Source organism: Choloepus didactylus, chromosome 12 (assembly GCF_015220235.1).
Source record: "Choloepus didactylus isolate mChoDid1 chromosome 12, mChoDid1.pri, whole genome shotgun sequence".
NCBI lineage: Eukaryota > Metazoa > Chordata > Mammalia > Pilosa > Megalonychidae > Choloepus > Choloepus didactylus.
The window spans coordinates 20,195,347-20,267,435 of NC_051318.1; the positions used below are offsets into that span (position 1 = coordinate 20,195,347).

General features: G+C 40.6%; 1 protein-coding gene across 1 annotated transcript; it reads right to left on the reverse strand.

The window, feature by feature from the left end:
- Positions 1-11,625: 11,625 nt before the first annotated feature.
- On the reverse strand, positions 11,626-36,854 carry ATP12A (ATPase H+/K+ transporting non-gastric alpha2 subunit). The gene is made up of 23 exons (XM_037799968.1): positions 36,605-36,854; positions 35,626-35,784; positions 32,792-32,851; positions 31,825-32,028; positions 30,937-31,050; positions 30,043-30,177; positions 29,801-29,918; positions 29,259-29,527; positions 27,855-28,053; positions 27,579-27,688; positions 25,858-25,992; positions 22,503-22,695; positions 20,360-20,535; positions 19,483-19,619; positions 17,146-17,296; positions 16,038-16,206; positions 15,794-15,948; positions 14,448-14,571; positions 14,102-14,247; positions 13,456-13,589; positions 13,150-13,251; positions 12,635-12,726; positions 11,626-12,551 (listed from the first exon to the last, which is right to left on the reverse strand). The coding sequence occupies exons 1-23, from the start codon at positions 36,611-36,613 to the stop codon at positions 12,523-12,525; spliced, it is 3,120 nt and encodes a 1,039-aa protein (XP_037655896.1). The 5' UTR covers positions 36,614-36,854; the 3' UTR covers positions 11,626-12,522.
- Positions 36,855-72,089: the final 35,235 nt, after the last annotated feature.

Sequence of the window (72,089 nt, forward strand, 5' to 3'; positions counted from 1 at the left end):
GAGCCAAAATCAAAGAACTAATGGATCAACTGAAGAAGCTAGAAAATGAACAGCAAACCAATCCTAAACCAAGTAGAAGAAAATAAATAACAAGGATTAAAGCAGAAATAAATGACATAGAGAACAAAAAAACAATAGAGAGGATAAATATCACCAGAAGTTGGTTCTTTGAGAAGATCAACAAGATTGACAAGCCCCTAGCTAGACTGACAAAATCAAAAAGAGAGAAGACCCATATAAACAAAATAATGAATGAAAAAGGTGACATAACTGCAGATTCTGAAGAAATTAAAAAAATTATAAGAGGATAATATGAACAACTGTATGGCACCAAACTGGATAATGTAGTGGAAATGGACAATTTCCTGGAAACATATGAACAACCTAGACTGACCAGAGAAGAAATAGAAGACCTCAATCAACCCATCACAAGCAAAGAGATCCAATCAGTCATCAAAAATGTTCCCACAAATAAATGCCCAGGGCCAGATGGCTTCATAGGGGAGTTCTACCAAATTTTCCAGGAGGAACTGACACCAATCTTACTCAAACTCTTTCTAAACATTGAAGAAAATGGAACACTACCTAACTCATTTTATGAAGCTAACATCAATCTAATACCAAAACCAGGCAAAGATGCTACAAAAAAGGAAAACTACCGGCCAATCTCCCTAATGAATATAGATGCAAAAATCCTCAACAAAATACTTGCAAATCGAATCCAAAGACACATTAAAGAAATCATACACCATGACCAAGTGCGGTTCATTCCAGGCATGCAAGGATGGTTCAACATAAGAAAATCAATCAATGTATTACAACACATTAGCAATTCAAAAGGGAAAAATCAAATGATCATCTCAATAGATGCTGAAAAAGCATTCAACAAAATCCAACATCCATTTTTGATAAAAACACTTCAAAAGGTAGGAATTGAAGGAAACTTCCTCAATATGATAAAGAGCATATATGAAAAACCCACAGCCAGCATAGTACTCAATGGTGAGAGACTGAAAGCCTTCCCTCTAAGATCAGGAACAAGACAAGGATGCCCGCTATCACCACTGTTATTCAACATTGTGCTGGAAGTGCTAGCCAGGGCAATCCGGCAAGACAAAGAAATAAAAGGCATCCAAATTGGAAAAGAAGAAGTAAAACTGTCATTGTTTGCAGATGATATGATCTTATATCTGGAAAACCCTGAGAAATCGACGATACAGCTACTAGAGCTAATAAACAAATTTAGCTACGTAGCGGGATACAAGATTAATGCACATAAGTCAGTAATGTTTCTATATGCTAGAAATGAACAAACTGAGGAGACACTCAAGAAAAAGATACCATTTTCAATAGCAACTAAAAAAATCAAGTACCTAGGAATCAACTTAACCAAAGATGTAAAAGACCTATACAAAGAAAACTACATAACTCTACTAAAAGAAATAGAAGGGGACCTTAAAAGATGGAAAAATATTCCATGTTCATGGATAGGAAGGCTAAACGTCATTCAGACGTCAATTCTACCCAAACTCATCTACAGATTCAATGCAATCCCAATCAAAATTCCAACAACCTACTTTGCAGACTTGGAAAAGCTAGTTATCAAATTTATTTGGAAAGGGAAGATGCCTCGAATTGCTAAAGACACTCTAAAAAAGAAAAACGAAGTGGGAGGACTTACACTCCCTGACTTTGAAGCTTATTATAAAGCCACAGTTGTCAAAACAGCATGGTATTGGCACAAAGATAGACATATAGATCAATGGAATCAAAGTGAGAATTCAGAGATAGACCCTCAGATCTATGGCCGACTGATCTTTGATAAGGCCCCCAAAGTCACTGAACTGAGTCATAATGGTCTTTTCAACAAATGGGGCTGGGAGAGTTGGATATCCATATCCAAAAGAATGAAAGAGGACCCCTACCTCACACCCTACACAAAAATTAACTCAAAATGGACTAAAGATCTCAATATAAAAGAAAGTACCATAAAACTCCTAGAAGATAATGTAGGAAAACATCTTCAAGACCTTGTATTAGGCGGCCACTTCCTAGACTTTACACCCAAAGCACAAGCAACAAAAGAGAAAATAGATAAATGGGATCTCCTCAAGCTTAGAAGTTTCTGCACCTCAAAGGAATTTCTCAAAAAGGTAAAGAGGCAGCCAACTCAATGGGAAAAAATTTTTGGAAACCATGTATCTGACAAAAGACTGATATCTTGCATATATAAAGAAATCTTACAACTCAATGACAATAGTACAGACAGCCCAATTATAAAATGGGCAAAGGATATGAAAAGACAGTTCTCTGAAGAGGAAATACAAATGGCCAAGAAACACATGAAAAAAATGTTCAGCTTCACTAGCTATTAGAGAGATGCAAATTAAGACCACAATGAGATACCATCTAACACCGGTTAGAATGGCTGCCATTAAACAAACAGGAAACTACAAATGCTGGAGGGGATGTGGAGAAATTGGAACTCTTATTCATTGTTGGTAGGACTGTATAATGGTTCAGCCACTCTGGAAGTCAGTCTGGCAGTTCCTTAGAAAACTAGATATAGAGTTACCATTCGATCCAGCGATTGCACTTCTCGGTATATACCCGAAAGATCGGAAAGCAGTGACACGAACAGATATCTGCACGCCAATGTTCATAGCAGCATTATTCACAATTGCCAAGAGATGGAAACAAACCAAATGTCCTTCAACAGATGAGTGGATAAAGAAAATGTGGTATATACACACAACAGAATATTACACAGCAGTAAGAAGGAACGGTCTCGTGAAACATATGACAACATGGATGAACCTTGAAGACATAATGCTGAGCGAAATAAGCCAGGCACAAAAAGAGAAATATTATATGCTACCACTAATGTGAACTTTGAAAAATGTAAAACAAATGGTTTATAATGTAGAAGGTAGGGGAACTAGCTATAGAGAGCAATTACGGAAGGCGGAACAATAATCCAAGAAGAACAGATAAGCTATTTAACGTTATGGGGATGCCCAGGAATGACTATGGTCTGTTAATTTCTGATGGATATAGTAGGAACAAATTCACAGAAATGTTGCTATATTAGGTAACTTTCTTGGGTTAAAGTAGGAACAGGTTGGAAGTAAAGCAGTTATCTTAGGTTAGTTGTCTTTTTCTTACTCTCTTGTTATGGTCTCTTTGAAATGTTCTTTTATTGTATGTTTTTTTTTTTAATTTTTTTTTCATATAGTTGATTTAAAAAAGAAAAAAAAAAACAAAACAGGGAAAAAAAATATGTAGTGCCCCCTTGAGGAGCCTGTGGAGAATGCAGGGGTATTGGCCTACCTCACCTCGATGGTTGCTAACATGACCAGTGACACAGGGGAATGGTGGTTTGATGGGTTGAGCCCTCTACCATAGGTTTTACCCTTGGGAAGACGGTTGTTGCAAAGGAGAGGCTAGGCCTCTTTATAATTGTGCCTAAGAGCCTCCTCCCGAGTGCCTCTTTGTTGCTCAGATGTGGCCCTCTCTCTCTAGCTAAGCCAACTTGGAAGGTGAAATCACTGCCCTCCCCACTACATGGGATCAGACACCCAGGGGAGTGAATCTCCCTGGCAACGTGGAATATGACTCCCGGGGAGGAATGTAGACCTGGAATTGTGGGACGGAGAACATCTTGACCAAAAGGGGGATGTGAAAGGAAATGAAATAAGTTTCAGTGGCAGAGAGATTCCAAAAGGAGCCGAGAGGTCACTCTGGTGGGCACTCTTACACACAATTTAGACAACCCTTTTTAGGTCCTAAAGAATTGGGGTAGCTGGTGGTGGATACCTGAAACTATCAAACTACAACCCAGAACCCATGAATCTCGAAGACAATTGTATAAAAATGTAGCTTATGAGGGGTGACAATGGGATTGGGAAAGCCATAAGGACCACACTCCACTTTGTCTAGTTTATGGATGGATGAGTAGAAAAATAGGGGAAGGAAACAAACAAACAGACAAAGGTACCCAGTGTTCTTTTTTACTTTACTTGCTCTTTTTCACTTTAATTATTATTCTTGTTATTTTTGTGTGTGTGCTAATGAAGGTGTCAGGGATTGATTTTGGTGATGAATGTACAACTATGTAATGGTACTGTGAACAATCAAATGTACTATTTGTTTTGTATGACTGCGTGGTATGTGAATATATCTCAATAAAATGAAGATTAAAAAAAAATAAAATCAAGAAAATGTTTTCACCATGAAAAAAAAAAAAAAAGAAAGAAAGTAACCTATTATAGCAACATTTCTGTGAACTTGTTCCCACCATACCCACCAGAAATTAACAAACCATAGTCATTCCTTGGCACTCCCAGAATGTTAAATTTACGCACAATAGCTTATCTGTTCTTATTGGGTTATTGTTCCCCCTTCACTAACTGCTCTCTATCGCTAGGTCCCCTACATTCTACATTATAAACCATTTATTTTACATTTTTCAAAGTTCACATTAGTGGTAGCATATAATATTTCTCTTTTTGTGCCTGGCTTATTTCACTCAGCATTATGTCTTCCAGGTTCGTCCATGTTGTCATATGTTTCACGACATCGTTCCTTCTTATTGCCACGTAGTATTCCGTTGTGTGTATATACCACATTTTATTTATCCACTCATCTGTTGAAGGACATTTGGGTTGTTTCCATCTCTTGGCAATTGTGAATAATGCTGCTATGAACATTGGCATGCAAATGCCTGTTCATGTCACTGCTTTCAGATCTTCCAGGTATATACCAAGAAATGCAATTGCTGGATTGAAGGGTAGCTTTGTGTCTAGTTTTCTAAGGAACTGCCAAACTGTCTTCCAGAGTGGCTGAACCATTGTACAGTCCCACCAACAATGAATAAGAGTTCCAGTTTCTCCACATCCTCTCCAGCATTTGTAGTTTCCTGTTTGTTTAATGGCAGCCATTCTAATTGGTGTGAGATGGTATCTCATTGTGGTCTTAATTTGCATCTCTTGAATAGCTAGTGAAGCTGAACATTGTTTCACATGTTTCTTGACCATTTATATTTCCTCTTCAGAGAACTGTTTCTTCATGTCTTTTGCCCATTTTATAATTGGGCTCTCTGTACTATTGTCATTGAGTTGCAGGATTTCTTTATATATGCAAGATATCAGTCTTTTGTTAAATACGTGGTTTCCAAAAATTTTTTCCCATTGAATTGGCTGCCTCTTCACCTTTTTGACAAATTCCTTGGAGGTACAGAAATTATAAGTTTGAGGAGTTCCCATTTATCTATTTTTTCTTTTGTTGCTTGTGCTTTGGATGTAAGGTATAGGAAGTGACCTCCTAATACAAGGTCTTAAAGATGTCTCCCTACATTATCTTCTAGGAGTTTTATGGTACTGTCTTTTATATTGAGGTCTTTGATCCACTTTAAGTTCATTTTTGTGTAGAGTGTGAGATAGGGGTCCTCTTTCATTCTTTTGGATATGGATATAATCTAGTCCCAATTGTCGAAAAGACTATGTCCCAGTTCAGTGGCTTTGGGGGCCTTATCAAAGATCAGTCAGCTGTAGATCTGGGGTTCTAGCTCTGAATTCTCAATTTGATTCCATAGATCAATATATCTATCTTTGTGCCAGTACCATGCTGTTTTGACTATTGTGGCTTTATTATAAGATACAAAGTCAGGGAGTGTAAGTCATCTGTTCTAGTTTGCTAATGCCGCCAGAATACAAAACACCAGAGATGGATTGGCTTTTATAAAAAGGGGGTTTATTTGGCCACACAGTTATAGTGTTAAGGCCATAAAGTGTCCAAGGTAACACATCAGTAATCGGGTACCTTCACTGGAGGATGGCCAGTGGTGTCCGGAAAACCTCTGTTAGCTGGGAAGGCACGTGGCTGGTGTCTGCTCCAAAGTTCTGGTTTCAAAATGGCTTTCTCCCAGGATGTTCCTCTCTAGCAAGCTTGCTCCTCTTCAAAACATCACTCACAGCTGCACTGAGTTCCTTGTCTTTGAGTCAGCTCATTTATATGGCTCCACTGATCAAGGCCCACCCTGAATGGGTGGGGCCATGCCTCCATGGGAATATCTCATCAGAGTCATCACCCACAGCTGGTTGGGGCACATTCCAAGGAAATCTAATCAGCACCAAAGGTTAATGTGCCCCGCAAGACTACATCAAAGATAATGGCATTTGGGGGACACAATACATTCAAACTGGCACATCATGCCACTTCGTTTCTCTTTTTTAGAGTGTTTTTAGCAATTCAAGACATCTTCCCTTTCCAAATAAATTTGATATCTATCTTTTCCAAGTCTGCAAAGTAGGTTGTTGGAATTTTGATTAGGATTGCATTGAATCTGTAGATGAGTTTCGGTAGAATTGACATCGTAATGATATTTAGCCTTCCTATCCATGAACATGGAATATTTTTCCATCTTTTAAGGTCCCCTTCTATTTCTTTTAGTAGAGTTATGTAGTTTTCTTTGCAAACTTCTTTTACATCTTTGGTTAAGTTTATTCGTAGGTACTTGATTTTTTTAGTTGCTATTGAAAATGGTATCTTTTTCTTGAGTGTCTCTTCACTTTGTTTATTTCTAGTTTATAGAAACATTATTGACTTATGTGCATTAATCTTGTATCCCGCTATGTAGCTAAATTTGTTTATTAGCTCTAGTAGCTGTATCATCAATTTCTCAGGGTTTTCCAGGTATCGAATCATGTCATCTGCAAATAATGACAGTTTTACTTCTTCCTTTCCAGTCTGGATGCCTTTCATTTCTTTGTCTTGCCAGATTGCCCTGGCTAGCACTTCTAGCACAATGTTGAATAACAGTGGTGACAGTGAGCATCCTTGTCTCGTTCCTGATCTTAGAGGGAAGGCTTTCAGTCTCTCACCATTGAGTACTATGCTGGCTGTGGGTTTTTCATATATGCTCTTTATCATATTGATGAAGTTGCCTTCAATTCCTACCTTTTGAAGGGATTTTGGATTTTGTAGAATGCTTTTTCAGCATCTATTGAGATGATAATTTGATTTTTCTTTTGATTTGTTGATGTGTTGTAATACATTGATTGATTTTCTTATGTTGAACTATCCTTGCATGCCTGGAATGAAGCCCACTTGGTCATGGTGTATGACTTTTTTTAATGTGTCTTTGGATTCAATTCACAAGTACTTTGTTGAGAATTTTTGCATCTATGTTCATTAGGGAGATTGGCCTGTAGATTTCCTTTTTTGTAGCATCTTTGCATGGTTTTGGTTTTAGATTGATGTTAGCTTCATAAAATGAGTTAGGTAGTGTTCCATTTTCTTCCTTGTTTTGAAAGAGTTTAAGTAAGATTGGTGTCAGTTCTTTTTGGAAAGTTTGATAGAATTCCCCTGTGAAGTCATCTGCCCCTGGGCATTTATTTGTGGGAAGTTTTTTGATGATTGATTGGATCTCTTTGCTTGTGATTGCTTGGTTGAGGTCTTCTATTTCTTCTCTGGTCAGTCTAAGTTGTTCATATGTTTCCAGGAAATTGTCCATTTCCTCTACATTATCCAGTTTATTGGCATATAGTTGTACATAGTATCCTCTTATAATTTTTTAAATTTCTTTGGGATCCACAGTAATGTCACCTTTCTCATTCATTATTTTATTTATATGGGTCTTCTCTCTTTTTTATTTTGTCAGTCTAGCTAGGGGCTTGTCAATCTTGTTGATCTTCTCAAAGAGCCAACTTTTGGTGTTATTTATTCTCTCTCTCTTTTTTTTTTCGTTCTCTGTGTCATTTATTTCTGCTTTAATCCTTATTATTTCTTTTCTTCTACTTGGTTTAGGATTGCTTTGCTGTTCATTTTCTAGCTTCTTCAGTTGATCCATTAGTTCTTTGATTTTGGCTCTGTCTTCCTTTTTGATGTATGTCTTTAGTGCTATAAATTTCCCCCTTAGTACCGCTTTGCTGCCTCCCATAGGTTTTAATATGGTGTGTTCTCATTTTCATTCATCTCTATATATTTAACAATTTCTCTTGCTATTTCTTCTTTAACCCACTGATTGTTTAGGAGTGGGTTAACCTTCAGGTATTTGTGAATTTTCTAAGTCTCTAATGGTTATTGACTTCTAATTGTATTCCACTGTGGTCAGAGAATGCGCTTTGAATAATTTCAATTTTTTAAAATTTATTGAGGCTTGTTTTATGTCCCAGCATATGATCTATTGTGGAGAAAGTTCCATGAGCACTTGAGAAGAATGTATATCCTGGTGATTTGCGATGTAATGTTCTATATATGTCTGTTAAATCAAATTCATTTATCAGATTGTTTAGGTTTTCAATTTCCTATTGGTCTTCTGTCTGGTTGATCTATCTATAGGAGAGAGTGATGTGTTGAAGTCTCCCACATTATTTTGGAAACATCAATTGCTTCCTTTAGTTTTGCCAGTGTTTCTCTCATGTATTTTGTGGCACCTTGACTGGGTGCATAAACATTTATGATTGTTATTTCTTCTTGCTGAATTGCCCCTTTTATCAGTATGTAGTGGCCTTCTTTGTCTCTCTTAACATCCTTGCATTTAAAGTCTGTTTTTTCTGAGATTAATATTGCTACCCCTGCTTTCTTTTGGCTGTAGCTTGCATGAAATATTTTTTTCCATTCTTTCACTTTCAATTTCTTTGTGTCCCTGTGTCTAAGATGAGTCTCTTGTATGCAACATATTGATGGTTCGTATTTCTTTATCCATTCTGCCAATCAATATCATTTAATTGGGGAGTTTAATCCATTTATATTCAACGTTATTACTCTGAAGGCATTTCTTAAATCAGCCATCCTGTCCTTTGGTTTATGTTTGTCAGATATATTTTTTTCCTCTCTCTCTTAATGTCCTTTAATGTACCCATACTGAATCTCTTTAGTACTGAACCTTTCTCCATCTCTCTCCTTTCTTTGTTTCTCTGTTTGTAGGGCTCCCTTTAGTATCTCAAGTAGGGCAGGTCTCTTGTTAGCAGACTCTCTCAGCATCTGTTTGTCCGTGAAAAATTTAAGCTCTCCCTCAAATTTGAAGGAGAGCTTTGCTGGTAAAGAGTTCTTGGTTGGCAATTTTTCTCTCTCAGAGTTTAAATACGTCATGCCACTGCCTTCTTGCCTCCATGGTGGCTGCTGAGTAATCACTTAGTCTTATGCTGTTTCCTTTGTAAGTGGTGAATTGCTTTTCTCTTGCTGCTTTCAGAACTTGCTCCTTGTATTAAATATTTGACAGTCTGATCAAATTATATCTTGGAGTGGGTTTATTTGGATTTATTCCATTTGGAGTTCGCTGGGCATTTATGATTGTGTATTTATGTTGTTTAGAAGGTTTGGGAAGTTTTCCCCAACAATTTCTTTGAATACTCTTTCTAGACCTTTACCTTTCTCTTCCCCTTCTGGAACACCAATGAATCTTATATTTGGACATTTATGTTATCTATCATATCCGAGGTCCATTTCGATTTTTTCCCCATTCTTTCTTTTGTTCTTTCATTTTCCATTCTGTCGTCCTCGAGGTTGCTGATTTCACTGTTCAGCTTCCTCTAGTCTTGTACTGTGAGTATCCAGAATCTTTTTAATTTAGTTGACAGTTTCTTTCATTTCCATAAGATTGTCTATTTTTTTATTTACTCTTGCAATTTCTTCTTTATGCTCTTCTATGGTCTTCTTCATATCCTTTATATCCTGTGCCATGCTCTTGTTTGTCTTTAGTTCTTTGATTAATTGCTCCAAGTACTGTGTCTCCTCTGATCTTTTGATTTGGGTATTTGGATTTGGGTTATCCATATCATCTGGTTTTTTCATATGCTTTAAATTTTTCAGTTGTTTTTGGCCTCTTGGCATTTGCTTAACTTGATAGGGTTCTTTTAGGATGTGTAGGATTATTCAAACACTTGTCTCTAATTTGTAAGATCTACAGCTTGGTGGTGTACACTTTATCTAACTAACCAGCATGTGGTGTCTGTGAGCCACCTGTTCCCCTCAAGCCAGTTCTCTCCAATTTTGTCTTTGTGTGAGTAGGGGTCTGAATCTTGTGGGGGTCCAGTTGTGGACCAAGTTTGCATGTGTAGTTGGTGCTGCCCGCCCTGAATGTAGGGTATGTGTCTGAGTGGTTAGGGAAGAAGGGCGGCTTTAATAATCAAACCTCCCAAGTGTTACTGGAGATTTAAAGCTGTTGCAAGAGTCTAAACTTTCAGTTCAGTCTTGCCAGAGTTTGTCTCTGCCACTGACCCACAAGTCAAGTCCTTGGTATTGGTGTATGGTCCCTGGGACTTCCGAGTGGTTCCCTCTTCCAAGCTGTGCCCTCTTAGGGCCTCTGCTGAGGGAAAGCTGCTACATCTCAAGTGTGCACCACCCCCCAAGCGAAGTTCTGGGCTGCAGGGACGTACAGGAGTGTTCCCAGCCTGCTGAAAGGATGGCTATAGGGGCGTGTTAATTTCCCCCTTTTCGCACAGCTCCACCTTCCCATCTCCGGGACAGTTAGCTGTGGGTGTGCAAAAGACTGTCATCCATGCCAGATATTGTGGTGTGTGCATGTTGTTGGAAACATTGCCCGTCACACTGAGTTTTTTGGCACAGCTCTGGGCTGTAGTGCTGGTGCCGGGCAGGAGCGTTCCTAGCCCACTAGGAATATGGTTGTAAGAGCTGTGGTTATTTTCCCCTTTTGGCTAACCTCTACCTTCCTCGCTCTGAGACAATTAGCAGCAGGTGCGCGAAAGGCTATTGTCCATGCCATATACTGAAGCGTGCCCATAGGTTGTGGGGACACAGTTCCCGCCATGCTCCACTGTGTGGTTCTTGCTGCCATATTCGCAGCCACTTTTGGGTTTTTGAAACTAGCCCGACTCCAAATGCCAACCCACGGCTTCCCCAAACTGCAGCGTGACCCCTGGTTATTCAGCAGGCTTACTCACTTGTTTCAGAACGCAGACTCCTGGTTTAACCAAGTGCACAGTCCCTGTGGATTTAGCAGACCTTGTCCAGCTGGTGCATTGCTGGAACTGGTGTTCTGGGTCACTTTCTGTCTTTCGTCTAGTATTTTTCACGGAGATGTTTTTTGTCCTGTCTCTCCTAACCGCCATCCTGTGGTTCCCCATACATAATATTTCATGTTCCTAAATTTGACTCCTTAATAACTGGGAGAGAACTATGGCTCTAAACCTCCCTTTCCTGTCCCAGAGATCCCAATCTAGAGTCAGCAGTGGCAGCCTGCCCTTACCTCAATGATCATGATGAAGGAAAATTGATGGAGTAGGCTGTTTCAGTGGGAAAAAGTTGAACCAAATACAATTTTCAGGTTCTGTCAGGGCAGATTTGTACTGGCTGTGCAGTCAATCAAAAGGCTGTGAAAATTACTTTCTCTAAAGTGTTTATGATTGAGGACATATCCTTCCCATAGGAATCCTGACTTACAGATGTAGGTGCCTCAGAAGGCAGGAGGTATAAAGCAGGAATATTGGTGCTAGAGAAGTAAAATAACAGGAAGATGTAACAAACTTGACATCTCTATTTTGTGTGACCAATGGTCTGCATTCTAGAAAAATTCAAATTAATTAAAACACAATTAGACCTGGTTTTATAAAATATATTTTACTTAAAAATGAGGCCTCTCTCAGCCTGTCAATATGGTTGTAAGTCATACATGAATAACCTAAGTTAAAACATGAAGCATGATTGACTTAAAATTAGAGTGCTTTGCAACTGTTTTACAAGAAATAAATATTACTATTTAATACCACGATGGCTCTCTATTGAGGTTGAATCCTGGTAAATGAAGGGCCCTTTGGATCAGTTAAGTTTAGATATGCAAAATGGACTAGGAGCTCAGTTTTAGGGGAGTAGGAGAAAGCCAAATTGGAGCTTCAGTGGGAAGGGCAGAGCGAAGTCTAAGAGGGAGGAAAGGAGGCAAGAGGGAAGGAGGTAGCACATAGAAGCACAGGTGAGATGGAACTAGGTTCGGGTGAGGGGTGGAGAGATCTTTAAGAAGGATTTCTTGAAAACAAAATTGAGGTCTGCATGGCTGTGATGTAAGCCTTCCATGGCCTCCATCTCCTGCAAACCTTCAGCTGGATTAAGCCTTTTTTTGAGCAAAGTGGTCATTAAAATTTAAGTTCCTCTAGAATTCACAGAAATTTGGGGGGAAGGCATTAGACCGTCAAAAGGGTGTGGAATGGAGGTTTGAGCAATCCTATCTAGAGCTTAAGAGACCCCTGCAGATATCTGGTTACACAAGACATTGCAATTTGAAATTTATGTACATATAAATATGTCTTTCTTCCCTACTCCATTACTTTGAGATTTATATATCTTATAACAAGAAGATGGAGATAGAGATAAAAGTCATATACATATAAAGTTGAATTTTGGCTTTAAACTACAGAACAGTTGAATATCTTTCATACAGTTTTCTTTCTTCTCTTGTATTAATTTCAGTGATGTCCCTATTGCACAAGAGATCTTCCAGCAAGTGACCAGAAGATGAAGAAGACATCCTTAATGTGCAGTTGGGAGACTTGTCAAATAAAGATGGTCTTAATAATACATGTTCTTATCCCACCAGCCTGTAGAGGTAGAAAAGTCAATTAGAAATGGAGAGTCTGTTGAAGTAGATAAACAAAGCCTTGAAAGTCACATTACTACTTACTTCCAGGGTAAAGTCTGATGAATAGTTTTCTTATCTCATCATACACCCAAATCAGAATGGCGTATGGCACAGCCACAAACCAGTACTGAGGCCTGGAAGCAGAAGGGAGAAAGGTGAGTCCTGGTGCATCTGAAGGAAAGGTCCAGCCCCCAACCAAGGGGCAGAGGGCTGCTTGTGAGTTTTCCCTGCCTTACTGGAAATAACCACTTCATTGGGTCACACAACATAAAACTGAAAAGATTTTATTAAACCTGGGCTGTGACTGTTGGAAGTAACTTTTGCCTTTGAAATGACCTATTGGATGAGAGTAGAGATGGGATAATGGAGTTTGGAAAATCTATTTCCTCTTGGGAAAACTGGCAGGTCAAAGCCTCTGACTCATATAGAACTTACTCATTTTTATCTCTTTGGAAAGACTTGGGGGAAAAAGAAACCCTTGGAATCCCAATGTTTAAGTTATGATTGCTCAGAGTGGGGACTGTTTTTTCCTTCCTGCGGTCCCAAGGATAACTCACCGGAGCATAGTGAAATTCAGGGCTGTGATACTTCCAAGGCCATAGGAGATGATTAATGCTATGATAATCTGTGAGAAAATCCCTACCCAGATGACTTTATTTCTGGAAGACACACGAAAGTATACAGATTCTTAATTTCCATGGTACTGTGATGATGCCACCCACCAGAGGGACACCATCCAACAGAGTCCTTCGTACATTACAGAGAAGACCATAGTTAGGTCCTTTGATCAACGGACCACCCCACCCGCTTTTGATCCCTGGCATTGCAGGCCCAGGGTTAAACCATGAGACAACAGTCAATACCTAAAAAGACCCTGCTGGAAGATGGAATTCCTCCGGGTTTTCCTGATTATCAAATCTGCTATTTGTTGGACCATAATGCCAGCGAAGAAGGCTGTAAAACCTGTCCATTCTAGGTGCTTCCTCTGGTATCTCGTCTGTCAGTGAGCAAAGAAGGAGGAGACCATGAGATCCAGGAGTAAAAACTTTAGGGAGATTTCAGTGTAGTTTTGTAAGCTTTATTCCCTTCCCCTGACCTCACCAAGATTAATAGCAGATTACCTCATTGTCTCTGGAAAGAAACACATTTTCCCCCTTTAACCAAGGAAGTAGGGAAAGAATGCTGATTTAACTTACTTGGCCCAATTGTGGGTAGTGTTGTGGGTGGTGGTGTTTTGATCACTCTTTTCCAAGAGTTATTTGCAATTGGTTAATTGCAAAACTAATATTAAAAAGTTTAGCTCTAGGGATCTAATTTGAGAGACAAAGCTGAGTCCTGGCAAAGGCCAAACCAGTGTAACCAAGATGTCCACAACCCTTATTAACTGAGAAAATTGTTACCCTCTCTGTCTCTTAAGTTCAGAGAAATGGAGTTTCAGCATCAGTGCATCAGGACAGTGAAGGAAGGAGAGAACCAACAGTATAGGATGGTCAAGATAGCCTTTCGTACCCATTCTTGTCCATAACTGTCTTCCAAGTCATTCACACTGTCCTTCTCCCATTCTACCCGGAGGTTAATGAGAGTGTTGGGTGTAAACCCATCTTGGGCATAAACAGCAAAATAAACCACAAAAGCTCCCAGGGATTGCATGAGGCCTGAAAAAATAAAAGAGATCAGGATTGAGGTTGATAATGACTTTGGAGAACTGCCTTACCCTTATTCTCCTCTCAGTTCCTCCTCCTTCCAACCCCATCCCCAAAAGAAAAAACACAGCCTCTGTGTGTGACTCTGACTCAAATGCATTCTCTAGGGGGACCCTCCCTCGCGTGACAGGCAAGAAAAACCCTTATCATACCAATGTGAAGGTAAGAGTACACGGCCAGTGGCGTGTTCACCAGCCTGTCCTTCTTCTTATGGCGAGGCTTCCTGTTCATAATGTCACTTTCAGCTTTCTCGTAAGCTAAGGCGATGGAGGGAATCTAGAGAGGGTAGAGGGCCTGTGAATCTCAACCCCAAGATAGTAAGCTCTACCATTGCTGATGGTAACAGCAGTGGCACAGCATGGATCTGGGGTTATGTGGGACTGGTCCATCCATGGTATAGGCAATAAGGGGGTGTGCATTGTCTGTATAGAATTTCAAAACAATTGGTGTTAAGAATCAATCTGCTTTTTATCATCATGTGCTGGTAGTTGTAAACACTGCTAGTTATGAAACACTTTTCTTCTCTTGGAGTGGATTTCTCCCATCACCTTTGATATGCCACTGGATCACTATGCCATGTGGGATACCAGTGATTCTCAAACCATAGCATGCATCATAATTACCTGGAGGGACTGTTAAAACACAGTTTATTAGGGCCCACTGCCAGTTTCTGATTCTGGGGTGGAGCCTGATACTGTAGTTCTAACCAGTGCCCAGGTGATGCTGATTGCTACTCATCTGAGGAACACACTCTGAGAACTACTGCAGCAGAGCCAGTTTAAAGGACTAGAAATTATGGGGTCCTCAATTCCCCTCAAAGGTAAAGACATCTCTGGTCCCTCTGCAGTGTAGGGGGTGCCTGGCTATGATTTAAAACAAGAGAGGAGAGAAAAGGAGGAAAATTGCAAGGCCCATTTTCCTTGCTTTGAATTTAGCTTGCTCTTTCTTGCTTTTTCCCCCCTTTCACCCATGTAAGCCAGAGCTATTGACCTTCAAATGGATACATACAGGAAAAGGAGAAGGTTTAGCTTAAGTTACTGATGTGTTAATAACTGCTACTTCTTACTGTGTCTTTGTGAGAGGTTCCAGATTGCAGATTTCTTTAGCCACTGGGCCCCTGGTATTGCAAGGACTATTCTGATGACTGGGTCATATTCCCAAAAGGAAAGGAGTATTCACTGAATAAAACTGACCAGTGGCACAGATTTTCTTTGGAGCAAGAACTCATGTCACAAAAAGTTTCTATATTGGTGGGTAGTAGTTTACTTTCAAAAATTTGACAGATTTATTTTGTCTTTTGCTTAGATTTGTGGTTTTGGGACCAGTGGAATGGGCATCACCTTAGAGCTCCTTAGAGATGCAGAGATTCAGGCCCCTCGGCAGCACTCAAGTCTGAGAAGTAGGGATATAGTCCGTTTTTGGCTCTTGAAGGTGATTACCCTGATGTCCACATCACTGGGGCATTTCTCAGACCCTTGTTCCCTTTTGTGCTACTTACTATGTCTGTGCCCAAGTCAATGAACAGGATAGTAATGGTGCCAATGGGAAGGGGGAGCCCAACGATAATGTAGATCAAAAAGGGACAAAGCTCAGCGATGTTCTTCGTCAGGGTGTAAGCAATAGTCTTCTTTAGGTTGTCAAAGATCAGACGACCTAGGCAAAGATATTTTGCCTTATAGGACTTGCCTTGAGTCCCTGAGGTGACCCCAGCCCTCAGTAAAACCACCTAAGACCTTGTTTACCTTCCTCCACCCCTGTGACTATAGATGCAAAGTTGTCATCCAGTAGGACCATGTCAGCAGCATTTTTGGCTGCGTCGGAACCTGCTATCCCCATGGCAATGCCAATATCTGCTTTCTTTAGGGCTGGGGAGTCATTGACACCATCCCCTGTCACGGCAACAACTGCATCCTGTGGGGAACAATGCGAGAGAATGTAAATGTGCAGATCCAGGGATTACAGATTTACAAGAACAACATGGTCTCCATGTCTTCTGGCGGTGAGAAGGACTACTGAGCTAAAATGAAGGACCTATTTTGGGGGGTGGGGGAAGAATTTCATAAAGATGAGAAATCACAGAAGCCAGAATAATGACCTCCAAACAAGATGTGTTCGAATAATAAAACCAGTGCATGTGAAAGTGGATAGGGATTTTTGCAGGGTTTTTATTTAAGTTTAAAGAGTTTTATCGTAACATAACACAAATTTCCCATTTTAATCATCTTTAAGTGTACACTTCAGTGGTATTTACAGTCACAATGTTGTGTTACCATTACTACCATCTATTACCAAAACGTTTTCATGACCCAAACAGAAATGCTGTACCCATTAAACAGTAACTCCTCCTATCCCATTCCCCCAGCCCATAGTAACCTCTCATCTTTCTGTCTCTATAATTTGCTTATTCTAGATGTTTCATATAAGTAAGATCATACAATATTTGTCCTTTTGTGTCTGGCTTATTTCACTCAGCATGTTTTCAAGGGTCATGGATATGGACTGATTCTTATATCTACAATTTTAAATCTTTACATATCTACATCTACCACAGTGCCCAAATGCTTCAATGCCAGAAACCACTAGCTCTAGTGATAAAATGCAGAGACCCTGTTTCTTCCTTTGGTATATAGATTTGGAGGGATCTGGCACCGTCCCCCTTGCCCATGAACAAAGGAGGGCAGGGTAAGTTCACTTGAGCAGTTAGAGATGTGAAGTAATGATGGATGGCAAAGAACTTTTTCTTATGGATTTTAAAAGGTGCCACAACCCTTGTCTGAGACCTAGATCCATGTTCTCATATTTCTGTGCACAGTGATAACTGTCCTGGGCCCCCTGGTGGCATCCACTCACCTGTCTCTGACAGCTTTCCACGATGATCAGCTTCTGCTGGGGAGATGTCCGGGCAAAGACGATTTCTGAGTGGTTGGCCAAGACCTCGTCCAGCTGTTCTGGGCTCATGTCCTTTAGCTCCATACCAGTCACCACAGCAGCTTTAGCATCCCTGGAAGGGCCAGACGAAACCAGGGAGGTCAAAGACCAGATTTTTTTTTCCTTTCTCTTATTAATTTATTTTTATTAGAGAAGTTGTAGGTTTGTAGAAAAATCATGCATAAAATACAGAGTTCCCATATAGCACCATATTATTGATACTTTGCATTAGTGTAGTACATTTGGTACAATTTGTGAAAAGAACATTTTTTATAATTGTACTATTAACTGTAGTCCACTGTTTACAATAGGGTTCACTGTGTTGTATAGTTCTGTTGTTTTTCTTTTGTTAATTTTTATTCTAGTAACATATTCAACCTAAGATTTTGCCTTTCTACAACATTCACATTTTTAATTCATTGCTCTTAATTTTATCTTCATGATGTTGTACTACCATTACCACCATTCATTACCAAACCTTTATGATCAATCCAAACAGGAACTCTGTACGATTTAAGCATTAACTCCTCATTCTCTACTCTCACACCATCCTCTGGTAAACTAGATTCTAGATTCTGACTCTGTGAATATGCTTATTCTAATTATCTTATATCAGTGAAGTCAAAACATATTTATCCTTTTGTGTCTGGCTTATTTCACTCACCATGTTGTCTTCAGGATTCATTCATGGTTACATGTATCAGGACTTCCTTTCATGGACGCTTGGTTTGCTTCCATTTTTTGGGCAATTTTGAGTAATGCTGCAATGAACATTGGTGTGCAAATATCTGTTTGCGTCCCTGCTTTTAAATCTTTTGAGTATATACCTAGAAGTGGAATTACTGCGTGTTATGGTAAGACTATACTTAACTTCCTGAGGAGCTGCCAAACTGCAAAGACCAGATTTTAAGTTGAAACACTGTTCTGGGCAGTACATGGATTGAAGTTACTTTGACTTCACTTGGAACTAAATATCCTTGGCTCCTGATACTTTAGTGAGATAATAATTGTTTAAGTACTGGGGACAGTTTGATCTCTATTTCAAGACAGTAAACAAAGGCTCAAAAATTAAGCCATTTCCTGGTATCATATAACAACAGGGGAAAAAAGAAACAACATGTAGCCTTTATTGCAGGAATGGGTGAGGAAATGGTACTTCTGGGGCAGTTCTTTACCTACCAAGAAAGGGATAAAAGAATACCTGCATATTTGTTTTGGGTCCTAGAACTTAGTTTATGCCAAAACACAAAGTTACAATTCTTTGTTGTAGTTGTTTTTCATTTGAGATTTGTAGAGTGCCTACTATGTGCAATGTCCTATGTAGAAAGAAATTATTGGGGTCTTCTTAGAGCAAAACTATTGTCTGCTGAATATACAAGTAAGTTTCTCAGGGCTATTAATTATGTTGAAATGATTGTGTCATTCCCTACCAAATCTCTTTAGAGGCCTTCCACCGCTCTTGAAAGAAACCCCAGAATCCCTAACTTGATTCTGAGACCCCCAAGCTCTCCACTGCCTTAAGGCCTTTGTAGGTCTTACTCCCTTCAGCAGGAATTGGCATCTCTTCACCTCACCTTCCTGTGGCTAACATTACAAATTTCAGCTTTCAAATCTGAGCTTAAACCCTAAAGGACAAAACATTTTATGCCGCCTGCTATATATTTTGTTAGTTTTGAGCTTTTTAGGCCTGCTTTTTCCTCTTGGTGCTAAATAAAATCTTTAAAGAATTAGGAGAATCAAGGAAAAATCAAGTCTTTCCTTAGGAAGCTTCCATATTATTCAGAAATAAATTAAAAAGCAACAAAGAACATGTTTACATAGCTATACCTTCTGAATAGATAATTTGAATAGTTCAGGATGCTCACTGGGGAGTACAGGAATCTATTCTTGATTATACACCTGGACCAATGGCAAGTAATTGCATACAAACCCTTTGTTTCTGTTTTTTTTCTCACTAAATCTGGCATATAAGCATTTAAATCTACTATACTGGATTTTGAAATTTCGGAGAAGGAATATGTAAGGGGTAATTTTCTTGAGTGCCAATACAGTGTCTGGCATATATTAGTTACTCAAAGTTTTGGTGAATGAATCAATATGTGAATTATGGACCAAAGTAGACTTGCATTACCCTGAGAGGGTGTTCGGCAAAAAAAAAAAAAAGCGATTTGTTCCAAATAGCACAGCTCTTGAAAGCTGTCAGGGCCTTGTGCATAAGGACTTCAGTTTCAGTTTCTGCTACATTGGTTCTGTGCTTACCATTTGTTAACTTGCTCCACAGCAATGTTGAGGCGTTTTGCGATGTCTTCCACTGTCTCACTGTTGGCTGAAATGATACCTACACTCTTGGCAATAGCTTTGGCTGTGATGGGATGATCACCTGTAATCATAATGACCTAGAGTACAGACAGTGAGAAACGTATATGGACAATGAGGAATTAGTCCAGCTAAAATAGGAACATTCAATATTGCCTACTCTACCATGACCTGGTAGAATATGGCTAGCGATTATTGTGGTTTGTCCTATGGAAAGTTCTTAATTTAAGACCAAACTGTCTCACTCAAGGACACAGTGATCTCAGTGGATGTACCCTTGCACCTACTTGCTGCTAAATTCTTTCATTTCCTCCTCTGATGTTTGAGCAAGCCCTTTCCCTTTGCTATTACCTACTTTGTGAAAGGGCTGATTATTAGGCCCTTTATAAGATCTATCAAGGGGTAACTCCTCATTGCTTCAACAGTCTTGATTTTAACATGGAAATGGAATTTATATTTTGACTTAAATATCCCAAGATGAATGGATTATGGATGCTGGACCTCAAGATTAAGTAATCAAGCCTTTTATTATCTATCATGATCTTATGGTGTGATATAGCCACTCCATGACACAGGAAGATAGCTTTCTTCTCACTGCATTTCTGTTGTAGTTCATTCCACATAGACATAAACATCTTATTTTTATGAGACAGTCACTGTAATCTTCAGTGAAAGTGGAGATAAAAGAAGGAAATTATGATATTTTCTTAGAGAAACTTAAATATCTGAGTATCTCCTGTGATAAAAGTGCTTAGGAAGGGATATAACATATATGGAGTCAGGAAAATGATAACTCTTGAGTTAGGAAAATGAGGCCCACCTTGATCCCGGCACTCCGACATTTGGTAACTGCATCAGGCACAGTGGACCGAGGGGGATCGATCATTGACAAGAGCCCCACAAAACAGAGGTTGGAGGTAGGAAAGTTCATGGTGTCTATGTCAAAAGGGTAGGTTTCTGGAAACTCATCTGCTGGCAGGTAGAGATGACAGAAACCTGAAATGGCATGAATTTGGGAGTCAATGAAACTAGGATAAGAAATGACCAAAGAAAAGGGGGAACATTTTGATATACTCACAGTCCTTTTTTATTTTACCAATACATTAGAGTATACTGGAAGTAAGTCCTTCAATTTCATAATGCATTTTTTTTAGAAAAGACATTTCATCCAAAAATAATTTACTGTGTGCCCGTTAGGTTCTATGTTATGCTCTGAGGATATAAAGACCAAGAGTGGACAGCCCCTACTTCTGCAGATGTCCTAGTTTAGTAGAGGGACAGAAAGATAAAGAGGTAAAGTATAATGAAACAAAGTAATAGTTACTCTTCAGCTACCTTGGAGGATCAGGAAAGATTTCACCAAGGAGGTGAGATTTCAGCTGAATCTTGAGAGAGTAGATTTTTTCCAGGGAAAAAAAGGGAAGATTGGGAGTGGAAAGGACATGTTAGGCAGAGAGAACAGCACAACCTACTTCAGAAAGTTGGGAAAGGACTTTGATATCAGGGGAATGGTATGAAGTTCAGTCTTTGATCAAGATAAGTGGGAGATAAAAGCCATTAGGAATGGGGTAGAACCATTTATTTCACAGAAGGTATCAACTTCTCACAGGCTGAAGTATAAGGGATCACTGTGCCTGATAAGACTTCCAAGCTCTTGTAACCTTCTCATCAGCTTTTACATCAAATTTATTCTCAGCGTGGCCCACTGCTTTACACATTTAGTAAAATAAAGACATTGAGAAGTCAAGCATGAGGTTCCTAGAGCTACTGTAGTCAGATGGGTATCAATCCTGTGTTGAAAAGGAGATTAACCAGGGTTGTGGGTTATTTAAGGCATGCTTAAAGCATTATCACCTCATTTATATGTTATATGCCTCACAAACTCTAAAATACTTTAGAAACTCACATTCCACAGATTCTAACATCTCTATTGGCAATAATCTTCATGGTATTTAATGAGTCTTATCAACCATGAACTTCTGTTACCTTGAATTCATTATTCTGTGGTTCTGAACAGGTGCTGTTTTGTCCACCCATGATTCTCACAATGGAACATATTATCCCCATCACCTTAAATTACCATAAATAGGCCCCTGCCACAGTGGTTATATTTCCAAGGTTCCTTCAGGCTCTAATTTCTCCTGTCCCTGTCCCTTTTTTTTCTAGTTACTAATTTGGAAACTTAATCATTTTTAACTTACTTTTTCTCCTCTAATTAGTTCTTGTGAGTCTTACTAATTATGCCTCCATGAAGACTCTTTAGGTTTCTCTAAATCACTCCATCACATCTTATAGCTGTCAATCAAATTCCATTCCCTTTCACCTACATGAGGGCAGCTGCCTCCCACTTAGACCCATGCCTTTCTTCTCTCTGTTAGCTCATCTTACATGTTGCTCCCAAAAATTAACCCTCTCCCCCAACCCTCCAAAAAACCCCACCAGAACTCTGATCCGCTCACTCCACTGACTGTAATGAGACGCTGACTTTTCACCCCATATTCAAGGCACTCCGTATCATGACCTCCAGTCTATATCTCTAGCCCTGTTTCCTATGACTGCCATCTAATATATCTTACAGCACTCAACATAGCTGGTATACTCAACAATGCCTGCAGATACCCTATCCATTCTTAACTCTGTGCTCTGGCTTATGTTGCTGCCTCTACATGGAATAATTTCCCCCACCTCCTTTCAAATATTACCTGTCATTCAAGCCCCAGTTGAAAATGTAACTCCTTTCATACAATCTTCCCTATTTTTCCCTATCTGAAAGTGACCTTACCCTCCTCTCTGCTGCTATACAGCATTGTCTTTTCATGTTTACCATCCTGATTATCATACTCTTCTTCATATTATTCATGTGGATGTCATAGCACCCCTACTTGACAATAACTCTTCAAAGATGTCCATCTCATCTGGTGCCCCTGTCAGGAGGTGGGCATGAGTCATACTGAACAGCTCACCCAACACACGCTCCCCCAGGCCTCCCAGCTCCATGTATGCTGTGTGAAAGGCCTCTGCTGTGTTCTTGTCCAGAGGCTGCTCTTGGCCATTGATCATGATGGTGCTGCACTTCTCCAAGATTCTCTCAGGGGCCCCCTTCATCACGAGGAGGAAGCGCTTGTCACTGGGGTCCTCAGTCTCATGTATGGAGAGCTGGGGAGAGGGGATTCATTGAACATGTTAAACACAGCATGCCCTCTAATGCTGATACCATACTTACTACTAAGGGCCATAACTCTACAGATCCTTTAAATAACAACATGATGGAAATGTGAAAAGCATCCCTTACTCTTGTTGGGCTACTTGTCCTTGAAATGTCAAGGAGGAGGTATCATGACATGCCCAGGCATGTTCTGTCCACTGCATTTGTAGCAACTAATATGCAGAGGTTTAGACTTAGCTCCAGCCGAAACAGGCCCTGAGTTTGAAGCCAAAGTCAGTGGAGCTTGCCTTTCAAACAAAGACTGGTTGCTTAGAGAAGGCACCAGTGGCCAGATGTCTCTATCAGCCATAAAATCTTGTGCCTTGAACATGATTTCCTGGGGTGCTCATAAGCATTGTGGGGTCTGTGTGCCTCCATGTTTCACCTCTTTCTCTCTCCCTTCTGTGAGAAGCAGCATTTCAGACCCAAGCTATCCTGAGCTCAGGTGGCATGGGGCCAGCAGGAATTCCCTGCACCTTTTCATCTCAGTACTAATCTGAGATGAAATTGCTAGGGGTATGGGGAAGTGGACACTCTCATGTACAGTCTTCCTGGAGGACAGTTAGATAATTTTAATATGAATACCCTTATACAATAATAAAGTGGCTAACCCTTAGATAGCCCTTATTATATGCCAGGTATTCTTCTAAGCATTCAATAAGAATTTGAGGAAGCTGGAGTATTTGGGAGGGAATGAGTGAATTACCAAGAAAAATTCTACCATTTTGAATCTGTCATCTGTCTCTAAGTCTAGTTTTTGGAGTTTTGGATATCAGAGATGGGTAAAATAATAATAAAAAAAATAGTAGAGGGCCATCACAGGGTTATCAGCTTTTTAATGGCCAAATAAAGACATCAAATAAACAAACCAATAATACAAGAACACCCATCCCATCTATTATCACCATTTCTTAAAAGATGAGGGTATTTTAAAATGAAAAAGTATAATCAATAGCAGTAAACACTTTGATAGTGTGTACTGTGTGCCAGGTACTGTTCCAAGTGCTTTGTACATTAACTCATTTCATCCTCAAAGCAACTCTAAGGCACTATTATCCCCATTTACAAGTGAGGAAACTGAGGCGCAGAGAGGTTAAATGACTTGCAAATAGTTTGTGGGTGGCTGACCTGGGATTTGAACCTAGGCTATCAGGCTACAGAGTAACTACCCTTAAGCATGTTGGGTATAAATGACAATATTTTAAATTAAATTCATCTTGATATAAAGCTTCTCACATTGCCCTAATTTCCATTTTGCAATAGACTATTGAACTTTGTTTTTTTCTTCACAGGCCCATCTCAGTTTGGGGAATTACTATTCTAAGATAAATAAGGCATGGACTTTCCACTATTTTTCCATCAGTTGAATATGTTCCAGAGAATTTGTAAGGTCATGATATCTAGAGCTTTGTTTAGGGTTGAGTTTTGCTCATTTGTAGGGCCTTCATGTGGCCCTAATAGCATCCTAAAAGGGTCTTTGACCTCTTCATCAGGAATCCTCACAGGGACCTTGTCTTCTTTATAGTCCCAGCTCTGTGTAGCCAGCTTTTCCCCCAACTTTTTATACACGAGACCTCATGGAATCTGGTTGCTTTCTCATTATCATATGACTAAGAATGTTTTCCTCTAGTACGATAGAGCTTTGGCAGGATTCTGATGCTTGTTCCTGATTGGAAGATCACCTAACATAGGCCTTAAAGCATGGAGTATGTGGATTTGAACCCTGGCTCTGCCCCTTACTACCTGTGTGATAATGCTCTGTGCCTCCATTTCTTTATCCATAAGGTTGAGTAATAGTACCAACCTCATAGAGTTGTTATGAGAATTGAACGATTTAATACCTGTTGAATGCTGAGCACATAATAGCCACTATTACTATTATTTTTTTAGGATTGGTCATTCTATTTTAACTTATCTTTTGAACAAGAGATCTGATTTCTTGGCTGTAATATTTCACTAATAAATTTGTTAGTTGTCTATTTGGCTAAATGTGCTTCTTTATTGGCCCATCATCCATAAAGAAGATCCTGGGAACAAAAACAGTTCTTTTCCAATCCTAAATTCCATCCAAACAAAGATGGGTGAATAATCACCCAGAAATTCTACAAAAACATGATTATTCTATTTATATGCTTTGTAGTTATGCAAAGCCCATCATGGTCCCCTGCTCTCAGCTTTGCACCATAAGGGAAATCCTATCTGCAGCAGTACCTTTGTACCATAAGGGAAATCCTATCTGCAGCAGTGCTGACAAGCAGACAGCTGATTGTCAGCCACCTCCAGAATGAGGGGAGACAATTAGACAACTCATATGGCTGTTTTCTCCCTGAGCAATGGGTAGAAAGGAGGTTTCTATCAACTGCACATGGGACGGAGTCGAAAGCAATGTGACTGCTCATCTGTGAGATGAATGACTTGTTTTCTCAAAGGGCCAGGTTCAGTTGCATAGACTGAAACCAAATTGTTCTGTTTCTGTGGTGTAGAAATGCAGGACTTAGCAAACAGACTTATTTTGAAATTTGGTTTTGTCACTTAGACACTGTGGGACTCTAGTCAAGTCAATACTTTCTAAGAGCCTGTTTCCTCATTTTATAGATTGTGATTAATTAGTCCTATTTCATAGGCTTGCTGTTATGAGAATTAAATGAGATAATGTGTTTTAAATGCCTGACACATACTACATGTGTGGTAAATAATAGTTCTCCCTGTTTTCACCCTGCCTTGCTGTTATTTATCCTTCAGGATGTGGCTGTTGCCTTCCAAATATGCAAAAGTTACTTTAGAGTCAAGATCTATCATCAGCATTTTATTAGGCAATAGAAACCCAGCACAATATCCTCCTAATTTAAAAAGCTGGCAGAGGTGGTGGGGCTATGTATATGTAACGTAGATGGATCAGTCACAGGAGTAGTTGGCTCTGACAAGATATTCACCTCTCTTTTTTTCTGTACCCTATTTCAGGGAAAGGAAGGAGGCCAGCAAGAGAAACTTCAACTGGGTTTATCAGAGGCCCAAGCCCTGCATGCTTAAGAGCTATTTTGAAGTCAGGTATCATTTTTCAAAAATGCGCTAAACAAAAGATATTTGCAGGTAAGGTGTAAAGAAAAACGCACCTGAAATTTATTGGTAGAGTTAAAAGGTATTTCAGCCACTTTGCGGTTTCTTTTTCTAATTTCCATCACATCACCCAAAATGACCTCTGAGAATTTCAAAAGAGCCGTTTCTGAGGCATCTCCAACCACAACTTTCTGGGAATCAAAAGAAATACATATTTTCAGGTTCTTCTGTGATTGTTTTCAATGAATCAACATGCCTTTAACACTTGAACCAACATGTCTTCTGACTAAGCTTACAATCTAGCTGGAGAGACAAAATGATTACAAGACAATTAGTGTATGGTTCGAGACAATCATAAAAGCGCAAAACTAAATGGTGCCACCCACTGACACAGCATAGCAGAAGCTCAAAGCAGTTGGAGCTCCATGAGGACTGGAAGGTTTCAAGAAGGAAGCAGCTATTACACTAGATTTGGAAAAATCATTGGGTTATAGATAGAGGAGCCAGAAGAAAGTCTTACAGAACCAGAATGCCCCGTGCGAAGGGCATGGATGTGAAGATGGACATGAAGAGTAGGTAAGATATGGAAGACCCTAATGGGTGTGTTGAGGTCTTGACTCAAGAAGCATGAGAAGCAGAAACAGGAAAACACTGAAGACTTTTGAGCAAAGGTAGGTGAAGATAAAAGCAGTATTTAAGGAAAAGTTTTTGGCTCCACAAGAGACTGGAGGAGAGGTAAACTGGAATCATGGAGGCCAGGTAAGAAGCTGTTACAGTTATTTAGATGGATGGCATTGGTGATAATAGAAATGTAAAATTATATACATTTTGAAGCAAGAATGATATGATTTGGTGAGTCACTAGATATAAGAAAAGGAGACTTTTTTTAATATCAAAGATGACTTTTTTATACCAAAGATAACTTCCAAAATTTTTGGCCTTGGTGACAAATACAATGGTTATGCATTGGAAATAAAACAACTGGGGTAGGATATAGGTTTGGAGCTAGGTGGGACCCAGGTGTAAGGTAATTTGTCACGAGTCAGTGATCATGGCAGGACTTCCAAGTGGAACCACACAGATAGGTGGAGGTCCAGGTTGGAGTTTGGGTGAGAAATTACACGTGAAGATAAAGATTTGAGAGTACAGGCAGAGAAGTGATTGGCCCAAGTAAGGATTAATGAGCTGTCTGAAAGAAAAAGAAAAACAAACACATGCAAAATATAATAAAGAGAGATTTAATGAAGGAAACAGTTGCTAAACAGAAAAGCTGGGAGAGCAGAGATTCAGTGACTCATGGCAGAGGTGACCATGAATGGAGAAGGAGGAGGAGGGGAGGGGGAAGGGAGAGAAAGAAGGGGAAGAGAGGAGGACAGGGAGAAGGGGAGAAGTTTATTGTTTGTTCCAATATACCAAGACCCTTTGGAGCTCTACTTACCATGTCTGAGTGAAGAGAAATATGCCCTAAGATTAATCCTTCTATGTCCATTCAATTACATTTTAAACTTCAGTGAATGGAATGTATGTAATAAAGCAACTTTGATTGTATCCACTTAGCTGGTAAAGAAATTACGGAAGGAAAGTAACATAAAGGCACATTCATTTTCTGGTATGAGACAGAATTTGAAATTGCCTAAAGTCAATATTCTGAGAACTTTTAAAGATTTTTGTCATTTCTCAAAGCTAGTTGGAGAGATTAAATCAAGCACCAAGTCATAACAGAGAAAGTGACTTCAAACTGGCTGTGATTTAAGATCAAGTTAAGCAGAGGCTTTACCTTCATGATGGGAACACTTTCCTGTCCTGGCTTGAACTCAGCTCGGTTACACAGTGTGATTATCTTGGATAAGGAGGCCCAGGTTCCAGAGCTTTGGTCAAATATTTGATCTGGAAAACAAAGAAAGAGGAGTGGATGCTGTGAGTGCTGGATGCTTTCAAGTCATCACACTGTCCACTGATTCTCAAAGACTGCTGAACAATACTGCTATGCTTGGTCTAGCCCCCTATGCTCGGGTCCACAACTTTGGACTGTATTGAAGTTCCATAGACTCACTTGACTGTTCTTCACTTGTGTCTGCCATGAAGATCTGATTGTCAAACCACAGGTGAGCCACGGTCATCCTGTTCTGAGTCAGAGTCCCAGTTTTGTCAGAGCAGATGATGGAGGTGGAGCCGAGGGTCTCCACCGCCTCCAGGTTCTTCACCAGGCAGTTCTTCTTGGCCATTCGTTTTGCTGTCAGGGACAGAGTCACCTAAACAGGAGAGAAAGAGAAGGGAGTTGTTGGAAAAACCAGAGCTAGAAAAATAGTTTTGATCACAGTTTCAAAGCATGTAAGTATCTAAGTGTAGCTGTGACTGAATTTTAGGAGGCAGCAGGATTAATTTTAGGAGAGAGGTATAGTTACAGATATAGTGGTTTATAAGTCTTATATGCCTTATATATAAGCCTTATATATATATATTTGACCTTTCATCCCTTGAAAAAAATGATCCCAACTGACCACAGGCAGCAAAGAGAGGTAAGGTTGCTATGACCTGTCCTCATGAATAATTATGAGGGGAGCTTTGGCCACCCAACACCTTTGTCACCCTTAAGGTTGAACGTGTAAGAGATTTTAACTGGTATATGCCAGAGGTTGTCCCAAAGGACTTGCTTGTTGCTATGAGGAATCAAGTAGCATTTTTGTTTCGTTTTAAGGCCCCAGATCTCAAAGGGTTCTGTTGGCTTCAGTTTCTTCAGATTATAGCCTTTGGTATCAGAAGAGAACTGGAGTTCAAGAAAAAATTCTTCACTCTGCCTTTGTGCAGGATAACACTAGACCAGTGATTATGGAGGCCACCTCTACATAGACCTGGAAATATGGCTTTCCTCCCCCCACCCACCAGGCTTCCACGGCAGGGCCTGGGGAGGAGGTTGGCTTTGGTCGCAGGATTCAACGAGGTGTGCCCTTACCAAAACTGAATTGGGGGGAAGGGGCAGAAAAGGGATGAAATGCTTTGCTGAAGAAAATGGGAGGAATTTCAGTTTTTTGATCCTGAGAGGAGAGAAGAGACATGAGGCACAGCTGAAGACTATATCTGAGTTCCTAATTGTGGGAATTGCCAAGAAGTATTTGGAAGGCAGTAGGCTCCTGAAAAATTAGTGGTTTGACTTCATCCTACCAGATCTTAAGGGGCAAAATAACATATGTGCGTTACAGTTAGATCTCCTGAAAATAAAAATATAAAGTTTTTAAGGACAATGTACTCTAATTTAAAAAATATCACAGTTCCTTTTGCCCCTCTAAGAAACAATCTATCCAGAATACGCCATTTTCGTCCCTTATAAGGAAGGAGTTTCCCTCTAGACGGAGGAGCCTTTGTTGTTTGCCCGTGTGAGCCTAACTAGCATAGATATTGTATGTTACAATGTCAGGAAATGGGAAGAGTTTGTGGCTGCCTAACAGCAGGGACTCACAGTGACCGTAGCCAAGAGGCCCTCAGGCACATTGGCCACAATGATGCCAATGAGGAAGATGATGGAGTCCAGCACAAGGTACTTCATGGACACTGCGATGATGAAGAAAAGGATGCCAATGGAGACAGCCACTCCTGCCACAATATGAACAAAGTGCTCAATCTCAATGGCAATGGGCGTCTTCTCATTTCCAACTCTTAAAGCCAGCGAGGCAATCTGTCCAATGACGGTGCGGTCTCCCGTGTTGATGACCATGCCAGTTGCTGTGCCTACAGGTGATGTAGACATTTTATTCCAAGGGCCCTTAGCTATGAGGGAACACAACCTGCTTTACAGACTTCTCTTTGGTGGTTTACATGATAAACCATACATGACATTACAAATATCAGACATCAGATCTCCAGGTTCTTCAATTGAATGTTTTTGTTTGTTTGTTTTGTTTTTTTCCTGGGAAGTTTTGTAAGAAGAGATAAAGAGACAACAACATAGACCAAAGGAGGAAAAGTGATAGGAGCTAGGGGACAGGTGGCAGCTGGACTTACCTTCTAAACAGGTTGTGGAATAGAAGGCGATATTCTTGGTTTCCAGGGGATTTTCATGAGTACAGTCACAGGAGCGGGACTGGGGTTCAGATTCCCCAGTGAGGGATGAGTTGTCTACCTGGAAAACATTTTGAAAAATGTTCAAAATTAGGTACTTGGCTTCCTGCTTCAGTTCTCTGAAATCAAGACATTGAGAATGCCAGGTTACTAGGGTGGTCCTTAGGAGTGCCCATGATACTCACCTTACATCCCTGAGTAGACAGCAATCTGATGTCCGCAGGAATCTGGTCTCCTCCTTTAATCTCTACTATATCCCCCACCACCAGCTGCTCTGCAGGGATTGTTTTCTTCTCTGCATCTCGGATGACAAGAGCTTGCTAGGAAAGAAAAATGTGATGGATGCCTCAGCTCCTGAAATGATTCTAGTAACCCATTTTGTCCATACCTCTGCCAAACCTGTCTGTGATGTACAGGAAGAATACTGAAGGTAAACCAAAGAGTTTAATAACCTGGCAAAAGTGAAACTTTAATGGGGTGAATCTCCATTGACTCTTTTGGAAGGAATGATCCTTTCCATCTACAATTTGTCCTTTCAGCTGGCGTTCTATGGGACAGAGACAACATGGTTTCCTGATTCTCTGTTGACAGTGATGCAGGAACTCCCTAGAGGATGCCCAACAGAGGGTCCTGTGTGAAGAGGAGAGCACTGGGTCTCCCATGCTGGTAACATTTTGGGGCAACCTGTACTAAGGCTCAGGAATGGGAGCAAAATAATGGGGTAATAGGCAAAGAATTACATGTTGATCCCCTTATTGCCAGTGAACAATCCCTGAACTTCTACAGTTTACTTTCTAAACCATCTGATTAATGAAGTTGTCAGAATGGTTCACAAAGGCTTAAGAGCAGTAACAGAAGATGTTGTGCAGTGACTAAAAGTTTTACTTCTTTTTTGGTGTTGACAAAGCATTTTCCTATATCTTACTATGATCATCTGAAGACTCTGAGGAAACTGGGTTTCAGAAAGATTAGGTAATTCATCCAGGATTTCTCAGCCAGCAAATGATGCAGTCAGGGCTTGCAGAGAGCCTCTACAAAAGTAATGCAGATACAGGAAGAGGGATGATGGGGCTGCTCACCTTTGGAATCATTTTACTGAAGCTAGCCATGATGTTGGTGCTTTTTGCCTCCTGGTAATAAGCAAAGCACCCAGTTAAAATAACAACCAGGGCAAGCACGGAGCCCAGATACACCTGAGTAATGAGAAGAGGATTTAATCAGTAAAACAAATTATTAGGAATGAGCCAGATCCTAGGGCAAGATCTCTCTCCAGGGAAAAGTGAGACACATAGTATTTGAGTCTTGGTATAATTTACATGCTATTAAGTTTACCCATTTTAAGTGTACAATTGAATAACTTTTAGTAAATTTATAGATTCATGGAGTCATCATGACAGTCGAGTTTTACAACATTTCCATCACCCCAAAAAAGATCCCTCATGCCTGTCTGCAGACACCCCACAATCCCATCCAAGCCCCAGGCAACTGCTCTTCTACTTTGTCTCTATAAATTTGCCTTTTTTGGAAATTTCATGTAAATGGAATCATATCAATGGTTTGTTGCATCTAACTTCTTTCTCTTAGCACAATGCTGACCAATTCAGTTGTGTAGTTTTGGTATCTAGTTCTTGGCAGGCACAGATGCTCTGCATGTTAAAGTGCGAGAGCAGCTTTGAGGAGAAAGAATCCAAAAACACTTCACATGGATCTAGATTTTTCCCCTTAGGAACTCATGGTGCTTTCCCACTTGAGAAAAAAAGTACATGCTTATATTGCCTTGAAGCATAAGGAAGTCAGACATAATTTCTATTTTACAGATGGGAAAATCATTGTTTTTTTCCAAAACCCACATAGTGATCAGTGGTAGCAGCCTGATTCCAGTCCAGAGCTCTGGCCACTAAAGGCCTTAATTCTTGCATCTCTTCTCTACTGCTGCTAATTTAGAAAAGCCAACAACATAGCCTTACATTGTCCAGGGATGCAGACTTATTGTTGGAGTACTCAATCCCATATGCAATCCAGCATAGGACAGCTCCTATCCACAGGAGGATGGAGAACCCCCCCACCATCTGCTTGAGGAACTTGATAATCTCTGGTGTTTCCTTGGGAGGGCTGAGCATGTTGGGGCCATCCCGAGCCTGCAGCTCTGCAGCTCTGGTGCTGGAGAGACCCTGAAAAAGCCAAGCAAAAACAAATACGAGATAGACATTCCTTCTGCAAGTTGTGCTTAGGCTTCGAAGTACCAGTCTAAAGGGGGTCCCAAAACGAGTGGATGCTTGCCCCATGCCCTCCCCACTTTTAAAGAATATTTAATCATAATTTCAGCCAGGCATCATTTTTTATAGCCAGGCATTTACATTTTTACATTCTCCCCAGGTATTTACTCATTTACTCTTCAAAATAATTATTTAAGAAAGGTTCTATTATTCTCTTTTTACAGTGTGGGAATTGAGGCACATTGAGGTCAAGTAACCTGCCCAAAGTCACCAGCTAGTAAAATAAGCCCCAGGATTCAACCCCAGCAACCTGACTTCAGAGCCGAAGCTCTTAACAACTACATTAGGCTCTGCTAATATCTTAGAGATTTACCCAAAGATACAAGTATTTTTGCTAAGAGATTTAAAATACAGAAGCTAGTCACCAGGGCAAAGCAGTAATTATCCAATGCCGGTCAAAAGAATTGTTTATGGCTGAGCATACAGCACAGAAAGAGGGCTTTATCAGGGCTTTATCTGGTTCAAACATTAGCTCCGTGGGTTAACCGGCGCTTCTGTCATGTTCTAGGCATGGGGAGTCTTGGCATCCTCAAAGTTGCTGCTGTTGGTCCCTCATCCTTGAGGTGACATCTGCTGTTCCACCCTCTGAGCATACAGCCTTTCCCTATGTATAGTCAGAGGGCTTCTCTTCCTGACCCCTGGTTCCCTGATGACGTACCGTAACGATGTTCGTATCATATTTATTTTCCAATTCTTTATTGCTGAGTTTGTGGTCATCCTGAAATTCATGAAAGGAAAAAAAGAGCGAATTAGTGAATTACTTAATTCAGACCTAAATTACTGGATACTTAATTCAGACCTATTCTGGGATTAATTGAGGGTAATGTGCAATACCAAACCAGATCCACTGCATCTTGCTTGTTGATTTGCTTTGAGCAACAACCAGGACTGCATGATCTTACAACTCCTTACCATTGCAGCCCTGAAGGGGGTCTCCGGCACAGGGTCACATGCCTTTCCTTAATCAAGAAATGAGATTCAGCTAAAGCCCTGCGGAACAAAAACCTGCCAAATAAATGCCAGTGCGACCCACACTTGCTAATTCTACCACAGAGTCATTAGACTAAAACAGAGTTTCTCAACTTCAGCACCATTGACATCTTAGGCCTTATAATTCTTAGTTGCGAGGGACTGTCCTGTGTACTGTAGGATGTTAAGCAGCATCCCTGGCTTCTACCCCCTCAATGCCAACAGTGCTCCCCTGAGTTATGACAACTGAAAATGCCTCCAGATATTGCCATATGTCCCCTGGGTGTGTGTGGGTAAATGACGCCCCGCCCCCATGAGAACCACTGGGCTAAAGGACCAGAAGCTTCTTCCTGTAGCAGAAAACTGAGGGTTAAGTTTTCCTCACCCCACCTAGAAAAACCAGCAATCAGGAGAGACAAAGTTCATTTATTGTTAATTATCCCTGTGGCTGATTCTTTAATCTATGATTATCTGAAAAAACACTTATATTGGAATTGGTACCAGAACCATCTCCTCATAAGTATATGAAAAAAAAAAGTCTCATGTTGCATTAAGACATTAAACCTTCCAACAAAAGCTGTTATTTTAGCCCTCTCCTCAGCCAGATTGTGCTTTGCTCATTCATTCATTCTGCCAATATCAATTGATGGTGACATTGGGGAGGATTCAGAGGATTAAGGCACAGTCCTGCCTGCTCTCTTGAGGCCCCGGATAAATAGCATGCACAAAGCACATCAGTGTGCCAACTCCTGGGCAGATACGAGGAATGGATGCTGACAGCCGCTGCCGGCACGGCAGGACCCCTTACTCAAAGAAGGTGTCGGTATCATGGAGCAGGGTTCCTCTCCTTTCTCTCTCCTGTGCTTCAGGGATGAGGACACACATGCCTGGGGCGCGCTTTGCTGGCCAGCACTGGAATAGCACTGGGCAGCCGCTTGACACTCAGGCTTGGGTCATTCTAAATCTGTGGATGTTTATTAGGAAACCAGGACTATTTTAGTTGTCATCAAGATTCTAGTGTGCTGAAGTCAAGATATCAAAGCATCCAAGTTCCCTGTCTTAAAGAACTCATGCGAGAAAGTTGGGAAAAAAGGGGGAAAGAAAGATGTTCCATTCTGGCAGGGGAACAGGAAGACACTTTGGCTAAAACTATGGAAAGTATTTTTCCATATTATGTATCTTCACAAAGTGCTCAAAAAAGGGAGATTCTCATTGTAATAAAAAGGCATATGAGGAAACAGATGTGTACTCATATTATAAGTAGCAATATCAAGGAAAAACAGGTTTCTGATCATAAGTGCTAGAGACACATAGGGAAGAATTACTATTTATTGAGCAACTACTATGTTTCTGGTACTGTCTTAAGTCTTTTTCATGTTCTATCTCATTTAACCCTCTTATAGCCCTAAGAGGTAGGCACCATTTTTAATTCCTTTTTTACAAAAGGGGAAACTGAAACTTAAGTCAAACTGGGATTTGAATTCAGGTCAGTCCAATTTCACACTTGTGTTCTTAAATGTCTATCAGAGTATATACATATATGGATACCCAGTGATATGCTGGTAAATGCTTACCAAGCTCTTCAGAAAAACAAAACAAAACAAAACCCTGATTTGTAGCATTTGCTGATTTCCCACCTTAGCCAAATTTCAAGCTAATAATGTGATGTCAGTCAGCTTGCTTTATTTCTGAACATTTAGCAATTGGCTTTCTGGCCCATATGTCCTTAAAGTCTGCAGTATAGGGACAATCTAGCAAAATCTCAAGTTCAGTGTAGAAGTTTCCCCTTTGCCATTCCTGAGATGAAATCAATGACATTTCAGTTCATTCTGAGGCAGCTCCCCATGGCAGCCAGCTCTAATAACTACAGAGTTCTTCCTTAATAATATTGTGTACACCCAAAAGCATTTTAATTGCCAAATGCTTTTACTCTTATCTCCTACTCCTCAGATACCCCTGCAAATTGCTTATTTCCCGTTTTACATAAAAATGGTGGAGGTACAGTGAAGCTCCCAGTTACAGGCTTGTGCTGTGCCTAAAGCTGTCTGAATCCCAGTCCAGCATCTTTACTGCTGAAAACATTCTTTCTCGGGGCGGGGGGTGGGGGGGCCTTCTCTACCCAGACACCTGGCAAGCTCTAGCGGCTTTGGCCTTTCCTCCTCAGCAGGCTCTAATAGTTTCACTTTGTCAACTAAAAAACTTGTAAGTGCTCACTTATTATCTCATTTAAGGAGTGGGGGTGGGTGGGGGGGGGATGTCCTCCCAAGCCTTCAATGTCTGGAGCTGGAGACCTTTCCCAGGAGCCCTACCTGGGAGTGCCTCCATGCAGAATGCAGGAATCTGCAAAGCCTTGCCCCTGGGCGGATATTATTACACTACTTTAAAACAACAACAACAAGGAAACAAATCTCAAGGGGACTTTCAAATCCTTCTTGAAATGCTAGTTTCCTTTGTAAGAAGTAGGTTAGTGGGGCAGGAGGGTTCTCAGGATGAAGGGGACTTATTTGATGGAAGGCTACTGACCAGATCAACTTCTTTCTTAAGCTCCTCATTCTGGTGATTCTTTTTGCATTTCAAGCAATTGTTCTTCAGGCCCCTGTACTTCTCCTTGCCATCCCCCTGGTCTGTTTTCTCTACTTCTTTAGTTCCATTGAGCTCCACAGAATAAATTTTTACTGTTTTCTGAAAGAGAAACAAAGTGTAAGATGGATTCTCTGACGTGCTGAGCCTCCTGGAAGGCAGAAGCATCTGTAGGTTAGGGACACACTTGGACTGGGGCCGGAGCGAGCCCTCCCCTCTACACCCCATGCCCTTTTTCATTCCCTGGGTCTGGAGAGGAGGGGTTGGGGCAGAGGGAACTGGGACAGGGTTTCTCTCACCACCTCACCTTCAATCAACTCTCCAGCCCCTTTCTCTTCTCCCCTTTCATCTCCTATTTAGAGGGAGAGGTTGGGCCCCTCTTTAGGGCAACCCCTCTCTGGGGTCAGGCAACACTAGATTGGATCCAGCCAAAGAGCTGCAGGGTTTCCCTGGAGCTAGGTGTGTGTCCCCTTTCTTGGGTTGGGGGATGCCCACCGTGCTTATGAACCTCATTAATGGGGTCAAGATGAGCTTACCGATTGACTTTTTTGAGCTCTCATTCCATCCATTTACCCCGCCGCCCCCTCCTCAACCTCCAGCAGGGTCCTCGTAATCCGAACTTCCCAGATACCGCCTGGGTCCCCTACAGCCTTTCCTGGACATCTAGATTTCAGTCTTTACCCGAGCTGGCTCAGGGGTCTGACCAGTGAATGCCCTCCGTGTCTGGGGAGATAACCCGTGTTGAGGCCAGGGGGAGCTTAAAAAACGGACAGCCATCCTTGGTACAGTCCTTCCCGCCATTGGAAAAGGCATTTCTCCTGGCCTTTCCCCGCACCCGCCCGTCTCCCCAGGTCCAACCGACGCGCGCAGCCCTGGAACCAGTGCCCAGGCTTCCTGCCCCGTGGCCGCGGGTCGCACGCACCTTGCCCATGCCGCTGGCGGGGTTGGCGCGGGGCTCGGCTGGACACTCGGGCGACGGCGGTGGCCAGGGGTCAGGTGCGGCGCTTGCCCGGTGCAGACAACATCGTGCAGCTGGCTCCGGGGAGGCTGTGCGCTCGCCCTCTTTAAACTCGCCGGCCCCTCCCACGCTCACCTGTCTGCGCAGGTAGGGCGGCGCCGCCCGGAAAACCTGCGCGCTCACCGCCCTGCTCAGGGGGTCTCGGAGGCCAGAAGTCGGGGGAGCCGGGACACTGCCTGCTGATGCCCAGACACCCTCAGACCGAGGCGCCAGGTGAGTGGAGCCCAGCCAGAACGTCTTTACCCGAGGTCCCCTTCGAGGGTTCTTTCTGGCCTTCCCTTCGGTCTCGGGCTCGTCCAGGGTTCTCCTGGGGGACCCTTCCAGGCGTCGCATTTTGCGGTGTCACCTGGGATCCCTTCTGGGGGCAGCGGGGGCCATCCGCGCCGGGCACAATGTGTCGGGGCTTGGCGTTGGCGCCCCGGCAAGGCTTATCTGCAGACTCAGGCCCTCGCTCAAGCGCTCGTGAAAATCTTGCAGTCTTGCTTTTCTTTTTAGAATTTAATCTGCTTACCAAAAAAAAGAGGTCCTGGCAATAAAAGATCGATTTGCTGTTGGAGAGCGAATTTCAACAGGCAAACGTGGTTCCCAGAGGAAATTGGGGAGTAACTCAGAAACTGAGGAGTAGCTGGATTACTGTGCAGGATCCGGGTGAGAACTTGGAGTTCTGAAACAATTTTGGAGGGAGGGAATGGAGTGGAGAGATGGGAGGCTATGGCATATGGCTGTGTAATGGGGACTTGAGGCCCAGGGGGACTAGGCAGCTGGGAGGGCAGAGATGAAGCAGTTGGTTGAACTGGACTGTCACCACTCCACACACGGGCCTGGGTTGGAGCCTCTGCCTCCCACAAATGCTACACACACAGATCTTTCTACTCTCCCCTACCTTCCAGAGAGGACAGAACTTGAGTCTGGGGTCCTCCCAGTGTGGAGCAGTAACCATTGGTTTATATGTACACATCACAGATACTTTAGAGCTGGAGGGGGCATTCTAGTCCAAATTCAAGCAAGAATAGATTTCTGGGGAGATGCGTTGTACCCTTCTTCTTACCTTCTCCCCTCCAGAATGCTCTTCCAAGGAAAGGTTAGCAGATAAGGGTAAGGAGTTAAAAAATTTGTATGAAAGTGATGTTTCAGTGTTTGCTGGGAATCCAAGAGAAGGGGCTTTGCAGGCACAGGTGACTGCTGCTCACCACCAACCGTTCAAGCCCCTGCTGCTACTTTTGGGGCAGATATGGGATAGAGAAGCAGGATGCCCAGAGAGATGACCCTGAACTCAAGTCCAGTTCAAGCCCTAAGAGCAGAAAACTGATTCATGTTGACTTGGTTAAAGGTATAGGAGAGTGAGAGGTGGGAGAAGAGTGGGCTAAGGGAAAGTTGGCAGCAGTTTAAACACTAGTGAGTAATAAAGCCCTGTGGAGAAGATGGCTACTTTTTCCTGTTGGTGTCAAGTTAGGAAAAGTGTTATTACCAAACTGGACAGAAGTGTTTCCATTGTTGGGTTCTTGAGGGCCTCTCTGGGCTTCTGCCAGGGCCCATCTCAACCACTGTTGCTGTGGCCCATGGGGTGGTCTCCGATGCCATTGGATGCCCCAGGGTTGTTGATATCCAGCCAGGGACAAATGGCATCCCCACTTCACACCCATTTTTGCTGCTGTAAGCATCCTGTCCTGGTGACTGGATACCCCACTGTGCCTGAGGAGAATGGACAGGGGAATCCTTCTGACTCCCCATGGCCACCAGGTATCTGGGATGCAGGCTCCTGCATCAGTGCTCACCTGGTGGAACCATCCAATGGATTCCCATCAGAACCACCTACTCAACTCTTTTTGGCTCTGGGACTATCACCCACACTTTCTGGTAGTGGATCCTGAATTCTACCCAGTTCTAATGACTTTTCTTGGGTTGGCCCAAAAGCCCAGGTTACAACTGGGAAACCACCCCTTCCTACATCCTCTAAGAGCAACTTCTGCTGGAGGTTGGATTTTCTTGTCTTTCAAAAGAAACTTCTTCATGCAAAGGGTCTCTTCTAAGATTGTTCTGATGGACAAATATTACATATTTGTACAGGCTGACGTGATACATATAACTATTCCTAGATTAGTTTTAGTCAATTAAAACTTTTAGTGTATTAGAAAAGTAATAGGCATGGGGGTGAGGATGAGAAATGATGCTAAAATCATGCAGTGCTCTACCCTGTAGGAAGTTACACTTGAAACTGGAAAGGCAAAATTAATAGTAAACAACCCAGAGAGGAAGTAATTTAGCACTAAATGGTATAGGCTGTAAATGCTTTACGAATTTAGAGGTTAGAGGGTTCCTTGGGGGAGATGGCAAGGAATTACTCATAATTATTCACAATAGCCAAAAGGTGGAAGCAACTCAGATGTCCATCAGTAGATGACTGGGTAAACAAAGTGTGATATATACGTACATTGGAAATGGAATATCATTCAGCCATAAAAAGTGTGCAGTTCTGATACATGTTACCACATGGATGAATCTTGAAGACAATGTTGAGTGAAATAAGGCAGACAAAAAAGGACAAATATTGTATGATCTCACATATATGAAATAATTAGAATATGCAAATTCAGACAGAAGGTAGATTACAGATCACCAGTGGCCAGGGTGGGGATAGAAATGGGGATTAGTGCTTAATTGTTACAGAGTTTCTGTTTGGGGTGATGGAACAATGTTGGAAATGGATGGTTGTGATGGTAGCATGACATTGGGAATGTACAATGTACACCTCTGAATTATATACTTGAAAGTGGTTAAAGTGGAATGTTTTATGTTGTATATATGTTACCACAATAAAAATGAAAGATTAAAAAACAAAACAAAATCATAGGACCTTGCAATGCAAAGAGTGAACCTTAGTGTAAACTATGGACTTCAGTTAATACTGTTACTATAATTATATTGGTTTCTCAATTGCAACAAATGTACCACACTAATGCAAAATGTTAATAACAGGGAAAACTGTGTATGGGCGGGGAGGGATGCATATGGGAACTCTGTAAAATTGTGTAGTTTTTCTCTAAACCCACAACTGCTCTAAAAATAAATATATATATATATGTATTTAAGTACAGGGAAGAGAATCAAGGTGATAATGGGAAGAGCAACATCCACTTCCTGCTTCACATCTGGATCAGCCAGGCCTCTCCTGCCTGCCCCACACATCTTGCTTTCTGGATTCCTCTCCTACGCACACCTGACAGTCCCCGCCCAGGAGCCAGCCCCTCACACCTGTGTCCTCTCCTGTCACCAGCCTATGACTAGGCTAGAAGTTTCTGTACTGACTAAGGGCTCCCCAAGTTGGAATTAGAATTGAAAACCAAAACCAAAACCAAACTGCATCGAGGACAATTCTGCCCTGTTTCCTGATTTCTTCATTTATAGGAAATCCAAAGATCGGCATAATAACGTCCTGCAGAAAGGAAACCTGCTCTTAAGAGACTGGCACTCCTGCTTGGGTGATGATCCTCCCTGCAGCTGTGGAAGACCGCCAAGAGAGAGTAGAGCCGTGGTTGCTTCTGGCAGTCAATAAAGGCCTTCAAGGGGATCAGACCCAGGCCCTTGGGGGCAACCTACAGGACACATTTTCTGCTCTTGTGGATCTAGGTCCATAAAAATGTAGTAGTTGCTGGCACACCTTAGGTTTCTAGAGTGTTTATTGCTTGTGACCTATTTTGGCTAATTAGATGCTTTTGCAGAAGATTACCAGTATCATCTTAATAGGTGATTGAAAAATTTTACTCCATTCTGCAGTTTTGTTTTGTTTTTTTACTCTTAGGTGAAAACAGATTTTCCCTATTCTACATTATTCTACAAAATATGTTTGCAGAAATTTGCCTCTTCTGGGGAAGGTGATGTTCTCTTGGTCACCAGCTACCACATTCTCCAGAGTAGGGTAGCAAAAAGTAGACACTCCAGTATTTATGTATGAAATAAGTGTTGGAGGCTTGCTAAATGTGTGTAGCCCCGTGCCAGGTCCATCCTGTGGGAAGAGATGCAACAGATCAGCCCCAGAGGTGTTGCAAGCCAGTAGATCATCCAGTGCTGAGCCAGCGCATTCAGACATGAGGGTTGTAGGGTAAAGGAAGGAATGAGCTCTCTGGACTGGAATAAAGAGGGGTATGGTGGTGGGTTGGACAAGGTGCTTCTTGAAGGGGTCAAGTCTGCATAGATTTGGAAGGATATGTCGCCTAACAACACGCAGAGAAGGGGAGGGAGGCGTGTGCTCTGGGCTGCCTGCAGGGAGGGGGAGAGAGAGGGGTGGGGAATGGTGTCTGCACAGACGCAGGGTGGGAGTGGGCATGAATAGGACATTGCGGGGAGTGCTGGCAGAGATGATTTTTTTCAGGGAGTAGCAGCAGATAAGATTGTCAAGATGGAAATGGGCAGGGCTTCAAGAGAAGGGGGTGTGGGTTTTATCCTTTATACTTTGGGAAGCTGCTGAGAGTGAGAGTAGCGTGCTGGAAAGAAGGTTTTGAGGGAAGAGGTTCTGTAGCCGAAACCTGAGCGCCCTCCTGACTCTGAGATTGTTGGTTTGCAGCTGCCCAATAGGAGACTCAGCAGATCCCTTTCCCGTGTGACTCACCATGAGCACATGGCCATGAGGGGACCTGCTGCTGTCACCACAGGGACCTTAGCAAACCCAGCTGCCCTGAGAATGGCTAGTGTCCAAGCAGCTGTGATTTCAGAGATCATGTTTCTTCAGGAATCTTTGAAATGAGACCAGGAAAAAGCCAATGACAGTTGCCCAATCTAAGTTGGAGAAGTTTATACTGACTGCTCTCCTCCCCATAACCCCAGTAAATGTATATTTATTCAGTGTTTGCAGGGTGAACTGAATGGTTCCATGAGCTGTGTGGGACTAGGGAGCTATGCAATGAAAGAATATAGTGACCGCTGTGGCTGGCTGGCCTCATCTACAAAGCTTGGCTTCAACCTAATAACTACCACGGTATGCTGTCACTCCTAAATGATGGTGGAAGTTAAGTTTTAAAAAGTAGAGTTTGATATTTTGACTGTTTATCCAATGATATTAATAAAACTGCATTAACTACATGACCCTCCACCCCCCATTTGCATGTCTGATCTGAACCTTATAAGATGCCTGGTTAGGTTTTGGGGTACCTTAGAAGAATGAACATGTCTGTATGGTGTCAGGGTTCCATATTAGCCAGGCAAGGTCATAATTGCTTCTGTATTTTGATGGTTTCTCCCTCTTTCTCTCTCTCTTTCTCTCTCATGTTCTTCAAATAATTGCCTTCGATAATCCAATATCTTAGACTCTCAACTGACCTTTCTCCTCCTTGTTCTCTTTCCTCCTTCTTAGGGTGGCCAGATAAATACTGGGCAACCACTTAGAATTACATTTCAGGTAAATGACCAGTAGTTTTTTTGTATTCTCAAACATTGCATGGGACACACTAATACTAAAAAATTATACGTTGTTTACCTGAAATGCAAATGTACCTGGGTGCTGTGTATTTGCTAACTTGGCAGCCCTACTTCCATTTGGTGCCTTGGGGGTCAGTCTCCTGCTGCTCGTCAGCAGGCACATGTGGGGACCCCAAACAAGTTCCACTAGTCTGCTCATTGCTAGACCAAACACTGAAATAAAAACTAATTTGGATTTTTTCTTTTTGCCATGCCCATCGCCCCCAGGAGCCCACATGAGTTTGATTTGTCTAAGATGGTCAATTTGAATAAGTGTGGGAGTAAGGTTTTTTTTAAATCAAGTATCTTTTCAGCCAGGAAATTGTTGCAGAAGTCACCTTCTTGGATAGGAGAAGAGTGCAGTGGGAATTCAATGAGGTCTCAAAACCAGCAGATGGAGCACATTCCAGTGATTGGATCCTCACCTATCAACTGCTGGGAATGGCTCAGGCACCAAGGTTTTATGGAAGACTCACAGGCTATGTGGCCATGTGCCAAAGGCTTCATTTCTGAATGAGCAAAGGACAGCTTGGGTAAAAGCCAAACTCCAGACAAACAAACCAGGAAAAACAAACAAACAAAAAACCCACCAAAACAACAACAACAATAGAAAACTCTGACATAATAAGCACAAAGAAGCAATGAGCTGAAAGTTCTCTCTATAAGCAAAAGCCAATTCGTAAAGGTATCCCTAGGCCCAGGGCTGCAGGGATTTGGAAACATCTTTGGCTTTACACACACTTCCTTCTTCCCTGAGCCATTCTCTTAATATCTGAGCCCACCACATGCTCTTTCTCCAGAGGGCGAAAGCATTTATGATCTTCGTCTCAGAGCTCTTTGATGGCGTCATTTACCTTTTTTTTTTTTTTTTCTTTACAACTAGACAGCCTGAGTTCCCCATCCTGTAATTCAGTAGCTGGAACACAGAAGTGATCCCTCATCAACACTCCTGGGGAAGTGAAGGAATATGCTTTTTCAAAAATTCATTTTAAAAGGAGATCCCACATTCTCCCTTGGTCACCCTGGATTTCAGTGATTGATTCTTGCAATTAGGAAAGATTTCCTTGTAGAGAACTTTAAAAACTCATTTTGTAGTGGGACCTTATTTCTAGAAGTGTGAGTTTCTGATGAAATTTTAAAAACATGGTTAAAGTTTTGTGACACCTAATAGATAATTATTTCCAGTTTGAGAGATTTAATAATTTCTTCATAAACAATGCTGAACTGATGATCTGTGGAGCCGGGTTCTAGTCTAGGGTTTCTGAATTGCTAACTATATGTCCTTGTGTAAAACATGTCATCTCTCTGAGGCCTTTCTGTGGGAGCTGACTGACTGGATCAATGGTCTCCAAACCTGATTGTTCCTTAGAATCTCCCAGGGAGCTTTACAAATACAGATTGTTGGACCTCACACCCAAGTAAGTCTGGGATTAGTCCTGGAGGTTTGTTTCTAATGGTTCCCAGATGATGCTTATGAAACAGTGGCCCTCAGAACCATTGGCTACATCACTGGTTCTCACTTTGGCAGCACAGGAACACCTGAGATAATCCTTTAACTGGTCTGCTGTGACCTGAAGTTTAAAGGTTTTTCCAGGTGATCCTCATGTGCAGTCAAGGTTGAGGAGCCTGGACTGGATGTTCAAGATCCTGTCTGATGCTAACATTTTCTGGTTTGAGAACTCTTGCTTCACTTTGCCTTGTTAGATACTTATGTGGCTGTTTTATTGCATTTGATTAAAATTTGGTGCTCTGCTCTTGTGCCTCACATCTGTGCACTAAAGGGCTTCCCTCTGCTACTTGGCAATTGTCTCATATATCTACCCCCAGACAGAGTCTCTCTTGTTCACAAGAAGAAAGGGATGTGGAAATGCGGTTGAATCAGTACAAGCCAATCACCACTGCAAGAGAAACAACAGAGTGCTCAGCTTACCAGTGGTAAGTTAAAAATGTTGCCAAAATGTCTTGAATCTGGTTTATGTATAACTGTTATTGATATTAATATAGAACTTTTCATAAAGAGAGATGTGGATTCATCCTATAAACAGGGTATTGAATTGTGATGACCCCAAGGTAACTTCTTTTCAATTTATTTTGGTGTTTGTAAATGCCTTTTGATGTGCATGGGTTTTACATAAGGACAAAGGAAGACATTGCCAGTATGGCAGGAGATCTACCTTGAGCCTTTGTTGTACCCATCACTAGGATTCAGACATGTTTGGGCTTGTCTGTTAACTGGGTGTGTTGGGGTGGGGACAGGGTAGGTTAGACCAAAAAGAAGTCTAACTTGGAGGTTGGATAGAGGAGTCTCTTTGGAGGTAAAATGGTACCAGGTATGAAAAGGTTGGTCCAGTACAAAACCTTAGTCATGGGAAGGAAAGTCTAGGTGTTGTCATTTGATTTGTCCCATGGCCCAGCTCCTGTATTCATCTCTGTCCCCAGGAAGAGAGGACCGATAATAAAAAGCTCAGAAGTCTGTATGGCAAGACTCTGTCCACACTGGGACCCTCAGGCTCTGGGCTTTGAAGGTGGTGATGCCTGGTGGGTGACTGAGGTGCTCAGCAGGAACTTGCAGGAACTGGGGTAAAACCCTGGAGTCTGGTGGACATGGAGGTAGTTTCCCATGGAGTGTGAGGTACCCAGGTCAGGGGAAGGGTGCCATGCTAGCGTTGCTTGGATGCAAGTGGGACTTGACTCTGAGCACCTGTGAGACAACTCTTGGGCATCCCAAGAACCACTGAGGGCCTCTGTGGGGGACTGGGGTTCTGAATTAGCTGAGGGCAATGGGGGCCAGGAAACACAACGTACATAAATATCGCCAGTTTCCAATTTCCCAGAGAACTGGCTTAGAATCAAAGCACCTGTGCTCTCTTTAGATTTTTTTCTACTCAATTCAACAGATTCCAGGCTTTCTCAATTGTTTTCTACTCCATTATGATTGATTATTTTGTCTTGATGCTATCTGTGTAAGAGGTGGTTCCTCTGCTGTTAGAATGGCATTATTCTTGTGGTGGGTAATTGACTGGAAAATTCTATTAGTAGAGACAATTACAGGCTGTTGAGATCTCTAACAACAGCCACCTTTTCTCATAAATGCCAATGAAAGATTATTAGTGCTTGTGTGGCGACTTAAAGGCTTCTTTCTTCACCTGCTTTACCTCCCTATACAGTCGGGAAAGCACATCACTGTTTAGACTAGTTTTGGTTGGGTTAAACTGGAGGAGCCAGCCCCTGAGCTGTATCTGGGAACCTCCATCTTTCCAAGGGCCTGAACTTCACCTTGATTAAGAACCGGAGTTTGCCAGGAGCAAGTCACAAAAAGCATGACATTCAGAAATGAAAAAGCTAGTCTTCACTGAAATTACTTCATTTTACTTCTTAGGCACCTTTTCAGCTCTTATACAGTTCTCTATATGGCTTTTCAAGCTGATTAAGTTCCAAAGAGAACTTTTAGTACAAAAAAAAGTAATCAAATGTAAAGGTCAGTTTTTACTCATTCATCTGCAACCTAAAGGATTCCTGCAAGGTTGTTGCCTCTTAGAATGGGGTTTACATGGGCAAGCTTTTCTGAACCAGATTTCCTTGTGGTGTGTTCTGAAGTAATTTTACCATAGTTGGAGTGCCTGGGTAATAGCCAGAAGGGGCCGAAGGACATTGAGTTCTAGGTGAGAGAAGCACCGAGACAAGGTCCTGATTCTGAGTTAATTGTGAGGCTGAAATGAAGTGCTTTGAGGTTCTTAGTTTTCCCAGGAACTCAGAGAGTCCCACTTACTTTTGCTAGATCTCACATTGGCTGCAAACTTTGTTTTCAAAAGCAATATATAAACAGTTTCTGTGAAATAAAAGGAACTGTATCTTGAAACAAAATAGATGTCAAGTTGGCATCTCACAGGCTCACCTAGATTTGGGGATCTGGACACCTAAAAGATCCAGGTGATTGCCTCTTTGGTCTCAGCCCTGTGGAATCAGATTATTCAGCTAGGATTATTAATGCATGAAAAGAGGGACACACAGAAAGATGATTCCTTGAAGACTCTATACTGTCAGTGATTCCCAAAATTTGTGTGTGGGCTCTTAGTCGTGCAATGTAGTCATGAGGGCAAATGCATTTCAACGATGTTTTATATTACAGCTTGGAGAGTTAATATGCTGTTAGTTCTAGGACCCTGTTAGCAAACATCCCTCCAAGGGGGCATTTTCTGGAACAGAAAAACTTCCCTAGAAGAGCACTGATTTTTCTGACTTGGAAAGTCAGGCCTGGCTGTTTATAAGTTTGGATTAAATCTGAAGGAAGAGGTGAATTAGTTTCAAATATGATCAACAACAGTGAGCACATCATTAGTACATACAGATTGTAACTCATAAATTATGAAAATGCTTGCTTTCTTTCAAGCCTGAAAACTCATTCACAGGGAGTGTCCTCAAAGCTTCAATAACTCTTCTGGAGAGCTGGCTACTAAACGTAGGAGGGAAGTTGAGGCAAGATCTTTTATCTCATCTCTGCCCATGTGACACTTTGGAGGAAATGAAGGAGTGACAAAAATGTTTTTTAATTTAAGTGGCTCATGATGTAGCTGCAGAAATAAGACATAGCCTGAATAGTTAAGAAGGCACTAAATGGTGAGTGGTTAACGTAGGAGAGAAAAATGATGGCATATTGTTTGGGAAAAGATACTTTCTGAAGATTAAGGAACTGCATTTTTAAAAAAACTTAAGATCAATGTACACTTACTAAACAAAGTTTAGAAAAGAGTCATCCCAATGATGTCAGGACTTTAGGATGACAAGTATTTGGATATGTATGTGGGTATATTGTGAATTGGTCCAGTCCTCTGTAAAGCAGTTCAGCTGTGAATGAAAGTTGTTCCATGAAATATTATGAAGTTGTTCATGCCTTTGGGTCCAGTACGCCCACATTTGGGATTGATTATACTTTGGGAAAGTGACTCAAAAGTTTAAAAAGTTATTTGCACAAATATGTTCACAATAGTGCATTTTAAATTGCAAACATTTGGAACTTCTCAAATGGCAAAAAAAAAAGGGACAGTGACTTAAAACTACTGCATGTTAACATAAGAGGATGCTATGAATTAATTTGAAAAAGTGACAAATATGTAGAAAATATCAGTAAAAGGACATGCCAAAATGAAATAAAATTAGGTGAAAATAGCAGAAAATAAGTTTTGTCATTGATTACAACTATATGGTATTATATATATGCATAGTAACAAATAGAGGGTTTGAATGAGGGTAGTAGTTCAGAATTTAACATTCATTAGGTTCTCTTTTGTACTATTGCTCAAGTTTCTAAAAGAAAACAAGTTTAAAACCTACCAAGTATGTGAAGCAGGAGTAGTGTATGTTACAAGGGATTGTGACTCATCATTTCACAAACCTAGAGCTTGGCAGGGACAAACTGTGATGGTCAGTTTGCATCCGCTTGGCTAGACTACAGTCCCTAGTGATTCAATCACTCATCTAGGCGTTGCTTTGAAGGTATTCTGAATGTGTGATTAAAGCCCATTATCAGCTGGCTTGAAGGGAGATTAACCTTGATAATCTGGGTGGCCTGATTCAATCTGCTGAAAGGCTTTAAAAGAAGAACTGAAGAAGGAATTCCATATGTGGGCAGCAGCTTTAGCAAGTGCCAGAGACTTCCAGCCCCGCCCTTCCTGATGACTTGTCCTGCAGATTTGGGACCTCTCTAGCCAGCCCCTACAATTGCCTAGCCAATTCTTTTTAATAAATATCTTACTATCTATCCCCTGTTGATTCTGTTTCTCTGGTTGAACTCTGATACACCTGCTAACACTACTTTACAGATGGGTGGAAATTGAGAGGGGATAAGTGGCTTTCACAATACCACTGAGCAAGCCGGTGACCAGACCCAGGCCCCCAACATGGAGTCATTTCTGCTATGCAGCCTGTACTTCCTTTTTCTGACTCTGAGCAAAAGGGAAGGGAGAGTCTATTGAACTTTCTCTGAAATCCCACCAAAAGTTTTATAAGAGCTGAGAAAAGCAAGAAACCTTCCTTTGAAATGGCTAGAGAATTATTTACCCAACCGTCTCCCTTCTCTGTACTCAAAGAACAGCACAAGCACATCACAAGCTCTAAGAAAATGCCTTAGATGAAAAATCAATCTTATGGCTGCTTGTGGACAGAGCTCTGGTATTGGGTGAGCTAGAGCTGAGGGCAGACAACAGGAAGCCAAAATTGGGAAACTTGATGGGCCATGTTCCAGGAAGATGTGGGAAAAGGGGATTCCCATATAATTGCCAGGTACACTGGAAAATATAGCTGAGTAAACTCACTTCCGCTGTAATAGTCACCTAGGAATTTCAGCACTGAGTCCCAGTACTTGACAGGATGGAAGATGGTGAAAACAGGACAGGGAGGGTGTAACACAGCACACTTCAACACAGGCCAGAGGTAACATTCTTGTTTGGAAACCTGGAAAAGTCAGTCAATCTGGAGCCATAAAGATAGACTAGAAGGTTCTTGGAAAGTTCCTTCCATGAAAAATGAATTTGTCACTAATGAAGTACTAAGTTCATTCTCCCAGGTCAGAGGGATAGTTCCTCCCAAACTGGATGACTTCTGGGAATGAGGTGGGACCGAAAGTTCTTCAAATGTATTTACTTAGAATTAAACTTTATAGTTTCCTTATGAGCTCATCATATTCTTAAAATAGAATTTTCATCTGCAAACTTATAAAGTCTGTTGTCAATGTGAATTCTAGTATATGTTGGAAAATTATAACTTCAAGGCCAGATGCATAAAATATATGATTTGCACACAAGTTTCCACTTCCTTATATAAACCCTACATTTGGGGAGCAAGGAACCAAGAAAAAGTTTCTTTTCTAGAATTTAAAAAAATTTTTATTACAAAAATAATGCAGCACTATATAAAGTAACATGAAAATCCTTTATGTCCCTTCCCTCCAGAAGTAGTCACCCTAACAGCTTGGTGAGGAAGGTTGTTCCAAGAAGCCACAGCTTCTATATTTATTCTCCAGTTGTGGAGGTGTCACCCAAGCTGTGGTGTCTGTGACCCAGGTTAAGGGTCATGACCCATGAAGATCTGTTGGGCAGAAACATTCATGTAGTGGGGGTAAGACTCAGACCACAAACTTGTGTATTATAGGAAAAGAACTTTCATTTTTGACCATCACATTTAATTTCTGTTTCAAAGTCATTTTTCCAGGTGGTAGAAAATCAATATTGGTAAACTGGGGGTCACCCTGCTTTTCCTTAGTGTTGAGTCTATGTGGTGTAGAGCAGTTTGTGTTGTTCAGGATGTTTGGCGAGTGATCCATCTGTTGCTGGAGTCACCTACTCACCACTTCCATTGTCTTCAAGCCATCATCATTTTTGGAGAGCCAGGGAAGACCTGTATTATTGCATTATATGATTTCTTTATATACTGAATTTTTTTTAACTCATTTTTATTGCGAACTTTAACATATACATAATAGTGATAACTTTCAAAGTATGATTCAACAAGCAGTTGGAGAGCAAATTCCAAAGAATGTCATGGGTCACAGTTCCACAACCTCAGCTATTTCCGTTATTGTAAAATGTAATATACATACAGAAAGATGTTAAATTTAGATGTACAGCTCAATAAGCAGTTATACAGGTAATTTCAAAAAATGTTATGGGTTACAGTTCCACAGTTTCATTCTTTCCTTTTTATGTGACATAGGGTATATACAGAAAGGTGAAGACTTTCAAAGCACAATTCAATGAGTAGCTATAAAGCAAATTTCAAAGGATGTTATAGGTTACAGTTTTACCATGTCATTTACCTCCTTCCAGCGATTCCAACACCCCAGCATCTAAAAAATATATATATACTTACATAAAATTTCAGTATTCATAGACCTTTGTTAAATCTTATCTTGTTTGTTACTACCCTGCCCTCTCACTTAATCTCTTTCTCCATCTTTAGGGGTATCTAGGCAGTGAGTACCCTACCTTGTTCATATTGAAAGGGGGAGGGGGGCTGCATCTGATTGTTGTTCTTAAAGAGGCTCTTGCCTCTGGGTTTTAGGACTTGTTGGGCATAGGAACACTCGGATGTATTTAAGTTTCTGAGCAATAAAACTTAGTGAGTGAATCTTTTATAGAATCTCATGTGAGATTTATTTGCTTTTAAGTCTAAAAATATAGAAAAGTACAGAGGAAACAACAAACAGCTTTGTACTTGGTGCAAAATGAACAAATGTTAAATTTCTAACAGGTGCTTCAATATTTTTCAAAGAGGGAAAACTTTATTAAGTGGAATTATCTTATATTCCTCTTTCTAGTCCTATTATTAATTTTTTTATATTGACCTTGCATGCGTCAATCTTCCTGAACCCTCATATTCATTCTAATAGTTTGTGAATTCTCTTTGATTTGTTTGATAAATTGTATCATTTGCAAATAATTATTTACTTAGAATTAAACTTTATAGTTTCCTTATGATGTAGGTGGTGAGAGTAAGCCTGTACCCTATACTTGTCTTGTCCTGACTTTAAATGGAATATTTCAAATGTTTCACAATTAAGTTTTTTGTTTTTGGTAGATAACCGTTATCAGGATAAGGAGATTCTCATTTATTCCACATTTACCAGGGGTTTTAAAAATTACTTATCTACATAAATAGTTATTGAGGGCCTACTAGCTAACAAATAATGAACAATTGTTGAATTTTAATTATTTGTCTCCATCTGTATGAGGTGATTGTGTTGGTGGGGTTTTTTTTTATTGACTCTATTTTAGAACAGTTCAGATGTACAGAGAAATTGAGCAGATAGTACAGTATAGAGTTCTCATATTCCACCCCTCCCCACCAGTTTTCCCCTTAACATCTTACATTATTATGGTATATTTGTTAAAAATAATGAATCAATTGATGCATTATTAACTTAAAGTCTATGGTTTGTTCTGATTTCCTTAGTTTTTCCCTGATGCCCTATTTCTGTTCTAGGGTCCCATTCAGGAGACCACATTACACTTAATTGTCAAATCTTTTTAGGCTTCCTTTGGTTGTAACTTTTTTTTTTTTTTCCAGATTTTCCTTGTTTTTGTTGACCTTGATAGTTTTAAGGATTACTGATCACGTGTTTTGTGTGATGTTTCTTTCATGATTAGACTAGGGTAAGGCATTTTGGGCAGGAAAACCACAGAGGTAGAGTGCTGTTAGCATCACTTCCTGTCAAGGGTATATATTATCAACACGATTTATCACTATTGATGTTGACTTGCTCACTTGGCTGAGGTAGTGTTTATAAGTTTTCCCGCTGTGAGGTCCCTCTTTTCTCACCCTATCCAGACCATATTCTTTAAGGGAAAGTCACTATGCACAGCCAACACTTAAAGAGTTGGGAGTTATGCTTCATCTCTTTGAGCATCGAGTATCTACATAAATTATTTGGAATTCTTTTGCGTGGTAGATATCTATCCAACCCTGTTTATTTATTTATTCCCTGGTGTTTTTTTTTTTTTTTCCTTTCGGTGGGATATTTTTGAGTGCTGAATCGATTTCTTTCTGTTCTGTTCTTTCTATTCATTCTTCATTCAATTTTGGTACTTGATATTTTACCAGGAATTTTTCTCTTTTATTGAAGTTTCCAAATTTATTTCATGAAAGTTGTTTTCTCTTATCATTTAAAAAACTCTACTGAATATGTGAGCATGTGACACTTTACATTCTAAATTTTGCTTGTTTTAAACTTGTTTTCTTTTACCTCATCAATCTTGTAAGGAACTTGTCTAAGTTAATAGCCCTTTGAAAGAATAGCTTTGGCTTGGTTGATTGCCTTTATTATTTTTGTTTATTATTTCATTAATTTTTGTTATAATCAATATTGTTTTCTTCTTCGTACTGTTTTTAAGTTTGCTTTGTTGTCCTCTTCCTGGTTTGTGTTTATTTTCAATCTTCTGTGTTTTTACATAAACGCAAAGAAGGTATAAATTCCCTTTACGTGCTACCTCAGCTGTTTTCTACAGGTTTTTCTTAATGCAGTTCTTTTTGTTAAATTATAAATATTTAAAATTTTTATTGTGTTTTTCTATTGAGTCAATGATATTTAGGAATATGCTTTTGGATTTATAGATATTGTGCATTTTAAAACTATTACTGATTTCTAAATTAAAGATGATATATGGTCAGACATCATGGTCTGTAGAAATTAATTTTTGAGCTATGTTTTCATTTCCTGGATGTTAAAGCAAATTCCATACAATTGGATGGCTTTAACAGTGGGAATTTATCAGTTAGAATGTGTTGATACTTGAGGCTAGAAGTCCAAATTGAGGCATCAGCAAGGCAATGCTTTCATTCTGAAGACTGGGATTCTGGGGCTGCTGCTGGCGATTCTTGGGGTTCCTTGACTTTTCTGACACATGGAAATGTGTAAGGCAGTGTCTTCTTTTTCTAGTGGGTTCCACTGACTTCCAGCTGCTAGCTACTTCCCATGGCCATTCTTTCTGTGTAATAGGGTGAAAACCCATCCTGATTCAGTTAGACCACACCTTAACTGAAGTAACCTCATCAAAAGGTCCTGTTTACAATGGGTTCACCTCCACAGGTATGGATTAAGAACATATTTTTGGAGGGTTGCATAACTCCAAGCCACCACAAATTATATGATGACCCTGTGACCTAACACATAATCAGTCTTTGTAAAAAGTTTCTTGTATGCTTGAAAAGAATATATTATCCCATTTTGGGGTTCAGGTTTCTATATATATTATTTGATGAGCAAGAGATTCCTAAACTTTCTCTGTTTACAGCACCCTTAGTATCCCAGTCAATATTTTGTGGCATGCCCAGTCCCCAAAGAAATACCTAACGGTTCTATTTATTCAGTAGTTGAACCTAATTACTTAATACATATTTGTGTCCTAACAACTTATAACATTTCCAAAACTATACAGATAATTGAAAGGAAAAAGATAATATTTTAAAATTCCTAAAAAACATGTCTCCATATGAAAGGGAAATGTGTGCCTGCCAAACAACTCCTCAAACCTTGGATTGGATGCCACCATCTTGATTTCTCATTCCACAATGAATTCTCTCATGGTACTTTTTATCATGACAACCACTGAAAACTAAGCTTCACAAAAATATGAAATCACTGGAAGAATGGAGAATGGTCTAATGTTGGAAAAGTGGATCTTTCAAACTAATAGTTTGTGTGTTGTCTGACCCCATATTGAGAATCGCCATTTTCCTTTGAATGTAAAACTCCTGCAGTGTCCCTGAGAGTCCACTGCAGCATCTTGGGGCACCTCAATGGCGAGTTTGGAATTAGGTTTATTAATTATGTTGTTCAACCAGTTCTGTCATTTTTTAAACTTTCTATATATTTGATCTTTCAGTTTCTGATGTTGAGGTGTCAAAATCTCCTCCTATAATTGTGGACTTTTCAATGTCTCCCTGTAATTTATGCCAGTTTTTGCTTTCTGTTTTAGAGCTCTATAATTAGAGATAGTATACTGTTATGTCTTCCTGATGAATTTTTACTTTTATCATTATATAGTGCCCCTCTATCCATATTAATAATTTTTACCTTATGTTTTATATTTCTGATATTAATGTTGTAACGTGCTTTCTTCTGGTTAGTATTTGTCTGATCTATCTCTTTTCATCAATATATTTTCAGTCTTTCTGTGTCAGTTTCTTTTAAGGTTTGCTTCTTTGAAGTAATAGGTGGATTAAAACACACACAAACCGACAGCTGTAGTTTTTTTCTTTTTTTGCTATTTTTCTTAAGCTGATTTTAATTTTTTTGTTTGTTTATTTATAATATTTTTTATTGTAGAATATAACATATATACATAAATGTGATAACTTTCCAAGTGCAATTTAACCGGTAGTTAGAGAGTAAATTTCAAAGAATATTATAGGTTACAATTCCACAGTTTCAGTTATTTCCTTATTATGAAATATAACATACATACAAAAAGGTAATATCTTTCAAAGAATGATTTAACTAGTAGATACATAGGAAATTTCCAAAGTTATTAGGAGTTATAGTACCACAGTTTCAAACATTTCCTTATTGTGAATCTAACATATATACAAAAATGTATAACTTTCAAGTTACAATTTAACAAGTAGCTATATAACAAATTTCAAAGGACGCTATGGGTTACAGTTTCACCATTTCAGTTTTTTTCTTCTAACTGTTCTAATACTCTAGCAACTAAGGAAAATAAAATTATATAAAGATTCAGGATACATAGTCCTTTGTTAAATTCTATCTTGTCTGTTACTACCCCTTCCTCTAAGTTAATCATCTTCCCAATCTTCAGGGATGTCTAGGCAGTGACCACCCTAACCTGTTCATGTTGAAAAGTGGTGTCAATTTTATGAGCAAAGGGGACGCATCTAGCTGATGTTCTTGAAGAGGCTGTTGCCTCTGGGGTTCGGGACTTAGCTGGCATAAGGGGCACTGTGATGAATAAACTCAATGAGTGAAACTATAATTTTATAGAGTATGGTATTCCTGTTAATTATAGTCCCTAGTACACAATGTGTAGATTTTTCCCATGTACCCTTCTGTTGTCAATTCTCTGTGCCACTGCCATACCTTAGATGTATATCATGCAAGCACCTATTTATATTTGTGGTGCTGATCTGTGGGAAACATGCCTTTAAACAACCCCTTTCATTCCTGTTCACCTTCAGTACAGCTCTGATACTTGTAATCCCATTAGCAAACAATCATCACCCCTAGTTCCAGTTTTTAATCCATTGAATTCACCATTAAATCCAGGTGAATTTAATCCATTTACACTTCGTGGTGGGTTGAACATGTCCACCAAAAGATTGTTTAAGTTCCAACTCCTGGAACCTATGAGTATGACCTTATTTGAGAAAAGGATCTCTGCAGAGGTAGTCAAGTGAAGACGAGGTCATCCTGGATTAGGGCAGGGCCTAAATCCAATATGACTGGTGTCCTGAAAAGAAGAGGGAAGTTGTACATGGAGATGGAGATGCAGGGAAGAGGTCTGTGTAAAGACAGAGGTCGGTATTGGAGTTATGCTGTCACTAGTCAAGGAATGTCAAGGATTTCCAGGACCAGTAGGAGCTGGAAGAGTCAAGAAACTAATCTTCCCCAGAGCCTTAGGAGGGAGCAAGGCCTTTCTGACACCTTGATTTCAGACTTTTAGCCTTCAGAACTGTGAGACAATAAAATTCTGTTGTTTTACTCCACCCAGCCTGTGGTAATTTGTTATGGCAGTCCTTGGTAACCAATATACTCTTATTACGGTTACTTACTTCTTACCTTCTCATTTTGGTACTGCACCCCGTCCTGTATCAGCTGATTCCTAGGAACTGTGCTGCTAGAGATCCATTTCTCCCAAAACACAAGCAGTGATATAACAGAAGGAAAATGAAAATGGTGACTTCTTTTTGCCTGGATTCAGACATATTTCCCTAAGAGGTAATTTAATATAGCAAAAAGAATACTGGGTAAGAAACCAGAACACCTGGTGTCTTAGTGTCCTAGGGCTAGCAGTCTGAATCAAGGTGTTGGCAGAGCCATGCTCCCTCCCAAGGCTCTGAGGAAGAATCTGTTCCATGCTTGTCCCCTGGCTTCTGGTGGTGGCAGGGAATCCTTGACAATCCTTGGCGATCCTTGGCTTGGAGATGCATAACTCCAATCTCAGTCTTCACATGGCATTCTCCCCATGTGTCAGGGTCTCTATGTCCAAATTTCCCTCTTCTTGTAAGGACATCATTCATTAGGGCCTACCCCCTAATCCAGAATGAACTTACCTTAACTTGATTGTATCTGCAAAGACTGTATTTCCAAGTAAGGTCACATTTTGCGGTTCCAGGTTGACTTGAATTTGGGGAGGGGGAGGAGGACACTCTCAACACCCTACACCTGGGTTCTTCTGTCAGGTAGTAGCAATGGGATCTACCTTAGTTTCCTCATGGGATAATACCCACTTTGCCTAGTTTGTAGTATTGTTGTAAATGCTTTGCATTCCATGAAGAGCTTTACATACTGACTTTGGATCACCAAGACAGATTATCCAGCATATCTAATGTCCAGTCCTTGCTTTCTCCTCCTGTTCTTCCTTTTACATTACTAGTGTTCATTTTATGATAGTGCTTCATTTTGTGGTAGGGACAGAAAGTGGAAATGCAGCACAAAAAAACTATTCCCTTTGCTACACTGGAATAACTCCAGGAACTGTCTGTGGGCAGGGGAGGGTGAAGGAAGAAGCTGAAACTATTTATTAAAATCATTTGAGTGTCTGTGGGCTCCCATCACTTCATGGTTTCATTTGGCTCCTCTTAGCAGGGAGTATGCCGAGTCAGCTGTATTGCCCTTGGATGGGATGTGGGTTAAAAGAGGTGAAGGAATTGATTAAACCAGCCCTTGATCTTGAGGCTTGCTTTTATGAAACTTACTTTTGCAATGGTGAAGCTAGGCCTGCATGTAATTATGCCTAAGAGAACCTCTTTTGTTGCTCAGATGTAGTTTCTCTCTCTTTAAGCCGACTCTGCAGATAAACTCACTACACTACCCCCTATGTGCAACATGACTCCTAGGGGTATAAGTTTCCCTGGCAATGTGGGACATGACTCCCAGGGTGAGCCTGGCCCTGGCATCATGGGATTGAAAATGCATTCTGGACCAAAAGCAGGGAAAGAAATGAAGCAAAGTAAAGTTTCAATGGCTAAGAAATTTCAAATAGAGTCGAGGTCATTTTGGAGGTTACTCTTATGCAGACGTTAGCCAGATATTGCAAATTACTCCCATATGCCAATCCCCAACTGATAGTATTCCTGAAAACCCTAAGGAGTGCACTGGGCTCTATCTAAGTCTCAATAAAAGTTTTTTTTAGTAAGTTTTTTTTTTTTTTTCAGCAACTTAAGGCCTCCAGATTGAGCCCATGCCAGATAAGCCCTGAGACCCAGAGGTATCAGTCTCTCCAAGAGCATCAATCAGTTTCATGCCTCTACCCCATAAGGGCAACAGCCATTTCCAGCATGAAGAAGTTAAAATGACCATTGCCCAGATATCCCTGAAGACTGAGAGAAAGATCAAATGAGAGGGAGGAGGTGCAACTGAGAAATTTGGCTTTAACAAATGACTGTAAATACTGACTCATTATATAGATATTTCTTTTTATTGTGTAGTGTTTTAGAATAGCCAGAAGGAAATACCTGAAGTTGTGGAACTGTGATCCAGTAGCCTTGATCTTTGATAATGATTGTATAACTATATAGCCAAAAAAGAAAAAAGCCAGTTGCCCATGTTTGTGTGGATCTATTTCTAGACATTTTGTTCTGTTCCAGTGACCACAATCTATCTCTGACAATACTACAGTGTCTTAGTTAACCTCCCTCTATTTTAAGTCCTAAAATTGGTTAGAGTGCAATACTGGTGATCAATAAGAGGTAAGGAGTATGGGGTATGGGATGTTTGGGGTCTTCTTTTTCCTTTTTATTTCTTTTTCTGCAGTAATAAAAATGTTCTAAAAATGACCATGGTGATGAATACATAAATATGTGATGATATTGTGAACCATTGATTGTATACTTTGGATTGAATGTATGGTGTGTGAATATATCTCAATAAAATAATGTTAAAAATAAAAGTAAAATAAAAAGTAAGAATAAAGATTTAAAAAAATAAAACAGTTTGCACTTCTAAGGTTATGCCACAACAATTATGTCCACAGTGAGATTGGCAAGAAATTGTGGAGCCAGGAAAATGTGTCTGTGTTGGAGACTCATTCCCTTGGGCAGTAACAGTCTTAAACATTTACCCAGTACCCACGTGGTGTGGCTTGGGAAGGATCTGGCAGGTCTTCATATCTCCCCACTGTCTGCAAAAGGCCTGAAATGCTATCACTACACTTGCCTCCTTATGGGGCTTGAAAGCTTTTTTACTTTGATTTTTAAGAGGCTAGTTAAAACATACACATCTTTAAGCCTTCATCAGCTGTGGGGAGTCCGTCAGCTGAAGTTAAGGCCATGACAGGAATGGGAAAGGTTGGGTGACGGAGCACAGAAGTGGAGAGAATGGGTCCCATGAACTTTGCTTATTTCACCATGTGGAAGGCTGGTCCTGATCTTAGTTCATAGCATGTAAGGTACTTCCCATAATTGCATCACAAAACAGCAAAGAGGCACAGAGAGAGGATAAGTGAGAGCAAGAGCAAGTTTGCTTAGGTGCTCATGGAGTTCCGGTGGTCTGACAGTAAGCATCCTTGCCCCAATGTTTGCTTTTGGCAGGGCAGGACTTTGGAACTCCACATTGCTGCCCATGCCAAAGCTCCCAGCATCAAGGACAGAGTTTTCTTTCCCAGCAGACAGCAGATCTCTTCAGAGATGATCCAGGGTGATGGTTTGATGTAGACCCTTTCCAAAGTCCCATCTGGTGTGACTGTTTACTTAGACACCAACGTGAGCCCTCCTGGTGTTGCAGGAAGATAGGGTGGCATGGTGAGTGCCAGCCAGTGACATGGTGGTTGTGGGTCTCATCCAGTCCAACAGTGGCCCAAGTGAGGGTTTAACTAGCAGCTTGGAGGGATGAGTTTTCACCAATGAGTCTAGAACCAGAAGCCACCACCTGCACCCCACCCCCCATGGAAGATGCAGAAGGTGCAATGTCCAAGGCGCAATGACCTTGGCACCACTTCTGGTTTGCATTTGATGGCAGCCCTGCGTCTCTCTGGCTTCAGCAAGCTGTCAAACTGGTTTGAAAAGGCAATTCCAGAATAGTTAGCATAATTCCAAACCGAGGTATTTTTGAGGAGAAATTGGGTCAAAGGTCTTAGGAAGCTCATTAGGTCCAGCAGTTGCTAAAGGGCCACCCTCTTGCTGATCTAAATCGGACTCCATCTAGCTTCATCCAGTTAGTGGGAGTGGAGATGCTGGAAAAATCCCAGGTCTTTTACCTGGATCCTTTTTTTTTTTTCCCTCTCCTGCTTTCCCCTACCTGGATCTTTAACTTTCATTTTTCTGGTCCCATCTTTTCATTGTTGCTTTAATATATATTTGTTTCTTCTTTTAAAAAGTTTAAGCATTTTCTTTGTTATTTGCTTATATATTCTTTATGTTTTCTTGTTCTTCCTTCTCAATCCTCTAATTTCACTTGACCATTGTTCTTTTTCATTACTTGTGGTGGGCATTTACGTATTGCATATGTTTTAAAAGCCATCTTTCTACATGCTTGAGATCTGCAGGGAAATAATATCTAAATAGATCAACCCATCCGTATGTACTTTTTGTATCAAAACTTCTGCCAAAAGATACTGGTTAGAATCCTGATGTGATGATATGACATTCCTCTGACACTCTGAATCGGTAAAACATGTATTATACTGTTTCCCTGTTAGTCCTTACTGTGTTTTGAGGGATTCATGGTCTTGTTTTACAGCTGAAGAAACAAGGAAATAAAAAGTTACAAAGTCCACCAAAGGCTTGAAAACTAGGCTTTGGCATTGGGGCTCTTGGATGGCAAGGCCTCAACTCTAATTAAGCTCTAATATTTAAGCTTTTGCATAGGTAGAAAGGAAGGGATCATTTAGGAATCATTTTATTGGAAACACGTGTTCAGTCACTCCATTGATCAAACAACAAACGTTTATTGAGGGTCTACCATGTATGCTAGGTCTGACAGTATACAGTTTGCAGGTTATTAGAGAAATTTAGGCACACCTTAGCTATATTAATAGGGTAGGTTAACTATAGTAAGGTGTAGACCCAAATGTATAAAGACTGTAACACATGAGATGACTTTTTCTGACTTGGCACTACTGGGAGGTTGGACAGATTGGCATGGGGTTCTGTCACAAAGCCATTGCAAGACCCAGGCTGACAGAGGTGCTTGCATCTTTTTTCCTTTTCTCCTAATTTTTAGCAAGTGTGTTCATCACAAACTCCCCCCACACACACACTCCACACACACCCCTGCCTGCATTCACGGTTTGTTTTCACAGTTAAATGGAAAAACCAAGAGTCTGAGTGCTTCTATCTTGAATGTGAGGTTGGTCTCCAAGACCCTCTTTCCAGCCAGCTGGAAGAGGAAAGGGTGGTGAGGTGCATGTGTGAGAAGTTTTTATGGGCAGGGCCAGAAGTGGCATTTCTAACTTTTATTCAGATTCCACTGTCTAGAGTTTGGTCACTTGTCCACATCTGACAGCAAGGGAGGCTGTGAAATGAGAGCCACTTGTGTACCCAGGGAATTTGTTAGCAGTTAGCAGCGTGTGCTGTCCAAGTTAAGGTTTTCCCATGCTTTTCAAATAAACAGGAAAAACAGCAACAATTCTTAATTTATAAAATATAAGCCAGGTGTGTGAAATTTGGAAATTTTTTTCTATGGAAACTGGTAAAATTGGTGTTTGGTTTCCCAGGCTAAGCTATACAATCCTATATAACTCACAGAGTAGTTGAAACCTAAAGTTAATATTGTCAACTCTGCTTTGTTTCTCAGAGGGATTTATGTCCAACTGCAGGAATCACCCTGAAATCTGGGCTCCATTTGCAGCAGGATGAGGTAAGAGTGAGGAAGTCACAGACGAAATCCAGGAAGAGGATCAGCCTCCTTTTCCCAAAGATGGCCGAAGTTCAGTGTGGCAACAGGGGCTTCCTGCTGCTTCCATCTTATTGCTGACAGGGCGGTGCAGGAATGAAACACGGGCACAAAATATAAAGTTCTGGGAGCAGGGGACTCAGAGCCTTGAAGACAAAGAGTACCTCCGCTTGCTTCACATCATATTTATTAGCTTCATCTTATCACAGAAAATAGGGGAGTTAGTAACAGGCCGGAGAAGGCAGGATAAAGAAGTTAGTAAGATAGGGAAGTCAGGGACAGGCTGCGCTTCTTGTAACAACAATTCAGGTGCTGCCCTGGACAGTGTTCCATCCAGGCAGGATTGGATGTTCTGCACCCCTGAGCACGTCAAGGACGCACTCCCAGCTCAGGCTATTTTCCCACATATCCCCCTTTTTATTTTAGCCACTGGCCAGATCTCTGTTTGCCACTTGGGCTCCGATCTGAGCTGGGCGTGGGAAACAAAGTAGCCATGGGGGCAGGAGACCTCCCTTAAAAGGGGTGAAGGTTCAGACCCCTGCAAAGCTGGGGGGGGTGAGGTTCTGTGCCGCACCTCTGTTGGCCCCCAAGTTTTCTCCTGATGGCCCCTCTGCGACTGTGCCTGTCTTAGGTTGTTCCTTCCCTGAGGAATCTTACCCGTCTCTGGCTAACCAGCCATCCTCCGGGGCCATGCAGGGTGATGTAAGGGAGGGACAACGCCCCCCAAGAGGGTCAATTTTGTCTCCTTGACAGCCTATGCCCCCGTGGCCTCCACACCCAGCAATGGTCTGAGAAGGTTTTTCTTGTGCATCTGGGGAAGCAATAGAAATAGGAGCCAATATTGCTACAGTCAGGTTAGGACCTGTCGTAGGCAACTGAGCTTGTTGGACTTGTTTTTCAGCATCCTGATACAGTTTCTTTATCTGCCCCATCATTGGCGGCTTGATGTCCCACAGCCATTTCCTTTTCTTTTCTGGAGTCATGGTATGGCTTCAGTCGTCGGGCCGGGACCCAAATTGGTGCACTTCCGTTACCTGGGGAAACACAGCATAGCCTCGTCCCCATGTTAACAAGGTACCCATTGTCCATTCATTAGTTAATACATCCTTCCACCATACAGGAAGTGCTTTGTGAAAGTAATGTTTCAGTGTTGTCTTTTCTGCTGGGAAATGACGTTTTGCTGCAGTTCCATCCAGCTTTTCATAAAAATTAAGAAAATTAAGAGTAAAGAGGGCTTTGGACAAGCACTCATGGGGAGAGCCTTCATCTCTCCTTTTTTGTTTAGTTAACATGGATTTTAAAGTATGGTGAGCACATTCAACAGTAGTTTGACCCTGAGGGTTATACGGAATACCGGTGGTGTGAAGAATCTGCCAAGCAGCCATGAAAGTTGCAAATTTAGTGGAGGAATAGGCGGGGCCGTTGTCAGTTTTGAGAGCTTGGGGAAGCCCCATGGAAGCAAAACAGGCAAATAAATGCGCACGAACATGATGAAAAATTTCACCAGTTTGAGCAGTAGCTCAAAGAAAACCAGAATAGGTGTCAATGCAAACATGGACGGAAATGGATTTCACAGAGGAATTTGGCAAAAACAACCATTCTACAAGCTTATTGTTTTGCAAAAGTAACCTCATAGGGGATCTTGGAGTGGAAAAAATAAGTAAAGACTATAGCTTCTGAGGATTAACACGAGACACCTGGGCTTGCTGAATTTTTGCTTTTACTAATTGTAATTCTTTTTCCGCAGCAGGAGTTAAAGACCTTGGGCTAGTTAATTTAGAGTCTCTACAGAGTAAAGAAAACAAATTTGTTAATTCATAGTTTGCTATACCCACTTTAGGGTGAAGCCAATTAATATTTCCTAGTAACTTTTGCAGATCATTTAAAGTGGTAACAGCATCTCTTCGAAGCTGTACCTTTTGGGGATGGATTGTTAACTAATTAATAGTGGAACCTAGATACTGCACTGGCAGGACACATTGTACTTTGTTAGGAGCAATATATAAATCTGCAATTTGTAAAGCATTTTGAACAGCAGTGAACAAGGCTTTTACTTCAGCTTCTTGAGGTGCAGCACACAAGATATCATCCATATAATGAATGACACAAGCCTTGGGAAACTGCAAGTAGACCAGCTGTAGGGCTCGGTCTACGTACGTAGTACTGACAGATTGTAGGGCTAGTTAACTATCCACTGATACCGTTTAGAAGTTTTATTATTAATAGACAAGATAGTAAATGCAAAATTTTCTTTATCTTGATTTGCTAAAAGGATAGAGAAAAAACAATCTTTAATGTTAATAACTACTAAAGCCCAATTTTCGGGGATCCTACTAGGATTTGGAAGGCCAGGTTGTAAAGGTCTCATAGGCTGAATGACAGCATTGACACTCCGTAGATTAGTTAACATTTTCCATTTCCCTTTAGCCTTGATTCTATTCCAAGCTTTTAAACAACAACGCCGAATTTGCTCAATGGCCTGATTATTATAAACAGACTGATTTTCAATGGTAGAATAAATGCCAGTTTTCATTAATTGCTCAATTGATATGTTTTCATTATTTCGGCAATTATCAGCAGCCTGTATTTCTGCATGTTCCATCCACCAAGTCTTAAATTGCAAATACTCTCCCGAACTAAGAACTGTACAAGCTAGGGTGGTCCAATCAATAGGAATCAAACTAGAGCCTTCAGCCAAACCTTGAATAATACCAAATGTAAAAGGAGAATGAAGTTCATAGGTTTGAGTTGACTTTTTGAGCTCTTTAATAACCTCCAAAGGAATGGATTTATGAGAAAAACTACAGATTTCATTAGGATGATTAACGTCTTGGCCAGGAGGCACTTCCTCAGTAACCGTGACTGGGAAAGCAACAGGATAACTTATAGCTTCTAAATTTCTACGCTGTTTCATCTCCCCAAGACCCTGCTGAACGCCTGATAAACAGGCTGGCTTGGTCAGCGGAGCACTGCCAGGCACAGGAAGAGGTGGGGGGGGGGAGGCGGAGGCCATTCCTCACAGCAAGGAGCTGTGGGAGGAGGTAAGTCAGAATGGGAAAGTTTCTTGCACTTTTGAAAAGCAGTTTCATTTTCTGAAAGGGTATCAGGACCTGAATCGTCCTTAAATTCCTTCCCCTCTTCCTCATTATCAGTTTTTAAAGGCTCAAGAACAGATTTTATTAAGGTCCATGTGGACCAAATAGTAATAGGTAGGTTAACTCTTTGTAAATGTTTTTGTTTTAATTCCTTGCCTATCCTTTCCCAATCATGCAATTCAAGAGAGCCAAGAGAAGGGAACCAGGAACAATGTTTTTCAATAACCTGCAATAATTCCAAAATCTGTGATTTCCCTACCGTAACGCCACCGGCCCGCAGCAGTTGTTGCAGAAAGGAAATATATGGTACATATTTACTGTATCCTTCAACATTACCCATTACCCTGCTATTATGCTCGGGGTTGTTCTACAAGGAATGCATACAAACACGGCCGTTACCTCCACCCGAGTTCCAGGGCCGCTATACCTCAGTCGTTCAAGCGATTCTTCTGTCAGGAACCAGGTCCGGTTCTTCGTGCCCCAACGTGGGGCGCCAGTTATTGCTGACAGGGTGGCGCAGGAATGAAACACGCACATAAAATATAAAGTTCTGGGAGCAGGGGACTCAGAGCCTTGAAGACAAAGAGTACCTCTGCTTGCTTCACATCATATTTGTTAGCTTCATCTTATCACAGAAAATAGGGGAGTTAGTAACAGGCCGGAGAAGGCAGGATAAAGAAGTTAGTAAGATAGGGAAGTCAGGGACAGGCTGCGCGTCTTGTAGCAAATATGCGGGTGCTGCTCTGGACAGTGTTCCGTCCGGGCAGGATTGGATGTTCTGCACCCCTGAGCACGTCAAGGACGCACTCCCAGCTCAGGCTATTTTCCCACACCATCTTACTGCCCTTCCTGGGCTTCCTCTCTTTTTCTGTCGCTCTGAGCCCCTCACGGTAGCTGGTGCCCTACCCAGGCTTGCCCACTCTCTAAAATGATCCATGCTCCAAAGTTAGCTGTTTATTTTATCCCAATGAAGTGTCTGTTTTCTCACTGACCTCATTTAGGGGTCATGAGAAAAACATCTGAATTAATTCAGAGAGAGAGAGAGAGAGAGAGAGAGAGAGAGAGAGAGAGTAGGTGGGAGGGAGAGGGAGGACAGAGAGTGGGAGGAAGAGGGAGGAGAGAGAGAGAACACGCACACACTACTTAGGCTTCCCAGAATATCTACTATTTTCATCTGAAAATTCATGAAGCCAAATGCCTGTCATTGGTAGAATTTTAGGCAGAGTGACCTAGTGAAAGTTTTCAGATGTGACAAACAGTGACTGCGGGGCTATGGGTGTAAGTGCTACGCGTCCCTGGTTGGAGGCAGTTGGGAGTAAGTATGCATCTCCACTCACTCTCTTTTCATCTGTATGGTTCCAAGTGAAGAGCTCAAAAATGGCAAAAGTGCGAGAGGAGGAGCCTCCAAGGAGACCATTCTAACTCTCATCCGAGTGTGATATGAGTGAGAAAATCCTTTATTGTGTTGTGCCAGTAAGACTAGCACTAATTACTACGTGGCCCAGCTTTTCCTGACTGGCACAGGCTCCCAGCTGACAGGGAAAGGGGCTCAAGTAGGAATGGAAAAGGGAGGAATTTTTGTACTTCTAAGTCAGGAATTACCTTGTCAGACACTCATCACTGTGACTACTTAATCTGAGGAAGGCTGGTGACCCGTGAGGAAGCACTTGAGGATGACATACTCCTCTTCAGAAGGCTGTGAGCCAAGGAGTAATGGAGACAGAGTCATTTAGATTTGGAAGAAGGGATGTCCGGAGAAGAAAGAAGAGAGCTACTGAGGTTTGTTGAAAGGCAAGAGATTTTCTCTGACTTAAGTACAATAGTACTTATCTCCTATGTGCAGACATCAGGGTTAATAATCTCCAGCAATATTATAATACAAGACAGTGTACAAATAGTGAATGAGTGCTACAGAGTACAAAAGGTATTTAGAGAAAAAGAGATCAGTATAGACTGGGAGATCATGGAAGAGAGAAGTGCTTACAGAAAACTGGGGATATGAGATGGGACGAATTTAGAAAGATGGAAAGAAAAGGCCTTCAGAGTAAAAAGATTTATGTGAAAAAGGTTATGAGCCAGAAGTCATGTTAAATCATTTGGGCTGGAGCTAAGTATCTGGGAAGGTTACATCACTGTGACTTCAGAGACAGATGGAGGACACATGGTAGAGAATCTCAAATTCCCACTTAATGTTTTTAAACTTTATGGTAAAAGATTTCTATTACAATGTGATAGTGAAAACTGGCAGCAACCTAAATGTCCATCAATAAGGGAAATTGATGGTAATTATGGTAATGCCATGTCATGGTACACCATACAGCAGTTACCAGGGTTTTGTTGGATCTACGTGTACTCACGTGGAAGGCTCGCCAAGACAGTGCTAAGTAAAACTATCAGAGAGCTCATAGCAATTATGTAGAGCAGGTACACACCCACAATACTATGTATTCCTGTACAGTCATATGTATAAAATACATGTTTGCATGTAAATGCATCATAATTCTGGAAGGATACACAGAAACTGATAACAGAAGTTACATTTGGGCGAAGCACCTGGGATTAGCCACGGTCCTGCCTGCTTCGAAGGGTCAAAGCCTTGTCCTTGGAGAGTAGTTAAAGGGAAGCGAGCCTAACCGGATTACCTCCCAGTCACCTGAGCCTGCACCCCTCCCCACCATGCCTGGCTTGAACTGGATTCCAACCTTGGTTATCATTCAGATGTACCAGAGTAGACTTGCTTTCCTTCCCATCAATTCAAATACATTTATGTTAATGGAGGGTACTAAATACCCTTGCAAAAATAAGTGGAGCTCCCTTTTACTTAAAATTATTTTTCACTGAATAAAGATATTTCTAAGACATAGACACCCTTTTGAGAATATTTTTAAGCTTTCCTTTAAAGGAAACCTTGAATACCTTCAATATATTAAAAAAAAAGCACAATCATTTATATCCTGCCTACTTTGAAGAAAAATCTGAAATGGCTAATAACATAAAAGTATATTTATTAAAACTATGGGACAATTAAAATATTTAAAAAGGAAGACCAAAAATTATTTAGACGATAAACCAATAGGAAACTTGTAAATTATTTAATAAATGATATAAGAAAAATTAGCCATGGAGTAAACTCTATTTCAGTTCTCACCTGATACCATATACCAAAACAAATTTCAGATATATTAAGATCATTATTGAAGTACAACAACAACAAAGCAAGTGAAAATGAATGCAAAATTGTTTTTTTTTAAGTGAGCAACAGGATTTGTCCTGGAAATGCAAGGATTATTTGATGTCAGAAAATCTTCAATGTAATTCACCACATTGGCAAAATAAAAGAGGAAATAATCATATTGTTGTATCAGTAGATGCAGAAAATAAATGCACTCAAAGATTCAATTTTTGCTATGGCAAATACCTTTAACCTGTTAAAGGGTATTGCCTCAATTTATAGCAAACATCATACTGAATCATGAAATCTTATATTTTCATCAATATCAGGGATAAGATATCACCTCTACAGTTTAGCAATGCATTGGAGGTTCTAGATAATATACAATTTTGTATTGTCAAATGAAAAAATTGTCTAGAAGGAAAATTCAAGAGAATCTAATTACAAAATATAACAACTAATAAGTGAGTTCAACAGTTTGTTGGATAGATCACTTATAAATTCAGTAATATATATTTGGAAAATTCCCAAATATTTTGAAATTAAGCAATGCATCACTAAATAAAGAAGAAATTACAAGGAAAATCAGAAAATATTGTGAAATGAATGAAAATGAAAATGACATTTGTGGAATGCAGCGTAAAATAGTAGAAGGAAATTTATAGCTTAAATGTTTATATTAGAAAAGAGAAAAAGGTCTAAAATCAGTTAAGCTTCCAACTTAAAATGCTAATGAGTAGACGGAAGGGAATAATAAAGATAGGATTAGAAATCAATGAAATAGGAAACAGATACAATACGGAAAATTAACAAAACACGAAACTGGATATACTTTCTTATCAATAAAAATATAAATGGATAAACCTCTAGCTACATGGGTTTAAAAGGTGAGAAAATACAGATTCCAGTATCAGGAAAGAGAGGACATCACTATGATCCTAGAGATGTTAAAAGGATAATAAGAGAATATCACAAACAAATTTATGCCAGTAATTTGGAAAATTTAAGCAGAGTGGATGAATTCCCTGAAAAATTCAAATTAGCAAATTGCCAAAGATTAGAATTGTCAGTTGTTGGCAAGGATGTGGAATAACTGAATCTCTCATACATTACATGTGGGAATTTAAAATATTACAACCATTTTGGAAAACAGTTGGGCAGTTTTGTACAAATATACTCTTACCATAGGCCCTAGAAATTCTCCTCTTGGTATTTAGCCAAGAGAAATGGAAATGTACATCCACTCAAGTACCTGTATGTGAATAGTATATTTATTAAAAATAGCCCCAAATTGGAGACAACCCAAAGGTTACACAATTTATGGTATATCCATAAAGTAGAAACAATATAAAGAAATTAACTGCTGATACATGCAATAATTTGGATGAATCCCAAAAACATTATGCTGAGCAAAGGAAGTAAGATACAAAAAAGTATATGCTGTATGATTCCATTGGTATAAATTCTAGGAAACACAAGTCTAATCTCTAGTGATACAAAGCAGATCAGCGGATATGTGGTGCTTGGGGTTTAGGGGTGGAGATTGGGAGGGGACACAAGGAAACCATTTGGGGCAATGGAAGTATTCTGTATCTTTCATGGTGTTGGCTACATGGATGTATACATTTGTCAAAACTCATCTAATTGTACATTTGAAATGTGTGGATTTTATTAGAAGTTAATTATATTTCAATATAGTTGATTAAAAAAATTAATGACACTTATGCAATAACCAAGTAGAAATTATAGCAGGAAAAGACAGTAGTAACAAACAATAGGATACTTCAAGTTAAAATGAACAAAAATGTGCAAGAACTTTATGGGAATATTATTGAATGCAGGAAATATATTCAATAGGAAATATAGTTAATCTTGTGATAGGGAAGGATGATATAAGCAATGGAGGAAATCACAAAAGAAAATATTATTGAAAGATCCAAATAAATAAAGACCAGGGTTCATAAATTTGAGGTCAGTATCAAATAAATAAAAATTCTAGACAAACTGATCTCTAAATCCAATGCAATTCTAGTAAAAATTCCAACAAAACTTCTGGCAGAACTTCACAAATTGTTCTTAAATCCATATGGAAGAGTAAAATATCCAAGAACAGACAAGATATTTCTGAAAAAGAATGAAAAGGAAGGACTTGAACTATCAGATAAAAGAAATCACCATGCATTTGTAGTAATGAAAACACAGTGGTATTGACTCTAAATAAACAAACAGAATAGATGAGATAAAATTATGGAATAGAAAACAATCTCATGTTTATATGGGAATTTAATATAAGATAGAGGAAGCATTATGAATTAATGGAACAATGATGTTATATTTAAAAAATGAATTTAGATTCCTAGTTCATGCCATAGAAGTATATGGCTATATATACTATATATTGGCTATATGAAGTAGGCATATAGCCATGGCACTTAATGGCCCTATCAAGTTATTTAAATATAAGTTTAAAAGAGAGGCTAGCACACAGTCATGCTTTCCATGGTTTAAAACTGGATTTTGATCCTTCAAAATGGTGTTTTTACTCACTTTGATGCTGGCATAAGCATTATGGTGCAGGGGGTACAGGACAACATAAGGGAGATTATAATTTCCATCTTCAAGAGTTTATGAATACAAATAGTTATTTTCCTTATGGCCTAAACCTGTGCTCTCCAAATTTCTTTTGATCTCACACTATTATCAGTAAAAGATTATTATACACAGATCCCCAATATATGTACATCAGTTAATTAATTAAGTATATATGTACTAATATGAGGCATGTTATAAACTCATAAAAATAGAAGTTAAAGATAAATAGAAAGTAAGTAGTAATTTTAAATAGTAATGATATCTTCATGTATTTATTAGCTAATATATCAAGGCAATATTTGGCATGTGAATCATCATTAAGGATAGTATATGTAAAGTCATATTTCAAATAGTCTTCCTGGAAAATTTACCTTTTTTTTTCTGACTTCTGGGCCAATCTCATTAGAGTGATCATTTTTTTACTTCATGATATGACTTATAAAGAGCTTGCACTAGAATAGAATTTCCAGCTTGACTGTATTCCATTGGCTTCTGCTTGTTTTATTCATATTTTTCAGGATTCTGGTTGAAAACTTTTAAAGCCCTTTGCCAATCATATCTTAATAAGTCTTTTAAAAAAGCAGATGTCCCTGGATGGATAACACATTCAGCCATTAATTCTGAGGGAGAATTTTTCAAAAATAATGTCTGTCTCCTTCAAAGCCTGAGAAACTAGTCTACAAGTTACTTGAGGATAGAATGCTTTTTGTACCTACTCCAGTTCTTAGCAGAGCGTCTTGAAACCTGTGGTTGTTCTGTGTATTTTTTATAGAACAAGTAAATTCATCGAGACAGTAAATTCACTGAGAGTAGATTAGAGGTTACCAGGTGGGAGGGGTTAATGGGGAGTGACTAACAGGTATGAAAAATTCTGTTTTGGTGATGAAAATGTTTTGGTAATAGATGGTGGTGATGATGGCATCACATTGTAAATGTAATTAATGGTATTGAATTTTATACTTAAAAATTGTTAAATTAGCAAATTGTATGGTGTATATATGTTACCACAATACAAATAAAAGACTATATGAAGGTGATCTATAACATTATATTCTAGTGATTTTTTATTAGTTAATTTTATATCACTTGGTACCCATTACATTAGTAGGTATTTGTGCCCTATTATACAGAGAGTTATGAAAATATGATTCATTCTTTCCTGAACATAAAAAATAAAATTGTTGGATAAAAAAAGGGAGGTAAGGCTAGATACTGGAAAATATTCATTCCCTGTAAAAGTCTGGAACAGATTATGAGACAGTAGTTGGAAAGATTTCTGTGCTTTTGGTTTTGAGAATGTAGAAACCCAGCTAGAGAGCACAGGGAGTGAGCACTGGTGTAAAGTTGTATCCGAATAAGCCAGTCTCCCCTTGTTGGAGCTGGAGGGCCAGAAACCTATGTAGACAGAGGAAGAGATGGGGAAATGGGGGTCCTGATGGCCTGAGGTGAATTTGGAAATGTTGTTATTGTTTTGGGCATGCAGGGAGTGTCCTAGGTGGAAGTCTGCTCTGCTCCTTCACTCTCTGAATGGGAGGGCAGCTGGACGGAGGCTGAAGTCAACTGCAGGGATTAGACTGTGCAAAGGCCTAATGGGACTTCTTGGGAGGAACAGTAATTGTTAGACTGGTATAGGTGGACATTGCTCAGGCATGCAGCTCACAGATTTGAGGAGATAAGGCTTGAGCAGCACAAGATAGGAGATGCGGTGCAGAAACATAAAGAGAAAGCAGAGCACTTCAGGCTGGGCACGGGGCACTCGCTGAACCTCAGAGCCAACGGTGAGCCTTCTTTCAGCTGGTGGATGATGCTGATGTGCTTTGAGTTGCTGGGGCACCCTCCCTCCTGGAGGGGTGATGGGTTGTACTCAGGGGAAGGGCGTGGGCCAGTTGACACCCCACTGAGTTCCCACTCGAGCATCAGCCCCGCTGTTCCCCAGCCTCTGCAGTTCCCTGGTTTACAAAGAGACCAACTAGGTAATCTGTGGCGTTGCAATTTAACATTTTTTGGCATTAGTAGCATGCTCTCACTACCTGTTTAGTTCCAAACTACCAAGTGGTGACTGTAAAAGCTAATACAAGCTTCGATAATAATCGCTCTTTGAGGCATAGGGAGCCTCCGTGCCAACCGCCAGCCCCAGAGACGTGCCTTCCCTGGGCGCTCCCCCCACAGCCTCCAGGTACACGCGGAAGCACTAACCACAGAGCCATTCTCGGGGCTCCCTCCTCCCTGTTCCAACTGTCAGAGCTCTGTCAGCACCTCACCTCTAGATGACATTCACATATTGCTTCCTTGTTCTACCCCCTTTAGGCGTCAGGTGATGAAACATTTGCATAGTGCTCCAGAATAATTATTGGCCAACACTATTTCTCCATCCTAGTTCCACCCACTTAAATCCTCAGCAGAAATTACTCTTTTGAGCATTGCTGTATTCTCAACTTTTTGTAAAAATAACTTCAAACCCAGGAATAGTGAATAGAAAACTCATTTATGGTTTGATCTGTCCAGATATCTGATTGA

Bases quoted from the DNA above. Each gene is read 5' to 3' on its own strand.
- ATP12A (XM_037799968.1), bottom strand. The intron at 22,696-25,857 runs GTGCGTTTTTCT...CCCTCTCCCCAG, and splicing joins ACTCTACCAATAAATTTCAG to CTCTCCATACATGAGACTGA. The intron at 20,536-22,502 runs GTGAGCTGTTCA...ATGCCATTTCAG, and splicing joins CCTGGGGGAGCGTGTGTTGG to GTTTCTGTCATCTCTACCTG.